Raw genomic sequence first — 72,089 nt, forward strand, 5'->3', positions numbered from 1 at the left:
CGTTCAGTGAGGGGAGTCACGCTGAGCAGCAGCAATTAGGTAAAGTCAGTGCAAAGGTAGAAAGTGAGATGGATGTGAGTCTAATGGGTGAGAGATAGGCAAATCGACATTCAGGGCCAGCACTGTCACCACCAGCCACGCCGAGCATTCAGCTGCCTAGGGCTGCAAAATGTTTTGTAACACTTGCCTGTGCTTGTGACGGTGCCTTGTGAGGGGCCTACATTTAATGTTTTGCCTGGAGCAACAAAATCCTGTGACTGGTGCTGGTTGCCATATTCTGGGAAGCCTGCAGGAATTTGTTTGCTGGTACTCACGTGACTGGGAAAGAACTTACCGCTACTCTAAGCAAAACAAGTCTGATGTTTTAGAACACTGCCTTAAACCACCTGTTTAAATGCATAATTCACAGGTAATCTTGACTCTTCACCCAGATTACTCAAAGGCAACAGAAATACTAAATAACCAAAGACAAAAACTATTACTGTTATTTTGCATCCATCTTCTGGGATGGCACACAATTATTTTTACAATAATTGTAACCAGTAACATACCACAGAAAGTTCTCTTTGGACTGACTCTCCTTTCAGGAGTAAACTGTAGAATTTGTTTTGCATTTCTTATTATTCTGCTTCCTTATTGCCATTCTCATAAAATCAGTCAAAGTGATAACTGGGATGTTTAGAAACAGCCAGAATTTAATCTGGAAGAATTATACACAAGTATATCAGTACTGGAAGTGTATCTGCTTAAAGGAGCTATGCATCACCACAGAGAATGCAATGTCCTGTGCTTGAAGCATTGGCACACATCGCCAAGATAATACTAATTTCAGTGACAGCATTATGGGATACTGCTTGGAAAAGTGTGCTGTAAGATAAAAAATAAATATATGCTACAAAATTTAGAATTAATCACAATACTTGTTGTTTGCTTTGTATTCAGTAAATACTAGTCATAAGCTCTCATCTAACCCTTGATTTTGGTAGGCCTCAGCCTGAGAGAAAATCCAGGTGTAGGCCCATACACTGTAGCTCGGGCACATGACCAAATTGATTGGGCTATTGGCAGCACAGACCTGTCAAGTGTTTTAAAATACAATCACGTGTATGTCACTTTCTGACTGGTGTATGAAGAACCCCTTTTACGCAGGACTTGCACTTTTTTCTACGGTGGAAGAGAGATCGGTTCCCTTCCTTAAAGGATTCCTTATTCTGAACTGCAGCAAATGTACCAGAGGAGTCGTTTACCACACAGGAAAGGCCAGAGGTGAGCTACTGATGTCTGAAGCCCCCCTGGGGCTCTTACTATGTTGAAGACACCCCTCTGGCTGCCATCCCAGATCCCACAAAGGGCCTTGGGCAGTGTGGAACCATGGAGCCAGGGCCAAGGCCAAGGCTGCCTGGCAGGAGCTCAGCGCTCCAGAGGCGCTGCGTGTGGGTGGATCCCATCGCTTCAGGGCATCTGGGAGGGGTCTGTGTAAAAACCATCATCTGAAAAGAATACAAGGGAAATTTGGTGAAGTTTCCCTCAAAGCATTTTTATTTTGTTTTTCAAACCACGTGGATGTTACTGGGCAGGGAGTTGGTCTGGCCCAATAAAAACAGCTGCACTTTTCAATACATAGCATGCACAGTTATTGGATGTCTCAGCTGCAATATACATGTATTCCTAGGTTCCTTGAAAACAACAGGGCAATGCACTTCTCTGTTGGATTGTATTATTTGTATACTTACTGATTTATTATACCTTTCCAAATCAACATAATTTGGACTTTGTGGAAAGAATGATGGTGTTTGACTGATACATGATGGTGAACTAACTACGTTAGGACTCCCGGTTCTTTTATTTTTCTTTTACTAAGAAAAAGGCAAAAATCTTAGATTTTTTCTGTTCAAAATTGCAGTACTGCAGGCTAAACTTTCCCTCTCAATCTAAAAACTTTTCTTCTCAATCTAAATTCATTTTAAATTGTTATGCTTTACAAACTTCCAAATGGGATTCTAATTGTTGACAGACATTTTACATTACATGTGTCTATCACTTTGATTTAATATGCATTTTCAATGAAATTTAAAAAAGGCCTCTAAGGTGGCAATTTAACAGCAAGACATGCTGTGAATTTTAGATATAAAAAATATCTCATTTGCAAGGTTTTTTTTTGTACATGTGAAAATGGCCCTCAAGGAAAAAAAATGAAGTAAAAAAGTTTTTTTTTTTTATTAAAGAAAAAGAAAAAAACAGAATGTCTGTATGGCTGAATTATCAGAAGCTAAATATCTCCAAGAATATTACCTACTGTTTTAGTCAATCACAGCCATCAGAGGCAAACCAGGTTTTACATTTATGCAGCATTTCAGTAGCACACTTCAAAAAGTATTAACCATGAAAGAAATAAAATGTATCTGGAAATCCTACGTCTGGTTTATTACATCTCATGACCTGATTTAATTTTCTTCTACAGAAAACGTGCATTGAAATGTCTCTAAGTAATAGGTACTTCTTGTCAAGTTTGATAAGAGACATTTGAAAGGAATTCCAAATGTATTCTGAAAGATAAGAGCAAAGCTAGCTTTCCTGTGTCCCTAAAAGAGTGGAAACCAGACCTAGGAGAGCATACAAGCTACAGAGGAGACCTGTTCTATATCAAGTTTACTTTTGAAATCATCAGAATTGTAGTTAGCATATAGGCTATGTAGTTAGCATATAGGCTACAGACACTAACAGCACAGAGGGAACAGCTTTGCAACTTTTACTTAAAATTTGTTAAACAAAATATTAGCTACTTTTAAATAGTTGCATTTTCTTCATAACTTTAATACAAACATCTTGGCTTTGGCTTGTTTTATATAAATAGCTTTAGATCATCTTGTTTTAGTGGTCCTGCAGGGTGTCCCAAAACCTACACTTGATGGCAAGAATAAACATTCATTAAACTTCAAAGGCTGCCAAAAACTCTAGTTATTTTGATTTAGGGGAATCATTTAAATTAATCCCCATGTTTGTGTAGAAAATATGTAATGTAATCCATTTCTCTGTTTCCAGCTTCAAGTCACTTACTATTGGGAAAAAAAGTGCTTTACTAATGTTTCCTGTCTTGAAAAACCGAGGGGAAAAAACAAAAATAAAAATTAAAAAAAAGAAAAAAAGAGAGAGAAGTCTTCATATCCTTTTAAAGAATTCTGGCATAGTGACATTGAGAAATAAATATTATAATACACAACTGTATGCTTATATCTGCATAACTGCTATTAAAACTAACACACACAGCAGAGTTCTCCGGTGGGAGCAGTATTTTTTTTAATATATATACACACACACACACACACACACACACAGATACACATGTGTATCTACAGAAAACTCACGCTCAGTCTTCTAATGCATTTTCCTTTATGCTGAACCCCTCTCAAAACTGGGCAGAAATTTTGCCCTGTAGAATGGATGTAGGATGGATGAAGAGCTCTTTTTTTTTTTTTTTTTTCTTCTTTAATTTTTACTTTAAAATTAATCTGCTCCTCATCTGAAAGAATTATGCAGAGCATACTCTGACAGAGACACTGAGTTAAAAATAAAAGGAGTGAGAGCTCCTTTTACTCAGCTATTGTAAATCACTCTAATGCCACTGAAGCCAATAGGACTACGTCAATTTAGACTAGCTGAGGTTGTGGCCTAATATTTGTGCTGAAATGTTGAGGCTATAGCAATATCCCTGAGCTCTATAAATATTTGTTGAAAGCTGCCTGTTGGGGTGCAGGGCATGGATTGCTCATCAGCAAACAGTTTGGACCCTTGTCTTTTCACCTTTCTTAAGGAAACTCTTCCAGTTTTGGAGGGTGGGAATTTTGCCTGAGTAAAGAGTACAGATACGATCCTTCTTACTTTGTACAGTGATTATACTGTGTACAGTAAAACAGTAATTTTCATCTGGACTTTTGAACTTGTACCAATCTGACTGTCCTACACTGATTCATGCAACGCACTGTACATGAATGACCAATAATGTTTACAAAATGAATTAGTTTGACTCCAACTCTCTAGCCAGAAAGTAATCAAAGTGAAGAGCCAAGCTATTTCTGAAATTCCAGCTTCCCTCGCTAGAAACTGCACGCTCTGTCTCACTAATCAGCGTATTAGCATAAAATGTACGTGTTCTATACTGGAGGACAATTAATAACAGCAGTGACTCTGAGCAGTGTACACATATTAACTATTCCACCCCCATACTGCTCGCGTGTGGTGGGCAAGTCCAACTGCAGCATACAGTGCAGAGACAAATAAAAGTGAAAATGTCTATCAGTAAGTGATTAATACACAAATTGTGCTTCCCCCCCTATATAATGTTCCCAGTAACATTTAGTTTCACTTCTTTCAAAGCCAATATACGTATTCATAGACATATATTCAGGAATCTTCTTATGCAAATATTTTTAGTAGGGTTATTCATGACTGGTGTCCTTTCCCATAAAATCTTGGAAGCCCTGGTTTATTTTCTCATCAACTATCTTAATTTAAGAATTCAGCAACATCAGAACTATCTTCAGAATAATCTCATCCTATAAAACCCATCAGCCTTTGTTAGATTTAACATAAAAATTATTATGAAAGAAAGAAACGTTATTTAATCATTTTCTTTGGGATAGTCTGAAACTCAAAAGGGTTCACTGAACTTTCCCTTAGAAAACCAGCCTCCTAATCTGAAAAGCACCACTTCATATAAAGTTGGAGATGTCTCAGAGCCAAATTGTTTGCTCCTGTAAATGGTTAGAGCTCCACAGAGGGAGGATATGAAATAAGGCTCTGTTGATTTTCCAGCAGAGCATCTGAACCACTTCCCCCACCCCAGTCAGTTAAAGCAAAATTAAAAGAAAAATAAACCTGGATTAGTATGTGAGCTCTTCGTTTGATGTAAATTAGCACAACTGTACTGGATATCTGACTTAAGCAGAGTTATAATGGACTTACCACCAAGAAGAGCTGGGCCGGGGTATTTTAATGGCCATTTCATGTGGGTGGGTCAGAACCTGATTTTTCATCCTTATTCAGGCTGAAAACAAGGAATGCACTACAGAGCTATAGATTAGTTGAGAAATTGATTTTTTTTTTTTTAATTTTCCAGGGAGGGAGGCTAAAGAGACTCAGTTCTTCCAAAATTAGCAACCACTGGTGCGGTGCATAGCTCAGGTCAAATGACAAGTGACCACAGTGCTGCCCAGCACCTCCCCATCTATATCATAGCTGCACCCAGCCCCGTTGGCTTTTATTTCTAGACTAAACTTGCAAATCCAGTGGAGTGGTAAAAATGAATAACTTCTGAACAAAATAGCTTGGCAGGATATTTTTAACACTATCTAAAATTGGATGCTAATAAACAGTTAAATTCATCTTTAGCTTCTCTTAAGTAGTTTAAACATAAGTCACTATTTTTGTCTTTTGTTGTCTCAGGCTTTCTACGGGAGCACAGAGAATTTCGTCAACGATCTTTCTACACTCTATAGCATTAAGCCTTTGCACTATTATCCATCTGTATGCCTATCTGCTGTGTATCTATCAGCTGTATGAAAATAACTATTAGTCACTTCACCCCAGAGCAAGTATCAATAGGGAGAATGACAGTGGCTAGTTTGCACACTTGAAATGGTTTATTTGTTGCAATCCTGCACACAAGATGTTTATCAGTAAGCACCAGACAGCCATGCAGAAGAAGGAGCCTTAATTCTGTCTGAGACAGCCTCTTATTGCTATTGATAGTTAGCATCAGTGTCCAGTCTGAGAAATGGAAGTGCTGCAGGCAACTTCAGTCAAGACACCCTATTGATCTACTGCTTCCTTTGCCTCCCTGAAGCTAGAGAAGAAAAATAAAAAGGGGAGGAAAAGCTTGTTGTATAAGGGGTAATGCAGCAGTCTATGACTTACCATCATTCAAAAGGGGTGTGTATGTGCATGGATATTCCTGATATTCAGTACCTCAGACAACTGTAAATCACACACACAGCCATGATAAATATAAATGTCAATGTGTTGGAAATGTCCTTTATATAAGAGGTGTCACTAGAACTACATTTTTAGCATGAAACATTTTTGCTGCTTTTTATTTTTCATTGACTTATTGTGCTTCTGTTATATCCTGTCTAACACAATCAATCTAAAGCATAATATCTGAGAGACCTATTCATAAATAATACATATTTGGGTCATTTTCATTTGTATTCTACAATGAAGATTTACAAGCCAGAAACAAAACAAGAAACAATGTGTGTAATGCTCTTACTCAGTGGATAAGAATATATTACTGTGATCAATTAATCTGCTTTTCTCTGCATTAGGTGGACATCTTTATGGTACATCCATAAGGGTTTATAACTTAGGAGAGACAGAACCAGCTCTAAGGCTCTAACATAAAATGTCTGTACTCAGAAAAGAGAAAGTTTTCCAAAGTTTTTTTTTCCAATGGGAAATGTGTTAATTTTGGCAAACTCAAACACAGCAATACACCATCTATCTGTGCTGCTTTGCCCTATATACTTCTTGTGCTAAATGACACGAAAATTTGGCTACATTATACCATAAGTAACTGTCAAAATAATAATTCTGGGGATTTATCTAGTGCTATTCAACCAAAGATATTCACATTCTACTACAAACCATGTAATTCATTCTACAGTAGGGCAAACTGACACACAGAAGGGTCCCAGAGTAAAAAAAAAAAAAAAAAAAAAAAAAAAAGGGAATAAATAAATAAATAAATATATCTGTTTGAATATAAATCACAACAGCAAATCATAATAAGAAAGGTGAAAGAATGACTCAAATAAATATTATGGTATACCAATATTTCATATAAGAAACTACAGTCGCTTGTATAGTCACTGGTACAGCTGGTATTCTGATGATGGGCCACATAAGAGCCACAGTAATGGACCAAATATTTGTAAATTACCCCTGAAAAGAAAGAAAAAAAGTTAGCACTTGGTGAATAATAATATAATTAAAAAAAAATCCCTCATCAGTCAACAACATTATTTTAGGAAGGAAAGACAGGATATGCAACAACGTTGTGGGTAACATAAAGTGGTAAGGAAAAGTCTGGGTGAATGGTGGGAGTGAGGACAAGGCAGGCTACTGGGGCAGTTCTCCTCTGCCCCAAGCCTTGAGAAACGCAGACTGTGCTGTGCTCAGTGCTTTGGACCATGGTCCTTACTCAAAGTGGGTTATTGTATTCGTTTTTCAACTCTGGAAATTTGCTACAAGCACATCTCAGATAAAAAGGTGAAATGAGTTTTGCAACTATGGCAAGAAAGCAATTTTACATTTCATAGGCCTTTTAAAACTCCTTTCAATAGAAAATAAAAATAACAGTAAGGCGAAAAAAAAAGGCTACAATTCAATTCCCCTTTTTATAGTTTGACATTGCAGATGTTTCCGGGTCAGAGGTGAACATGTCTTCAGGTGTAAAAAGATGCAATAACCCAAGTCAAAAATGGCCCAATCCCCAGAACTGTAACTGTGTGCCAGAATCTCCCCACCTTAGAAGCTTGCTGGCAGCAATGTACTCCAGGTGTCTTACACTGTACAGACCTGGTAGTCATTTTAATATTTTCCATGCTCATGTAAATAGACTTGATGCGTGTGTTCATCAAATGTGGGAAAATCCCGCAGAATTTTGTACCATCTGTTTATAGGTAAAAGGCCTGCTTTGCTGACAATTTAGTGCAAACTCAGAAAATAGAATGAAAGCAAGCAAACAGTGTTTTTTTTGTCCTGTTTTGTTTTCATAAATCTGAGGCTTAAGGTGTTCTGTTTTGTTTTTATAAATCTGAGGCTTAAGGTCATACCAAAAACCTATTGAAGTTCAAAGGTTCATTCTGTTTGGACAGCATTGTCCTTTTCAGAGATATGAATATTATCTGAGCACCATGGAGCTCTTTAAATCTGCACCACATGGATATAGTGCAGCCTTTTGAAACCCTGAGCATACAAGATTCAGTAACTTCAGCAGGAGATGGGGAGGGTGCAAGGACCACATCTTGGGCAGCTGGATGTGTGCATTGGTTCCCTGGACCAGAAGCTTCTGTGAAACCCTAGCTGACCGCATTTCAACACTTCTGGTTGGCCTCAAGCGAGAAACTCAGTCTGAAGCAAAACCTGAAATGCTCATTGAGAAAAAGCATGATCTTATTTTATTTAATACCCAACATTGATTTTTTTTTTGTTAGAATTATAGCAGTTTAATTCATTTAATATGGTAGATGCCAATCAAAGCATCCATCTTAATTGTTTTTGTCTGGTTTAAATAAGATTGTTATACAAAAGGCAGTTATGTCTGACATCCTGGAAGCAGCTATGATATTAAAAGGAAGGCTGCGGTCGCAATGATTTTCAGCATCAGTTGATAGACATCAACCAGTCATTAGAAGGGGAATTTGAGACCTTTCTTGTCCTTAAATTCTATGTGGAACATGTGCGTACACTTTTCTACAGAGAACTGATAACCAAATCCCAGAAATTTATATCTGAATATGAATTGAACATCATCAGAAAATGATGTCAAAGACTATTTCAAAAACGTATTTTCATTATATTACATTAGAGTGTGAGATCTTGTCTTGGGTGAGGGAAGAGTTAACACAGCTGGCAGAGGAGAAAAACATCAGAAGAAAACAAACTGACAAAGCTAATCAAATCCAGACATATGTAATCTAAAATCTCAAAGGGGATTCAAGGTAAGCTAAAAGGACACTATAGGATCAAATGCTGTTAAAGCATCCAATACAACCTGAGGAGAAGAGAGAACAAAATCTCTGTAGAAACATGCACCAGATGCTCAGCAGGATAGGTCAGTGTATCTCCATTGAGAAAGACTCTACTGCTTTACACTGGCTTAACCCTGCCCCTAATGGCCTAAAAAGATGTTTTAACCTTGCCACCAGCATTGTACTGGGTTATAAAAGTTGAGAAAAAGAGTTTGAGAGCGCCTATGGTCAGTTAATTGGGAAAACAACCAGTTCCCCACAGTATAATCTACCCCATTTGCCAAAAGAGACAAGTTTTATATGTTTCAGTCAGAAAAGTGCAACTCCTCCAGTGGTGTGGAGAGACATTTACTTTGAAAACGAGGAATCTTATTTCCAAGGTCAATCTGAGGTTTGCTGGGTTCAAACTAAAATATTTTGTGGGGCCAAAGAAATATTTACTGGGTTCTAGGGAGCAGGGAGTGGATGTGTAGTTTGAACATATTTCAAGTCAGCCTGGGAGGTCATTTTGTTTTTATATATTTGTGTCTCCTCAAACAACCTTTTCTTTTCCTGAGAAATTGGAAGTGAAGACAATGATGGCATTTTTTTGCCTGCATATTTCAGGCCATTTCCTGCACTGAATCAGGGAACCTTCATTATTGGCACCTTTTCCAGAATGTATTTCTTTCCAGTGCATCATATGAAACGACAGTCAAATTTTGCCCAAGGGCTGACATTCTTTCTGTGCTAAACTAGAAGGAGTTTCTGTATTAAGCAGTGGTTTGCTTTATATGACCTTTGATAGTGGAAGTGTTGAAAGAATGACATTATATGTTGTAGGACAGTCCTAGGTGGAGCTTGGTAGGCAGTTGTAATTTAAATGGCAACATATTACAAATGAGCTCCATAATGAGTAGGCGATTGGAAGACGTGGTACTGCATGCTGGAGATTAACATCCGAATAGAGAAACTATCACCTAGCCCAGCAAATGCAGTAAAAGGTTAAAAGAAATATTCAATATTATCAATCATATTAAAAAAAGGAGAGAACTTCTTACAGCTGCCAAAGAAGGTTGGGGGAATTAATGTGTTTGTGTCAAAAAGACTGAGAACAAGTGAAATAGGACTACAGTGATTGCCAGAATCTTACTTGCCTGGAGAGATAACACTGGACATCCAGTTTAACTAGGCAGGTGCCAAGAATCCTCTTGCGCATGCTATGGAGCTGTTTTCAAATACAAGAATGTACAACAACCCCCATTCTCCAGTCCTCTCTGCAGTTTCTGAGATGCTCATTAAAGCAGGGAAACCTCCAGTGAGGTGTGATGACCTGAAAACAGAGAGGAGCTAAAGAATCAATGTTTTAAGTAAAACAGCAATTATAAAAGATCTACAGCTCCTTCCATGTAATCAGGTAAATTACCAGGAGCTGCATAAAGCACCTAAATTAGAGAAAGAGTGGAGAAAGAGAGTGAAGGGAAAAGAAGGTCCCTTGGGTGATATCCGATAGGATGCTTAGTCTGTGCAGAGGGCAAAAGGTTAAGTGAAAATGAGATGAAGGAATGATCAGATATAGTGAGATCAGAGACAGTTAAATAAAGGAACGTGCTAACCTAAGATAAATGTGAAGAAGTGTGTCTGTGCCCAGGGTGTTGGGGTAGCCTTCTTCAGCAGTTCAGAAGCCAGACAGGGGTATTCTCTGTTCCCAATTCACATCAGTCCCAGCTGAATCCATTCCCAGCAAAGAAACAGAAGGGATAAGGACGCAGCTTTAAGACTCTCTCTGCTGCTCCACTAGTATAAAAGGATATTAATATGCTTCTAATCACATCTACACATTTTGCAGGTCTTTTTCTACTGCTGGTAGTATGTAAATCATCCTTAGAGAACAGAAAGAAAACCAGACCTTTGCCATATGTGGGTTGGACAATGCAAGAGATGCTGTTTAAAGAATATGAAAATAGAAACATTGAAAAGTACTTGAAAACTGCAAACTTTGTTGGCTGGCTAAGGTTTTCATGGGTCACATGGCTCTCATTACAATGGGTTTCCATAACAACAAACAGCATTTGGTTAAAAGAGGTGCATAATGTAGCAAATAAATGACACAGTTTGTATAAAACTTCATCAAAAATTTTCGTAAATCTTCACTCTCAGCCTACTCAACAGAAATAGTCTGTGATGACAGACAGCAGCAGAAAGCTCAAGGAATATCTGTACTGACCGAGTCTGTAAACAGCCACAAGAATTCTGTTCAGAAATCTTTGGTAGCTTACAGCCTTTAAATGCTTCTCGAACAGCCTTAAATGTGCAAACCACAAGATGAAAGTTCAAATGTTTAGATGTGTAATTCCATGGTCAGTACTTTCATGCTTCCTCAGATGCCTGATTAATATATACAATCAGACCTGGTAATTAGGAATTTGGAGCTTAAACTCGTCTAGTACCTGGGGAATGCCCAAACTTGTTTTCTGAAAACAAATTTTGGTGCTCTCAACAATTATGGTGTTACAACAGTTTGAGAGGAGAAATTGTGTGTTTTTCTCAAAGAGTTTGATTAGTCACAGAATTCACTAAATCTAGCAGAGCCTCTTATCTTTAAGACTAACACACATCCCACATATATTTATGTCAACTCTAAAGCTACAATGAAAGAAGTGTGAGTCTATAAATGAGGAGTTTCAAATGAAAGAGGTGGTTGAAGCATTTTGACCCTATTCAATCAAGGTCAGTTTTCCTCTGAATTATACCTGTTTCCTTGTCTAGCATTTTAGATACCTTCCAAGAGTCTAGTGACAGAGTTTATAAGTGGCATTCAACAATAAAGAAGAAAGAAAGCTGCTCACAAAACTCCTCCTTTCCCCATGTGATAAAAAGCAGCGTTCCAGAGGAAGAGACAAAAGAGTGTGTGGGTCCCAGTCATATGTGCCTATGGGAAAGGAGTGATGAAAAGAGGCCAGCAGCTCAGGGAAACAGGGACAGGCGGAAAGAACACAAATCAGCTTTATGAGCCAGCAAATGATGGATGGCTAAATGCCAATTGAGAGCAATACATACAATTGAGTTTACATTGTTGCGTTTATTAAAGGTTATTTTACTCTTAATTTTTTGTGGTAGGTGTTCTTACTCCTTCCTTACAGAAACCCTTGATTTTCACTTGCTAGATACTTAGATGCACTTGTCATACCCAAAAGGTGATTTCAGCTCTTGGTTGCCAGAAACCTTTCCACTGATCAAAACACAGCTGCATGGGCTTGCTTGATCTATTAATGGCTGCCACAACTCTGGGCTATGTCTGTCCATACCTGTGAAAATAGATATAATTAATATAACAGATATCATATGTATATGCAAATGCCGATGGTAAAATGACTTATAGCAAGACAGGGTTTTCATTTGCCAAAGCAAATCAAGATATCTGAATCACTTAAACATATGCAATCTGCACTTGGAATACTGCTGCTGCGGTGACATCAGCATACTCTTGATGTATTTTATTTTACATTAAGCTTGTTTTTTTTAATGAAAGGTCTTAAAACACAATTTTTAAAACATACTTTAATTAGCTTTTTCCATGCTGTCACCCCTCCGTAGCCTTTAAAAAGCTCTTTCCATTATTTCTCACAAGTTGCTTGGACATATGATGTTAGACCATAAGACCACATGAATTGCCATTCAGTGGACACGGATCCAAGGTTTTAAAACAACGAACGAGCAAATTTGTATCCATTTTACATAAAACACTTTCTGTGTAAGAGAAGAAACAGAATATTTTCTTATAGATAACCTTTTTATTCATTATAGAAATGCACACCATCAGATATTACTAAACAAATAACAGAGAGAGGCAATATCTTCAGTATGCTTAGTTATATTAATACATTTTGTATTACAATTTTATCTTCTTCACTTTGACATTTATTTCCCCTTTAACGAGCCCAAATGCCTAGCCAAGAGCTCTTGACTTTAAGCGCATGCTTAACATCAGCATACTGACGGTCACATTCAGACTAATAGGCTTAACTTAGATATTTAAAGTTAAATATCTGTTTGAGATCTTTGTCAAATGAGACCCAAACCCCCCAATTTTAAAAAATTGACATAAATGGAATCTTTACTTTAGTGACACTCAAAATAATGCTGCTTCGTCATCATCATCGTGATAATACAAACATTCTATATTACGTTTTTGCTTCCAAAATCTTTATCTGTGATAAGTGCCTTTTCTTGTAATAAAAGATCCTGAACAAAAAGTAGTTTAAAAGAGATTTTGAAGTTTTGATTTGCAATACTAAGTCCATTTTGAACCCTTTATTTTATTTCCTTTTGTATTGTGAGGGCAAACAATTGTTGTAGCTTTCATCATGAGCTCAAGCAGAACATTTCAGCAGACCGAGCTTAAGTGTATGCAGATGGGTGCAACATTAATTTTTCTTTAGGATATTACAAAACCAACTGTAAGCAAATTAACACAAAAAGGAGGATGCTTTTTTTCATAACCTTGGGTAGTTCTGAGTACACTTTCAAAGGATCTCAGGTTCCTCTCATGAATCTAGTTGAAACAATTGTCAGTTTTTAATGTTTTTGACTTCTGAAACTTACATCACATTAGCATGAATCTCGTTACCAATGCAAGGGAAATCATAAACAAAAAACATACAGCTGATATAATTTATTTTTAAGAACAATTTTAGAATCACATTCCTCATTAATTATGTCTATTTTAATGGAAGGAGATAAAACAATCCTGTCTCTTAATACAAAGCAACTGAACAGGATTTGGAGTTTCTGAAAAAACAAAGGTGATAGATTTTCTATGTATAACTTTATTTTTTCTACTGGAAGAGTGGCACATGCAGTGGCCAAAACTCACTCAGATTGTACTAATGCAGCAATTAAATTCTCTGGATATGAACTTTGGTCAGAGATGGCAGAGGAGCCATTCCTACCTTTCTGAGTGACACTGGATCAGAACTCAGGAGTCTGTCTCGGTACGTCAGAAGAACCTCTTGACCTTAGAGAAGCTGAACACATTCTTGAAGAATGGGTCCACCAAACTTTCTATATTTGAATTGTCTTTCAGTGGTTATGGTATTTTTGACTTCTTACTCTTTTCTTGTGAAACTTGGAGAGTGTTTGCTTCCTTGTTTGCATGTATGAGGAAGTGAGAGGAAAATTTTTTTATTTTTTATTTTTAAGGAGTGAATGCCACAGGAGATAATTCCATCTGCCTGCCTAATTTGGCATTTTCAACTCAATTTCTCAGTTTCTCCTGATGAATAATCCAGCTCTTCCTAGTAGTATACACAGTTTAAGTGCCGAACACATGCTACAAAAATAATGATTACAAATGATTACTGTGATGGGGCGAACAAATAACATCAGTTAGTTGGTGTGCAGAAGTTTCCATGACAATAATGTTCAGCTTTATGGAGTTGTTCATTTTTCAGCCTAAAAAGCTTTCTGATATACTTTGTCAGGCAACAACATGACTTGACCATCTCAAAAAATATCTCGACAGATACAAGTAGTCATGGACTGTGCTCCTACTTCCTTCGAAAGTTAAATCAATACCCTGTGCAGAACTAAGTTAAAGTTTAAAATAAACACTTAGTTGTAATAAAGTAGATTTCTTGATAAATATTTTTGTAATATTTACATTGCTCATTTACTGAGGAAACTTTAAAAGAATTGTTAGCTAAATTTTTAAACTACACTCTAAAACTACATGGTTTTAAAACCACAGTTTAAAACTACACTTTAAAAGTCTAGTGATAGTACAAGAGGTAATGGTTTAAAATTATAAGAAGGTAGGTAGGTATAGATTAGATATAAGGAAGAAATACCTTGCTGTGAGGGTGGTGAGGTCCTGGCCTAGGCTGCCCAGAGAAGCTGTGGATGCTACAACTCTGAAGTGCCCAAGGCCAGGCCGGATGGAGATGTGGGAAGCCTGGGCTAGTGAGAGGTGGCAGGGGGTTTCAATTAGTTGGTTTTAAGGTCCCTTCCAACCCAAATCTTCTGTGATTCTATGAATAGAAACGTTGGTGTGCACATGTACTTTGTTACATACTGTCCAGTCAAGCTCTGGTTCAGAACAACACTTAAGCCAGTTGTTAATTCCAGATTCAGTAACCTCTGTCTTATCAAACGACATGTCTAGATAAAATTTAAGTAACATTCAGAATAGAAATGCTTTACTGAACTGAGAGTTAAACTAAGACATGCTCTTGGTCAACTGCAGATGACAGCGCTCTTGTTGAAGTAATATGTAGGCGAAAATAAGTCTCTGCACGAAACTAAAATATTTATTTTTAGAATAGCACTTCTGAATTTGAATACCTATAAACCGAATTCTTAACGCTTTCACATTAAACTGTTCCTCCCAGCACTATAATGGATATTATTGTAATATTCAATGGTATAAATTAATTATTTTGATTTGAAAAAACTTGACATGTCTTTAAAATACAAACCATAACACAACAGTGATGCAGGCAATTTTTAAGGACCTTTGTGTTTCTCATCCTATCCATATTAAGACCAACAGTCCAATCAACCAACTAACCATAGTTTCTGCATTTTGTCTGTGATTTTGTCCCTTTCTACACTGTATATTGATTGCAGAGAAAAATAAATTCATGAATCCAAGGAAATAAACAACAGATACCAATGAGCTTATGACAATACACATCTCTTTGCAGCACAGTCTGTCAAAATGCTCTTCATCTACTCTAGTATACAATCAGCCACATCAATATAAATTCTTGTCTTACCCCACTGCTTACTGCTGCACTTACCTCTCTGCAAGCTGACCTGTGGTAATCCCTTGCATGCAGGCAGGGAGAGGAAGCTGGAGGCAGGAATGATCCAAAAGTCTTCTTCCAGACATCATGAGCAGTGCTTCCACAGTCAAAGACTTTCAGTGAGAGATATGAGTGCTTTGTTAAATTAGGGAGTTAAACAGGAAAATGACTTGAGAAGTAACAAGACAAAAAGATGGTGACTGTTTTTGTAAAATCCTTAACTGGGTCACCAAACACAACTGCCAAGTGACCAGAGTTCTTCATTGGATATTAGCTGACTTAGATATTTCTGCATATACATTTGCCTCCTGTAACCCAAGAATTCTTTTCTCAAAGCACACACTTACTAAATATTCATACTTTTGTCAGAGTTGGAGGCCTGGCTGTAAAAAAGCGCTTTCACAATGTTGGATGGTTGTTCCTCCTGCCTGATGTCTGTAACGGGCACTCTAGTGGAGCTGCTAAAGCTTACAACTTTCTCATTGTCTTGGACAGATTCTTCACTGATGTTAAAGCAATAATTATACCACTGCTAGAGCATGTCAGTCAGTATCACCTTGAAAATAGAGGAGGAGTGGAGACAGACTTAAAATGCCCAGGTGAAATAACAATGCAAACATTCTTATTGCTCTTCAGTAAAAGCCTATAGCTGTACAGAAATGAAGAGTCTTACAGCTCCTTTGTAATTTGGTAGCTCAGTGGAGTTACACAAGTATATATGTTACCTTGGAGTATTAAAAAGTGAATCATCAGAGTGGTAATTTCTGGTTAAGAAGTGACAGGTCAGAGAATAGAATCCTCTGTGCTCTTCAGCAAGCTAATTTTTTTCTCAATTGATACACACTGTATAAAATACTGTTTTTTTTTTTTATTTTTTTTGTTTTTTTTTTTTTTTTTTTTTTCCCTAAAGATTTTTGCTTTTCTGTTTTCAGACTCAAATTACAAAATGTTTGACAAGTTCCAAAGTTTGCTTGTAAAAATCCCCAAGTCACGAGCCAGGCGGATAAAAATCTGTTCATTGAAAAAAAGGAAGGGGGCAGGGTGGGGAAGGAAAGGTTTGATGATAAGTTTGCTACACATTTAACCACAGCCTGCAGCTCAAATCTGCATTTATTGTAAGTTCCTATTTACTAGAATATATAAAAAGTATTCAGTAAAACTACATCCTGTTTTTGAAGGCGTACACCCCAGTAACTAAGGTGTAAGACTAGACCAAGTTCTAGGAATCCAGAAATATAAGCAGATTGGGAAGATGAGTATTGGGATAGAGAGAAAATAAAGGAAGTTTGAAACTATGCTTTGTCCCATTTAAAGTTTCTTGAGGAAACAGTCATATTCTAAATGAGCAAATAACAGAAGAAAGTGGACTAGGGAGAAATCACAAAGACAATTAGCAAGATCAATCTAGGACAGCTTTTGTCTTGTCTAAATCTATATAAGGAAAATGGCCTGCAACTCACTCTGAAACTGATGGGAACCCATGCTTCAAACACATGTCTTGAAAGAATGTCAGAAACCTTGTTCCTCTTTTGGCTGCGGTTACAGATGCTTTCTCCAGACAGCGGGCTCACTAGTTTCAATTGTCTGGAGTACTCAAAAATACATTCTCCCCTGGAAGATAGTCTGCATATACTTACAATAAACATTAACTAAATCAAATTACTTTCACTTCAGGATAAATACTTTCAAGAAGTCAGTTAGAGACACTTATAGTAAATTGCTATTAATTGGTTTTTCCAATCTACTTAGGTTGTACTAATGAACACAATCACTTCTAACATATTTATATGCAGGATAAATCCTTCCTCTATCCGTATGCCTGCAAAGGGCCCAAGACACAATGGAGATACTCTGCAGCAAGAACACGAGGGAGCCACTTTGGGACAGGCGAATGATCCTGATGCTTTTCTGTGTCCCTGAACTCATCAGAAGAAGCTGTCTGTGCTCACTGTGGGATAGCCACCCCAGTGCCTGGACCTGTGCAGGGCACATTCTGTAGCTTTTTGGCTAGAGAATATGTAAGTTACATAACATGGAAACTCTCAGCTCTGCAAAGCCAATGAAACCGCATTTTCCTATAACTGCTACTTCCCCCTTTTGCACGTTACCCACTTGTAATGGCTTATTGTAAATTGTATGATAGTATCTCTAAAGATGGGAACTTTTTTCTTTTGCATGTGAACATTACCCAACACTGAGAGGTTCCCAGCCCTGATGGGACATTTTAGGGCATTATTGGAAGGAGAGCAGTCATATTATACTGCTCAGCTCCCTTCTGCTAAGACCAGATATGGAACAGAAGTAAGAATTTGAATTATGTCTGTACCACAGCTTAAAAACAATCACGTTAACTTCAGCAATTTGAAGTTGGTTACTGGAAAAACCCTAGGTTCAGTACAGTCAGGCTGCTGATAGAGTAATTTGCTTCACCAAGTCCTAAATAATACCAAAATGTAATCCAATTATTTTTAGAAATTATCTGCTCTATTCTTGTGTAATTTTTCTTAACAGCTCTGAATACCGAAGGAAGCACTGCAGCAGACCATAGGGCCAAGATCTATCTGAGAAACCTGCATGCATCATATGCTTTGTATGATTCTACAACTCATTAAGTCTAATTTATGGCATATGTAATTAGGCACCTTTGAATCGAACCCAGGTCTCTAGAGATAATAACACTTAGAACTTATATAGGGCTTTTCATCTTCAAAGTGCTTTACAAACATTAACTAATTAACAACATAATAAGACATGAAAGGCCAATGTACTTACCCATAGTGCTGGATAGCCTCTGTATAATTCACATTTTGATGTTTTTAAATTGAAGATCCAATCTGGGTGCACATAGAGGACTTACTTGTGGTCCCTTTCACAACCAGAAAGCATGACTTTCATATCATATATCTGAATTCCCAGGATATTTCTCTATTTACATGTATTTCTGAGTCAGAAGAAATAGCTCCTAATATTAAAGGAAGATATGGAAATGAGCAACTCAAAGAAGTCTGTGAGGGTGTTTGAGCTTCCTGGGATTTGAGCCACAGTACTGGGGCCTTATGCAGGAGGGGATTCCCTGAGCATACACTGCACAAGATTTCTGGTACCACCAAACTCCATATCCTTCCCAAGGTAAACCTAGTAATAATTACACACAGACTCTAGGACTGGCTATCTAGGGGCTGACTGTCAGGGACAAAACCTAATTTCAGCCCCGAAATACATTTTTATGGTAAAAGCTACAATGTTTACCCAGTTCCCTCTGCTCCTCTGAAAAGTGTAAAATATATATATATTTTTAATAACATAGTCCAGTTTACAGACAGGCCTCTTGAGACAGTGTACATTTGCTTTTTTTTTTTTTTTTTTTTTAATCTCCGTGAATGTTTTCTTGGTGGTAGCAATGTTGCAGGTGTTGTAACAGGTTCCCCTGCTGAACATTACTAATACAGAAAGATGGAAGATAAAATAAAAGGGGAACAAGTGATATGGGCAGTTTTAGCAGTCAGTCCTTCAGACATCAGCCTGTGTCAGTGATCATTTTCATAAACTCGGGATATTGACCACTGTCTGTGTATGTGCTTTGTTTAAACATCACCTGTCCAAGAGCTAAAAAGATAACACATGTCATGGCAGCATCTCCTGCCTGTCTCCTGTCAATGGCTGCCTCTGTCCCCCTGGGGATTCTACTGGGACCAAAAATCAAGAATTTGGAGACCAGTGCAAAAATATACCAAGCACGTGAGAAATATATATATATATATATATATATATATATATATACACACACACACCTCCCTAACCCTGTACACTAAAATTCTCAGAAACAAATCCAAGTGACTCTGCAGTAATGCCACAGGTGGAGCAGTAAGAGAAATTTAAGAAAATGAAATGTAACATGGTTCAGAAAACAATGTGTATGTGGAAGCAGCAGGCTTTTGCACTTCCCCACAGGCAAACAGTCCAGAACAAATCCTGAAAGGTAACAATCTCACAGTAGTAATGCCTACAAGAGATCCTACCATAAACATAGGGTCTAATTAAAAGCGTTACAATTTTTAAATGCAAATGTAGAATAGAACTGTCAAAATGTTTTATCCCTGAAGTGTGAATGCTAACCTTCCCATACTTATTATATAGCAGTACATTTTAATTTGCCTGGAGCAGAGTTGAATAAAGCAAGCATCACAAACACAATCAAATGGATATTTGAAAGTACTGCTCTTCACAATAGCTGTGCGTCTGAGCAGGGCTTCAAATGTTGATCAATTGATTACCAAAATCAAAGAATACATTTCCCAAATGAGCTTCTGCAAAAGCACTCAATACCACCAGAGAAAAGAACATAAAGCTGCACAGAACAGCAGTGTTCTTTAAAATATTTACAAATGAGACTTTTTACTGCTTTCCTGTTCATAGCTTAGATCTGCACAGATCTGGAGTAAAGAATAAAGCACTTCTGATAAATTAATGGTTTGATTCAGTTTAAGTGTGGCAAATTCAGTTAAACAAAGACAAAAAACAGTTTAAAATGATCCAAAAGTACACTTTAAATCTTATGGCAAATCAGTCTCTCTGCTCAAATTACTTCTGAGCCTTTTAGAAAACTATAGCAAAATATATAGAACATTCAAACTGTGTGAATGTTCTTACTTCATGAAACACACTTCTTGATTTTTCTTTCCGTATATCTAAGACAGATCTATTCATGCTTATCTGTACCTTACAAAATTTTTCTCCTCCCACCATCGCTAGTAAGAGGGACACTAGATGGTCCTTATATGGGTGAATAAAGGTGAGATATTTGGCCTGTTTCTGACCTTGTCTCAGATACTATTTGCTCAGCAGAGGCCTCTGTTGAGCTAACTACAGTTCACGAGAGCACTCATGGGTATTCTCCAGCTCCTCCCTTCACTGGGACAGCTGTTTTCTGGACTGACTAATTATTAGCTGTAACTATCAGTGTCTAGTCCATCTGCCATCTCCAGTGAGCTGGTTTCTTCTGCTGTCCTGATGATGTACTTCTATTGTTTTCTTTGTCATAAATGTCGATGAACTCCTGAGAATAACTACCCACCAATACACCTGGTTTTCATTCAGTGACTTTAACCTGAAAAAAAAAAAGGACTGAAAAAGGAAAACTAATTTCCAAGCTGACACAAACCTATTACTTACATGAGCTTCCATACATTTTAACCTTTCTTCTAAATGCAGGTTGCTGTCTTGCACCATCTCTTGCAGTAACCTTGTCTGTTGTGCTGTGCCATCCTCACCATGAAAAAAAGCCAAGCTGAGGTGCAGATTTGGCAATATGTATAGAGCAAAATTCAGAGCTGTTCACAAATAAGTAAGCTCTCAGCACCCTTGCCTTTCATCACCCATCTCAATAGGAGGCATTTGTCCTCAAGAACACGGTGGGATTTTGACTCCACTGTGCAACTGCTGTCCTAGTCTGGAAATTGTGAGGGAGTGCTGGGAGGATCAAACCTATTTTGTTGATTGAAATGAACAATTCACTTAGAAACAACTTAAAATACAAATTAAAAAGCCTCTACCTTCAGAGCTTCTGACAGTTGATGCTGTGGTTCTGCCTCTGTTTGGATGCAGAATTTATAGCCCTTAATCTTTCCTATTGCCGACAGTTTCATTAAAGGAAAAACAAAACAAAACAAACCACACTTGTAGTAACTCTTAGAGGACCAGAGAATACACTGCCCACAGAATTTTTCTCTTTTCTACACAAATACCTTTCTGGAACATTATTCTGTGTTGAAATCCTCTTGTGTAAGCAGCAAGTACTCCAGGATTTATCGCATCATAAGTAAGTTAAGAAGTATTTAGCCTGGTGACAATTAGGCAGTTGACTCTCTACCTGTACCTTTCATCTCTAGTTTGGAAAAGCAGAATTGTTGGAGGAGCCTGACATGAAAAAAAAATAAAAATAAAAATAAAAATAAAAAATAAAAAAATAAAAAAAAAAGAGAGAAAAAGAGAAAAAGACAGAAATGGTTACTAGAGAGAGTTGATAGAGGAGCCAGAAACACAGGAGACCAACCATTATAGGGCAGGAATCTTTTTGTTCTGTTTTTGCAGATAATTTCAGCTGAGCTGTGTGCCACTTCAATAGAACAAGATTTATCCCCTGTTGCATTATGGCAAGGAGAGCATGCTGCGATCACACAGATAACACAGGAAACTTCCCACCATTTTGTATTTCCATTTGTGTGCCAGGGGAGATGTCACAATTCCTGTCCCTCACTGGTATTTGCTGTCTTTTCCCAGATGCACACCGGGAACACCCACTCTTTCAGCAGCCCCTGGGTCAGATAAGGAACTTTTTATTCTATGCTGTCTTCCATTCAGCAGTTAATGAGAGAATTTGGGTGGTAGGGCCAGAGACATTTTTCTTCCAGTGCTGTCATTCCCAAACTGCACACAGACCTGTCTTCCCTTCCGTTTGGTCACACACTACTGTGTCTTATCATCCTTCAGTATCTCAGGCATACTAGGAGACTCATTGTTCACTTACTCTTTGGAGGAACCAGGAACAATTCTGCCTCTGGATCATATTTTTATTTAGGTGTGATAATTACATGAGTATCCTTAGTCTCACTATGGGTAATAAATGATATTGTTAATTCCATTTTACAAATGGAGAACTGAGGCACAGAGGCTTGGACAGGAGACTGAACACCTATCTCAGTTTTCCTGTTAAACTCTTCAATGTTCTTTCATTTGTACATTTCTGCTTTTTGCTATAAAATATTTGTATAACAGGAAAAACAAAAGCATCAGAGACAAAACCAAGTCACCGAAAACAATTAAACAAAAGTATTTGAATGGATAATGACATTTCTTCTTCAATATGATTGTCTTTCAGTACAATGAGGCAAGATGAGGTTCTTCCTGTGCTAGCAGACAGCTGTAACTCTGCAAGGTTAGTGAAGTGCTAATATTGATCACACAAGATGGAACAGGCTACATAGGCAATTGGTCAGGCAAAGCAGTGATGGCAACACATGGGGTATTATGGATGGTTGAAGTAGCAAAGGATATCTATCTTTCTGTCTATCTACCTATTTTCTAGGATGTCTATCATCATCGAACTTAGCTATCAAGGTACAATGGTAGCACTTAATCATCGATAGATAAATACTGCATATGCCATTAATTGAGGATTGTGTCAGATTTTCCTTGTTTGTACCTTTGCTGCTCTTTTTTTTTTTTTTTTTTTTTTTCTCCACAGTTGTGAGACAGTAGCATTTTCTCACAGCCTGTATGTGTTCATTTGGGACTTGTGTCAGTGGCAACAGCATAGCTCTGTGTGTCTGCCAGAGCTTGTTCAACTGAACTCCTTTCCAGGAAAATAAAATAGCCAACTGACGAGACTTCTTATAAAATTTTAAACCCAGCGTCTTGTCATAATATCTGGAATATCATTTGAAAGCAGCAGCGTGACCAGCCTGTGCACCTGCCCCTTCATTTGCAGTCAGAAGTAGCTGAAGAGTATGGAGGGGTTTTCCCAAGCAATACCTGATGGAAAACCACAACCCCTGTTGCTGTATTTTCTCTATATTTAGTATGCAGCAAGAGCCTGCAACAGTGTAGAGCTGTGTGTTTGCTGGTATTTTTCTTGTTCAAAGCTTTTGAGAACCCTTCACTGAAGCATATAATGCTGCCTTGAAATTGGCCTCTAAACCACATTTTGAGAAGAAGGAACACAGGCACTTGGCTGTGTGTTTCTGCGCTGTGCCATGGCTCGCTGGAATCAGAAGTGCACCCCGTTGCCCCCCTCCTCACCTCGCAGCTCTACTCTCATCAGTCTGTCTCTGATCACTGGATTCCTCTCTGATGCAACAGCTTCCCTCTCCTTTTATTCTTATTTTTTACATTACTAGTTATGAACTCTGGTATATAGAATTCCGCCTTTCACTTCTGCAATTTAGTCTCTTCTATGGTTTTAAACTCTTAGGATAATTCATTTATGGTTACTGAGTTTTACTTTAAAACCAGTCTTCCGGGGGCAGTATTGGGAGTGATCACTGTGCCTCTTGTTTTTATCTGAAGTATTGCAAAAAGAGAGCCAGATAGTCTAAATTAGGTGATGGAGTTTTTGCCTTGACATTTGGGAGGTTAAATTTTGCCTGTGACTGTCAACCTCTGAGAAGAGGAGATGGCATTTGGAGTAATCCAAAACTCCTGCAGAGTTACATTACTGTGGCAGCCAGACCAGAGTAAATCTAGTCTGAAGATCTATTGGTTCAATTACCGCTTGGGGTCAGGACATGCCATAAATTATTAGATATGCAAATGGAAAACTCTGACTGTTGATGAAAGGAAGATGGATGGATTTCTTAAATACTCATAATCACTGCAAAGACTGACAATAGATTGATGTATAGTCATTTCCCTGTAACAGATTTCTATTTCATTCGTAGGTTTTACCTGTGTGCAGGTAAAATATCTTTTTATTTTACTTGTGTGTGATATTTTAAAAATAAGCTTAGGAAGTCATTTGGAGGTCTGTTTCAAACTGCTTCTGCAACACCCCATAATTTTTACAACTAGATTGAGAGAAGTTTGGAAAATGCTAATTCTCATTCTGTCTTCACTTACCAAAGTGTAAATCTGAAACGCTGCACCATGTTCAGTGGGGACACACTGATAATGTTTCAGGGATAAGAATCAAATCCTTTGCTCTTTGGAGGTAAAGTGGACAAAGAACGGCACAGAGCAAACTCAGGTTTGTGAATTTGCTGCATAGTGAAGGACTACTGGTACGTTATACACATCACCTTATCACATCAACAACTCTGTGGTGCTTCAAGAGCAAACCAAGAAATTTTTGTGGGTAGAAAAATGAAAATATAATATAACAATAATGTATTACACCTGTTTTTGGTGTCACTTGAACACATTATTTATGGTCTTATTTCCCAGTGTGATTAAAGTTGGAAGAATTTGACCCCTACCTCTGTCGTGTAGAAAGTCTGCTACATCTATAAAAACTTGTTGAATTTCTCTTGTGGATTACCTCTTTTGGGAGAGGAGGTTTTACTACATGTAAGACAAAATGATTATGAGTGTGAGAATAACATGTGCTATTCAACGCCACCTGCTGCTGCAAGGGAAAATATATTCCCAGATGCACCTTGACTGAGCAGAAACAGATGCAGAACCATAGAAAAACTTGTTCTAGTTGATAGAAAGCTTGCTTTGCTGAAATATATCACAGTGCATGAGGGAATACACTTTCCCAAGACTGAAGCTAACTTTTTCCAAGCAGTCTGTGAAAGCCAACAATGTTTCTAAGGGCTACAAAACATTCCTCCATTGGATGGTAGTTTCTAAACAGTTTTCGCTTTTGTCACTCTAGATAAAACATACTACAGACTTTCTCAAGGTTCCCATTCACTTCCTAAATCCATTGCCTATTGCTGTTTCTATCATTATTATTATTATTATTGGAGAAAAAAAAAATCTTACATGGTTGGGGATGACATCTAAACTGTAAATTGCGAGTTGCTAAGGAATTCTCAACGAAGAGTTCATATATTGCAGTTTCCAGAAGAGAAAAAAAATGTTAGGCAATACATTAATTTGCCCAAGATGAGGTTATACAAAAGTAAAGTTGTGAAGGAAACAAGACTAGGATTAAGGCCTGATTACTGAGCTATCTGCAGTTAGAGACATGCGTTTTTATAAGAGACATGCACTTTTATGAAACAATAGATTGAAAGTCTCAGGAGTGGTATACTTTTATGTACTAGAAAAATCAAAAACCAAAATCAAACGGAAGCATGAAGAATCTACAATGCCTGAAGGAGGTCTAGCCTGTGCTCTTAGGAGAGATTTCCAATCACATCTCCAAAATAATGTCCTTACCTTTGAATGAGTGCATCTGCAAATCCTTGCTGAATGCCATCCTTAGGTTATTATACTTGAGACTTTTCTATGGAAAAATAACACATTTATGAAGTTTAGAAGCTTATTCTGAACACTTAGAAGTGTTCAGAAAGGACATAGAGTCCTTTTATTATCTAAGATTCATCACTGGCTATCTTCATTTTAGATTACAGAGAACAGAATATTTAATTAAGTACAAATGTACCTGCTCTGGTTTCCTTTCTTTTGTAGTAGCAAGCAGGATTCTTAGTTAGTATTAATCAGTTCAGTTCCTCTGATCTGCAACTGAGAAAATGGCTTTATGTTTAAATTGGGTAAGAAGTTTTGCACTGTTAAAAAGAAAAAAGAAAAAAAAAAAGTAAGTTTGCTAAAAAAAAGTATGTTTGTTATTCACTGCAGGTGAATAACATAACCAGGCTGAAAAGGAACATGATCGAGGCAGAATTTCTGTACTGTCACATAAACAGAAAATGTTTTATGCACAAGTAAAAGTGCTGGTATGATTGATTTTCTTGTGATGTACTTTAATATTAAACATTTATACAGATTCTCTGTTGTATTATAGCAATGGACCTTTTAAAAGAGCTGTGAAATAGACCAAGTACCTTCAGTGAACATACCGGAACCACTATTTGCCCCTTTACCCTTCTTTTCCTCCCTCCTTCCCCACTTCCAACTACACTCCATTTCAGAATCACAAAAAACTCTTTCCTGGCCAAGTATTTGGAGTCTGGATCAAGTATGCATGTTCAAGTCAAAAATTATTGTAGCTAACTTATTAGAGGAAAAAAAAACAGTTTGTATGAATGAGTACAGCAGCCACCAGAGGCAATCGAATAAAAGCTATTTCCTTGAACCTGCTGCTAAGACATTGCAGCTCACCACTTGTACCTTTCAAGTTCGAGAAAGCCAACAACATTGTGTGGGTGAGTGGTGTGTGTGATGTTTGAACTGTGATCATTTGATTCTAGCTTGACACCGATCTAACCTGAAAACAACTCCTCAAAGCCAACAGAACTGCATACGCAGAGAATGAGATAAATGAGATTGAAAACTCAGACTTTACATTCTTCCCTATACAATTCTGGCAGTCATCTAAGGTTTGTGGGGAGGCAACAAGAAAACAAGAAATAACCTAATATTCATAATTCCTGTGTGAAAACACTAGTAATAGTGAAAAGGGGTATCGTTTTTCAAGCTTTTTAAAGATGCTTCACTTCAAATTTAATGTTATGACTTTTTTTTTTCTTTTTTTATATTCACCATGATCTTATGCTTCTCTGAACCAATCACGAAATGATCAAACTTCAACTAACTCTCCCCTGACCAGATTTCTGCAATGTATTCTGAAGTGGAAGAAATTTGAGACAAACATCTGAAACACAGCAGAAAACTAAGCAAACTACAAATGCTAACAACTACTGTCTCTTAGTTTACGTTGTAAAAAAAAATCATGTATGTGCATATGCTTGATGTAATTTGTAAAAGAGCAACCGAGCAAATATCCACCTTGGGAAAGTGAATAACTGAATGAACTGTATTTCTGCTCAACTTCAAAAAAAAAAAAAACAAAAAACACAAGCATGAATACTCCTTAATGTTGTTCAAATCCTTAGCAAATTAATAAGCACAGTCACTTGGTATCATCTTTGTGTCTGTTTCTGTAGGTTGGCAGGTTTTAGGGAAGAATAATGACAACTTCACAGAAATGTTGCTTTAAATTTTTTAAAGAAAGATACCATAGGAGCTCCACAGCATATTGGTATATTTAATATTCTTTATTTCTATAACCGCCAGCTCCCTCTTGTGCCACTTGTTTAATAGATATGAATTAGATTTACTATATATGTAAATGTTTAACTGATATTTTGCAACATCATACAGCTTATGGATCAGCTGGTAAATATTTGTAAGTTATGTAATCATGAATGTTTCTTGCTTATTTTCATGCAATAGCACGATGAGGTCATTCTCTCATTCTCTTTTGTCTCTTTCTAGCACAGAGTTTTTTAGATTGTGTTCAGAAATGGGCATTTTTTACAGCTCATTCAAAGTACATTTTATCATCTGGCCCCCTCCACTCAGTTTGCTTATAGCCAATGACAAAATAATTGTAATATATTGAATGCACTACTACTTATTTTATTGCTTGTTCTTTTATTGCCTTCCTACAAAGTCTGTAGTTAAAACAATTTTTACAGCTTTAAAGAACTGAAATGGATTAATATTTTGAGAACTTAAGCCAGAAGTAACTATATTTTCAGCAGCTGAATTTTCATTAAAATTTACAAAAGACCTCTGCCTTCACTGATTTATTATTGCACTAGGTAAAACTACACACAGTGTATAAAATACTGTGTTACTCCACTTGTAGTTTGATCAAACATGTTATCAGTGATTGCAAGTACATTTTATAACCCTAGCTGCTGAATCGAAAAAAAGGTGATACAAGCATCAATCTCCAGGATAAAATCAGAGCACTTTCTACCACAGTTTGACCTTAGTGATGCCTTTGGATAGTCTTACTTGTCTAAGTCCTTGCAACAATTACCAAGGGACGGTTACAAAATGCAGCTTTAATGGTGCGGGCTGGAATTACTAGCAGCATCAAAGACTTAAACACTAACCCCAGAGATTTCCAAGCAGAGAAAGAATTTGAGCAAACTCTGATGCCACTGTAGGAATGAAATGGAAGAGGGCTGCAGGCACCAGCCACGGACTTTATGTGTGTTCTTTATTGTCTGCATCCCTGAACTGTGCAGTGTCATTAGCAAATACAAAATGCTATAAATAAAAAAAACAGCTTCAGATAACTAGACCTCAAGATACAGTCGACTCCAGCTATAGCTGCCAAATCTTATTTATAGCATATAGCACAGTTAATTACAGGTCACAAAAATGTTAATTTCTGTCATAACACAAGCTACAGTCTAAGAATGAAAAAGCTTATTTTTGGACTGAAATTGTTTCTCCTAATAGAACCTCCGTTAACTTAAAATCCTCTCTCATTCCAGTAGGCTACAGGATAGGCAAAGAAAGGACAGATAATTATGACTTACCGATCTATTTAGTAGTTCTAAATACAATAATCTTCAAACTCAAATAATAATAATAATAAATAAATTAGAACATTTTTTGGCAAGGCAAAGTTTTTAAGGTAATAAAGAGTCAGAGGCAAAGATCATAGAAGACTATTTGAGCAATGGCAGTTGTATGTGCTTATGATTAACGTTATAATAATAATTTTCCAATTAGTATAACATTTAGAAAACATTCAGTCCTAGTGAACCAGAGAGTAAATATAAAATGCATCTTACGAACAAACCTAATCCCTCTCCACTGAGAAACAATCACTAATCATTAAAACTGTTCTGAAGTACATTGGATAATTAATAAGATAAATATTATGCACAGGATGAAGTTGATTATATTATATATAATCAGACACTGGTCACTCCACAAATTGTAATTTATTTTCCCTTAATTTGCATTTATTATCTAAGGTATTTCAGGGACTGTAAAATAACATGAAGTGAGCAGTTACAAATATGACACATTTAACTTCAAAACTATGCTTCAAGCTTTCAAAAATAAATTACATACAATTTCAGGAAATAACACACCATTCCCATGCAACCTGTAATTGTTGCTGCAAAAATGGTAAACTCATTTTTGGAAGGTAAATACCACAGTTTAGGGCAACAGCATTCATTTAGCGGGTCTTACAGTGATATGTGAAATAGTAAGGTAATTTGCATGGATATTGCAATCTAAGTTTATATATAGAGTCTACTTGGTTAAAAAGGTCATACAACTGTAACTTTATAGGAACAAACTGGCAGAGTGGTTGTAGTTAATATCCACCTCCTACTGCAGATCAGAAAATCTCTTCAGTGAGATGGGAAGAGCTGTGGTCTTCCATTCATCATCACAACTACTACTTGTATTTTTTATTTTTTGGCTGGGGGGTAGAGGGGGAACTACTTGTGAATCTGAGACTCCTTAGTTTACAACCCCTATGTATATGAACATTGCTAAAATTTCAGCTTCTAGGTCTGAGTGTAGAAAGCTCAGTACTGAGCTTTCTAAGTCCTTAACAAACATCTTTTTGTATCCCTTCATGTCAGATTTAATTGTACATGGTGAAAGGAAACCCTAATCAGGATTCAAGAGAAGTACTCTAAGACACGGATCTTTCCAACCTGAACTATCCTGGGATCCTGTGAAAGCTTATGAGGAAAAAAGTAAATTTTCACCACATTTAAAATCCCCCTCCCCCCCAAATTACATAATTTAAAATTATTGTTCTTGACTATTGTGTGGCATTTACACAACAGTCGTACAACAGTGAGGTGCAATGAAGGAAGTGGTCACTTCACAAAGATCTCATTCCTTTCAGAATCTGTCCCTGGAGGACAATATTTGAAATGTGGTATTATAACATATACGGCTTTTACAAAATCATTTTACAGCCTATCGGAAAGATCTGTTTTCTGTTCTGTGATTTTCCCACACATTCCCAGTGTCTTTCACTCCACTTGCCCACCTCCATATCTTGCCCACCACCACCAGTTCCATCAGAAATATTTGTGGGGGTTCAGAGAAAAATAAATAAAGCATACTGAGCTGCTGTACAATGACTTACACCTCTTCTTTTAAGTAGAAACCCAACTAATGTAACTCCAGTTTTACCAGTCCGCTGCACTAATACCAAGTAGGGACCTTACTGAAAAAAAGCCTGCAGCAAAGATCAAGACGAGCAGCTGAAAAGCTACCTGGAGTTACCAAGCCCTTCTGGTGTACTGACATCAGGACAAACCACAATAGAGTCACAGCCCTTACTTCTTTGAAAGATGATGTCTGCCTCAGGACTGCTTCCATCTGGAAACTGTTTGGGGTTCTACAGTAAGTTACCATTAGGTCCAAGCTGTGTGTAAGCATCTCTGTACATCTTCAACTGGACACTAAAAGGAAACTCTATGCCCATTAAAGTCAATAGAACTTCCCCCCCCCCCCCCCCCCCAAGATGCTTTAATGCCACCCAGAGGGACAAGTTCTGTACATGCATCTCAGGTCCACGTTTGACCTGCAGAACACAGACTCTTTGCAACTGCGATCACTTTTAATTTGTTCTTGTGTGGTCCTATCTAAACAACATAACACAATTCAGACTGAACCATTTGTTAGAAAGTCTTTATCTGTCACATGAAAAGTGTTAAAAGAAACTATTTTCATAGATGAAATACATTTTCATCTCTAACTACAGATATTTAAGAACATTTCCCCACAAAATGGATTAGAATCTTTGAATGAAAGGCTTTATAAAAATGTAAATGCACTCTACAATAATTACAGTGACAATAGATCTTGTTTTCAGCAGTCTTATGAGCACGTAGGCTTTCAGCACTGCATTTGTAGCAGTGGTGGTTATACAGCCACACTGGTTTTCACAGCAGTTTAAAGACAAACGGGAAAGCAAGGTCTTTGACTGGAGAAGCTGACAATTTAAATAAGGCTGACAATTTACGGAAAATTGACAACAGTGTTGTTCAGTGGGTAGGAAGGGCAACAGCAAACAAGCAGCAAGGGAAAGTGATCTTGTGAGAGCATTATTTTGAAGGAATCCAGATGAGCACACTGTTGCAATACTTTGGGGTTGGTTTATTTGCTTTTTAATTTGAGGAGTGCCAAATTTGGGCGTAACTCCCCAGAAATCAGCAACTTGATGCAAAACTTTTGGCTTGGAGCAGAAGACAGAACAGACGGAGGGCAGGAAGAGCTCCTGGTAGGAAATGTATGGTGGGGAAGGACCTGGAATAGCAGCATTTTCACCCAGGTTTGGGTGCATCTGTAAAACATCAAAACATCCTAAATAAAGTGCTGTTGGTGTGTTTGGGCAGATGTCAGCGATGGTCAGGAATTGGAGCAGTACAACTGAACACCTATCTAAATGAAATCTCATACAATGTTTGTGACAGCCTTTTAGAGAAATCATCATTCATATTTCTTAGGGAGCCAGTTTGGGGTGGCTGCTGCTTACGTAGGGAGCCGTTCCTACAATTTTCTGCAGGTCCAGGATTGAAATGATCTGCTGCAGTGAATTCACAAGCTTAGTATTTGTTGCTCCTGTGACTTAAGGTTAAAGTTTCATGACTGAATCAAGATCATCAGTTGCCCATTACATATTTTTGTGGTCTTACTCATGTTTGATTTCAGCAGATTTTGACTAATCTCAGTCTCTGAATGTTAAACTAATGCCACATATGCAAAAGATTAAGTTTTGTTACTGCAAAACAAAGCAATTTCATGAACAATTTTCTTCTGTGGGTGACTGGGTCAGTGAGAGCTCTTTCAGCCAGCACAGGCAGTGTCTGGCTGTAAACAAACTGGATGGCCATCCTGTATGTGTGAGCACAGAAGAGGAAGGAATATAGCCCCTGGTGGTGTTGAACAAACCTATGTCATAGGGGCTATGGCTCCTTTTGGCATGGACGGCTGCATGCAGCAGCTCTGACCATGTGTGGTGCTGGGCAAGGGCTGTTCCTGATGGAGATGAATGCAGAGGAAGAACATTAAGGCTTTTAGGGAGAAGAGGGAAAGGCTGTTTGGATGACTGGCCTGTTTGAACCCACAGCCAAAAGACAGAGTCTTTCAGTACAATTTCTTTAAAAGATTTTCTAACCCAGGTGCTCAATAACACACCACAGAGCTTTGCTTTCCATTTCCAAGATTTGAATGAAGGTGTCTTTTATGTATTTGCCCAAAAGCAAGAGTAAAAACCTGCAGTTCTTTAAATTGATATGCTATTGTGTGGCTGTGCTCCTACCCAGAACAACTAATTGCATAATTTAGCCATAAAACCAACCTGAACAATGTTGTTCTGTTGAAAGTTCACCTTCCTGTCAAGTTGGCAGTGAGTTAACCCTAATAATTTGAACCTGTGTTTGCAAAGCTGTGCCTGAGCCCTGGCACGCAGCGAAGCTGTGTGGGACGCAGGGTGAAAGCATTAACCAGGGATGTTCCATCTGAGAGCACAGGGCTGCCACTTCCCTGCTGAGCTCTAAACTTACTATGCAAATGCCAAACTGAGATGAACTAAACTTTTCTCCTGAAAATACCATGAGGCCACACCAGTTCCAAGCAGGCAAAGACCGAGAGTCACTGAGGATGAGGAGGTGCAGCGCAGGAGCCAGGAAGTAAGCCTGAGAGGCAGAGGGAGCAGGCGATTTCTCTTTGTTATCAAGTGAAATGACTCCACAAATATGACAATAAATCACTGCAGGAATCAATCTGAGTGGAGGCAACTGCTCCATGCTGATAATGCATCAATCAATATTTAATGTTTACACTTTAATTAATCTGCACGTAGGAAGCATTCTTTCAGTGACAAAAAAGTGATGAGAAATAAAACACCTTTTATATCAAACAGCGGCGAACGGCTGCCTATCTGTTAGGCTTTGATTGGGCCCTCAATTGATCATTGCAGCCTTTTTCGATTGCTCTGGTGTAACAATGTCACATTTGGGTATAAAACAAACACTGGGGCCGTTGAAGGAGGGAGGGCAAGCTTCTGAATCTGCTTTTGAATGATTACAACTTAATCAGAACAAAGAAAGACTGATAGCAAAGTATGAATTCTTTGGAAACACTGGGCGGAAGGCAAATAAAGTCTTTTTCAACATCTGCATCGATGACACCTATCTGAACAGATTTCTACCATGTCTTACAATTATTAATACCTACTAAGGCTTTGTACAGAAAAACAATTCAGATGTTGACTGGCAAAACTGCCTTTCCTTATCGGAGCTACCAGCGGAGCTCCACAATCAGCTTGTTTTGCTGATACTCTGCCTGGCAGCAGAGCACTAGGTGCAGTAGGGACACAGGGGAAGGCACCAATCCTGCCACAGAGTTTTTTTCCTCAGTGCTCTGTTTAACCCTTGTAAACTCGAGTTTCTTCTTCTTTTTTAAAGGGCCTGATTCATTGTTCATTGATGTCAGCTGAATGACTTCTATTGACTTCAGTGGGCATTGCATTAGTCCATAGATGAATGGTATTGAAAGCACAGTGATGAAAGACAAATGAAAAGACAGTGATGCTAGACCAGTAACGTTCAAATATCTCTTAAAAAAATGAACCTACAACAATATATTCTCCATATATAACTAAAAGCCTCCTATGCTTATTTTAAAAATAATTGCTTGAAATGTAAATACTTTTTGCATAATAAATACAGTATTCTTTATCTCAAGGATACACAGAACTTAGCTTTTTAGAGCTTAGCTCAATTTAAATAAGAGATCTGAATTTGGTTACAAAACTGCCATAAATTTAAGCAGGATAGAACCCCAGGAAATTTTACTGTATTTTGTATGTTATTTTAAAGTTATTTTACATGCCCAGTCATAAAGATAGGTTCATGTAAAGGACATATTCAAAGGTTAACTGTTTTACGATTTTAAGCAAAAATAATTGCAATGTGGGTTCTTTTCACCGAAGAACTTTTGCTGTTTTGCCAATCAACTAACAGGAGGATTCTACCTAAGATCTAGAGACAACAAATTACTGAAATGCCTGCCCTGATTTGCAGCTTCCTAGCTTGGGGTGTTGCGATTGCTGGTTCAGGCAATACTTGAGCAAAAATGGAAGTAATATTAAGGTATAAAATCATATACTAGAAAAATATGAAAACACTAATTCTCAAATCCTACATAAAAATGAAATAAAATCACTGAGATAGATGGTGTTTTTCTATGATTCAGAAAGGTTTTCAGGCTATTCCAAAAGCCTAAGGCACTCAGAAACACAGTCCTAGGACTAGTGGCAGTTTGACTACCAAGACTCTGAACTAGCAAAGTATTTAAAACATGAGTGACATCAGAAGACTTCCATTTTCTGGTCAAAAAGCTTTGAAATACAGTAACATATGAAAATTGGGGGAAGTGTTCATAGAGGAAATGAAAGAAGATGAATATGACATTTAAAATTCCATGATAGAATAATTCCCCAAAACTAAAACAAGCTTCTTAACTTCTAATGCTTACTTATAATTCCCACATACATTTTTTTTCATGGAACTTTGTATTTAAATAAAGAAGAACTAAGATTTCATTAGCTCCATAAAAATGCAGCCAATGCATTTTCCCTAAAATCCATAAATAGCTTTTCAGCAGATTTTATTAACATGCATACACATCCACACAAAGAGTTGAGTCTGCAGTTTATCTTTTCCATAAACCCTTCTTCCCCCTTCTGTGCAAATCAGATGAACAAGCTAAAAAAAAGGGCAAAGTCAAAGGACAGGAACGCCCTATTGTAATGCATGATCAACTACAAATATTTATAGAAAAGATGAAAACACTACTATGTGCACATCAAGATCACCGTAGGACAGCTTTAACATGCAGAGTTAATGTTTATGGAACAAAACTGACTTACTGAATGGGAAATCTTGATTTCCCTCATATGCACCCAAAGTAAATTCACCAGTAAAAAAATTACATGATCAAATCCTAAGGGGACAATGCAAAGCACTTAATGCTGTCACTGGCAGGCAGAAAAATAATCACAGTTGTATTTTCTGATGATTTTATTCTCTAGTGGTATAGAGCTTCTTACCGCACCCAAGTGGAATAGCAGTCCAACCTGGAAGACCAAATCCTGGCCCCTGTGGGCCTCAGCTGCTTTGGAGCTCCAGTGAACAGTGTGGTTTGGTCTCCAGCAGCAATCCTGACACACAGGGTCCCTTACTGCAGCTTTAAAGCCCCTTTAGCTGACCTTCTGAGAGCACGTCTCCATAAGGGGCTGTGCTATGCACTCAAATTGTTTCAGCTGGCAGAGACCATGTTGCCCAGCATTGGACGCAGCCAGCAGGGCTGCAGTGAGCACCCATCTTTAGTCAAAGTCCTGAGCTGCAAAGCCCAACCACTAGGGCACTGTCCCAGCATCCGTCCGGCTGCAGTTCATGCCATTAGCCTAAAACTTCCACTTTGCTTGCACAAGAAGCACCCAGTGGGGTCTAAGAGTACCAGTCCCTATTTGGCACCAGGGCTCAGGCTACCTTTCCACTTCAGCCTTGTCACAGCTGTCTGCTGAATTTAATTAAAAAAAAAAAAAAAAAGAGAGAGAGAGAGAGAGACAGAAAAGAGACTGAAGTGTACTAAAAAAACCTGGAAGACTAATAATTCATTAACCTGACAAATGAAATGTAAGTCCTATCGATCAAGAGTAAAACTTCTTGGTTATAAAGGAAGCATGTATTATTCTGACAGTATTTTCACAAGATAAACTGAAGTTACAAAGAAGGGAACCAATTTGATTCAAATAACTGTCTCTCCTCAGAAACATTCCTGATTACAGTCATCAGACACAGGTTGGTGGGGTAGCATTACTACCCCTGTCTGTACAGACTTGGAGAACTGCAGAGTACCAAGGAGAGGGGCTGAGAACACTCACTCGCATTTTCTGACAGCTGCTCCTATGGAAAATGCCAAGCAAGAACCCGACTCTTGCACCACTGAATCACAACATGCTAGATGCCAACATGGAGAGATGTGCATCAACACACACAAGATAATCTCTTCTCCTCTTCCATCACTAACTCTGAGAAGCCAAGGGCTTATTGTACTAATTGTATTAATGAGAATGAATACACTTGCAGCTGGCCTTCCACCGCCTGTGGAAGGCAGAAGTTGGCCAAAAACCTGTGAGACTCTCCAGTTGTGTTGAATGGATGGAAACCAAGAGTGTGGCTCAGTTTCAGGTCCCAGCCTAACAGCCTTATAACACCAGTGCCAAGAGACCCATGTAAAAGCAGAGGGTTCAGAGGGAGAGGCAGTGTCTGGCACACTGTGATGGTAAAGTATACTAGGGCAGGCATCAATTTACCTTGGTTAGTTATGTTCTTAGTTATGTTGGATTTTGGTGCCCAAAGGCCTAATTTATAACTCCTATAATAAAACTTATTATAAAGTATAAGCCAAGCACATGCAGGTTCTAATTCTATTTCCTCTCAGAGGAAAGAGCCAAGCTGTTTAGCTTCGGGTTCTTTCAACATTTCCTATTTGTGACAAACACAAAAATCTGAAATCACTGAGGTACCAGTGCAAGACATTTACATAGATCACTGAGAACTAATTAAATGCCTTGCTACACCCTCCTCTATTGCCCCTCACCCTTTTTTTTTTTTTTTTTTTTTTTTAAATCCCCAAAAGATGTTTCTGCTACCTTAACATCATAGCTGTCACAATGTGGGGCATAAAGGTGAGCTGAAATTACAGAGAAGCAAACCAATCCAGTTCGGACATCCTCCCTACCTCACAAAAATTACCAAGCCTGAGCCTGTAGGGCAGGACTCCCACCTGTCCTCACACAGAGTGTGTATAGGCCAGCTGAGGGACATGCCCAGTCCCAAGGGATGGAGAAAATACTGCTCTGCTTGGGGGACACACAGCAGCGTGAGAAGCACAGCTATTCGTTTTGTTTCCCAGACATCTTTTGTTTTCTGGACCTCACATTCTTTATTAATTTTAAATGGATAAATGCTGAGCCTTCTCAAAGGCATTGGAAACTGGGTGCGGTCTGTGCCTTGCCAACTTGCCCATCTGCTTTTCAGAAGGTCCTGCAGGCTGGTGACATGAGTAATAACGCCTGTAACGTGGGAAGGTCTGGGAGGTGGGGAAGGATGCTAAACAGAGCTGCAGGAAGTCAGATGGAAAGAATAAAACCAGGTAAGACCTGGTGTGGATGCTCTCAGTACCTTTTCAGTCTGCTTGGTTTTGCTATGAGCTGTGTCCCACATCTCCTGTAACATGGGATGCTTGCAATAACAGTGGGAGCTAGCTTATGGGGACTGATGTAGGAAATGGATTTTAAGGATGAAAAGAAAGTTAAAGGAGCAGTTTTGCCAGAATAGTGAGACACCCAGTGTAGCACTGAATTAGTCAAAGCAGCACAACTCATGAATCTGACCTAGCATTATTGTGCAAGTCAGATTTAAGTCCCCATATATGAAGTCAGATAAGCTAAATTAATGTAACCCAAAGTACAACTAAATCCTTGTTTTATTCTGCAACTTTTAAGTGTCAGATTAACATTCTAAAGCCAGTGCCATTACATTTTATATTTATAAGTAAGAATTCTACCAGTCATTGAAAATTTTTCTTTGACCTGTTTAAGAAACTCAAATAGTAAGGTTTAGATCCACACCTAGTTTGAGAATAAGAAAAAAAAAATTAATGTATAAAGCTGGAGCCTTTGAGAGGCTCCTACTCTGCTGTGGTCACAAAAGCTCACTGCACAGCCCTGCCTGTCATGTTATACCACGTCTACCCTTGTTTGCAAACAAGAACTGGGGCTGTGTTGCTTCCTGCCCTTGCCATCGGATAACACAGCACCCTGTGCCACCCCACAATTGCACGTCTGAGCTCTCCGGCTCCCTTGCTGAATGCACTCACTTGGACACACTGAGGACAACAGAAAACAATTTGTAGGGGAAGGAAGGGACAAAGTTCATGTTAACAGAAAATTATGTTTAATCATTCAGACTGTCAGTAACTTATTTCAGAAATACAGCATCTAAGGGCAAGGCTAGCAACTGTATTGTTAATAGGTTTTACAATACGTGGTGTTTACACTCCCAACACAAGTTTCCATACAAAAATCACTAAAGTCATTTTCACTCTAGATTCCATTGATTAACTGATATTGACAACAAGGTAATAGTGTTCATCTGATTTGAACTGATCAGAAAATGAAGATGAGCTAGTAAAAATGCAGCTACCAAAGGTACTAATGGTTCCTAATCTTATGAAATTGTTCTTTACTCACACGAACAGCCAGTCTCAAACTGCACTGGTTAATCACATGCCGTTACCTCCAGTAGGAGTTGTTCTCAATTTAGGATCAAAGCCCATAGTTCGCTGGGGCCACCCTTTCAAGGGAGGATTGGGCCCAGACTTCTAATAAGGGGTTTGGTGGCTTACAAAGAGGTGATTAAGATCTTCCTTTGAAAAAACACAAAATGTAGAGTTCTTCCTTTGGATTATAACAGCACAGATAGTCATAGCTGGTGGATTTCAGAGCATTAACTGCTAATCCATGAGCGAACTGAAAGGTTTTTGTTTGTTTGTTTTGCTATTACAGTATTTAGTTAAACTTGTCAACCTTCAGCTCTCAGTCAGTCATATTTACGTTTCTTAGCAAAATGTCCTATTTAAGGAACTCAAAGTTTCTGCAAGTTCTTGTTCTTTTTCATACATTCCTCCTCATCAGTCTGAACATCTCTGTGAATATGCCAAAGAGGCTGAGAGATGCCCAGGCTATATGCAAGACCTTGGGTGGTTTTTGTTTGTTTGTTTTTGGGGAGGGATGGGAAGTGTTTGTTTTCATTTTATTTAAGAAAAAGCTTGAACTTTTTCCTGAGAAGTAAAACAATAAAATTTTGAAAACTAAGGCACAATATAAATATTTCTAGTTTCCTTAAGTGACATTCAAGGATTTCTGTTTGTCACCGACAAACAGAAAGCACTTAGTATAATTATTATAGCACCTCAGTAAAAATCAGATTCTAGCCGTAGGTGATTGCAGCTATAAAGTTTCCAGAATAGGAACAATGAGCCCTATGAAACTAATGAAAAAAATCGCCAACTTCCTCACTCCAAAGTCTGATTTTTACAAGGACTCCATTTCTTCCTAGTTGCCAGAAATGAACGGTTTATTTGAATCTAGCTAAGGTCTCCAGGAAAACAATTTTAATGTAACATAATGTTGCACCAATGACAGGACAATTAAGTGGTCTCAAGATCCAGCAATATTTAGGTACATTTACTGTAGCATGCCCCAATAATGAAAATAAAGAATCATACTGTAATGATATCATAGCTAAAGATAATAAATATCCAGACATACCCTATGCTGTATCACTGTACTGTAATCAAATGAATTAGAAATATAATGACTACTTTGACACAAACAGGTATTTAATATGCTGAAAATGTACCAGATTTTCTCCCTCAAGCATTAGTAAAATCCCCTAGAAAATTAAAATCCAGGTCATAGCTAAATTCCTTTGAAACTGGGATTTAAATAAAAAATAGTTTAGTCACTGTAAGAATTCTTTGTGCTGCTACATTTTTATAAGGTTAAAGCTAAAAATAAGATCAAAATCTTGTTGGACGTTGCATTAAAAAAATGTACCAGGTGTGTTCAGAAACCCATCACACACATATGCGTGTTAAACAGATGCTGACCAATAAATTAATTTAAGCTACTCTCCTTTCCAACCAGAGGAGAGCAAAGAGCTGTTAGGGACATTTATGGGGTGACGTTCTCTTGACTGACAAATTTTTCATGTTTGGTCTTTATTGTACAAGTCACTGATACTACTCAAACATTTTCTGAGGGGAAAATGAAATCACTGACTGCCAGGAAAGCAGAGAATTTAGTAACCTCTTTCTAGGTAGTTGGATAGATACGGAGAAGGATGGAAAGACTATTAGTTATGAAAAGTGAATAAGGAAACAAGGTTTGAACACTGACCTGATGAAAATAACTTCCAGTAATTCCTTCCATAACAACTCAGGAAATCAAAGTTTACATGTCAAATATCTCAGTCTCCTTAGCACGTTATTCTGCATTGTGACAATTAGCATTTGAGCTGATCAAATGAAAAAGTATCTTGTACTGACCCTAAATCCTACTATGCTTATAGGACTTTAGAAAATAAATAGATGAGGAATCTGAGGAACAGTCCTGAAAGGGCTACGTGACTCCTTGAAACATAAGCTTCTCTAGCACTTTAAGGACAAACAACATTCATTTCTACATTTATTCCAATTATACAAATTTAATTTGCCCGGATTTTCTTTTGTTTTTTGAAAACACACAATTGCTGGAAAAAGGAATTAGTAGATGTACAGGGTTATTAAACATGGCATTCATCCATTGGTCCTACACAGAAAATGCAGCACTGAAAAAAACAAAGCTGATTAATATGAAAGGCAGCTAACCTAAAAACTAAAACTTGAACTGAACGGTGTGTGCTAATCTTTCTCAAATACACTTATGAAAGCTAAATTTGCTGGTATTTGTCATTGCCATGTGGGTGAGTGTTCATGTGAACGATAGCTCCTCTATTTTGAGCAGACCAGTACGGAAAAAGAAAAAAAAAAAAAAGAATTCTGTCCCCACTGTTAATTTTCAGATTCTCCTGTCCATCTACGGCTGCTTGAATAGCAAACACTTTACAACCTGGGGTCATTTGTGATAAACTTTGTTAAAAAGCCGCCATTCATTACCAGTGATTTCTTTAATCCTCAAGTTGCTTGTAAGGAAAAGATTGAAATTGCGTGTTATTTATTTTTTGGGTCTACAATCAAAATAACTCAACACATTAGCCACATTAATAAAATACTTGCCAGATTGAAATCTTAAGAGCCAGTCTTAGTCTTGCCATTGTTTACTGAATGTGTGTTTGCCAGCCTATCTGGAGACATAAGGAAAATCTTAATGGCTGTGGCCACTCATTAGCAAAGTACCATGGAGTCCTAATCCCATAAAGATATTAAACTATTTTTCCTTACAACAGTAACAAATGAAGGGAATTCTCATTACTTATTAAGATGTGGTACATTCTTTGCATATTGAGTTTCTTCTTATACTTTGAACTCTTATCCCTCATCATTCTATTTCTGAGGCTAAGATCAAAGTAGATCGGCCTTACAGAGCTACAGATGAGTGGCCGCCTTTCAGAGAATATTAATGCCCTCTTGAAGAGCAAAGCTGGGAAGGAGGTGTAATCCCCTAAAGAGTGAGCTCTGGGAGCCTGGTAATACTGAACAACTGTAGCGTGCTCGATGGATCAGCTGTTAAAGAGCACAGCCTTGCTGAGGTGGAGCAGCTTCTCCCAGTTTAACAATGTGGCCCAAATCTCAAAGCAATAGTGAGACTAAGGCTTTTTTGGAACTAGAGAATCGTGTAAATGTGGATTCTGGCAGACTGGCACAGCAATGTGTTTTATAGCAGGAAAATGTGTGACCAATTTTGTATTTTGTGTTGCAAAATTTTCTGGCTTCTCTGCTTCAGACTTGTGACTTCGCCAGTTTTAGTGTCTGTGTCTCGCTCCCTCACCTACTCAGGGCTGGCATTATTGATAAGCTTGTTGGCACAGGGCAAGACAGTGTCCCCCTTTGACCTCCCACCTCCAGCAGTGATTGCAGGGTTTCTTTTTTTTTTTTTTTTTTTTGCCTTAGACTGCTTGCAAGCCTTTTAAAGAGGAATTACTTTAGACCCTTGTTAAAGCTAAGGGTAAACATGCTAAGTACTAAGACATTCAGTGGGTATCGTTATATGAAAAGAAGAAATGTTATATTCATTACAGAGGAAAATCTAGTAATAAAAAGTATTACCTGCATTTATAGCCCTTGTAACCTAATTTTTGTGACAAAGCAAAGAAGTAAAAACATTTCTTTCTGCCTTTCAGTGACCCCTATAAGAAACCCCCCACGGAGTCATTTAGGATAGTAATTTCACTGAAAATATATGTAGCTTTACTTTGCTTGCTCTTTTTAAATTAATAATCCTTACCAATGATAAATTTGAAAGTTTTTAAAGACATTTGCAAAAGCACCTTCAAATTAGTAAGCAATTAAAAGAAATAACAACTTAAAAGACATTTTCCACAACATAAAAATGTGACAGAACATGGAGCTGTGTTGTTCAAATGTTAAAACTGTACATAAAATACCCCTTCAATATATGCTGCCAGTAAAAACCAAGGCAAAGCAGGTCATTAAAGTGTCAGACTTGGGGCAGAGTGGAAAAAATGCTGCGTTTAAAAGTAAACATGTAGACCTTCTATAATTATTTCCCCTTAAAGTTAACTGTTCAAAAAAAAAAAAAAAAAAAAAAAAAAGGCACACTTTCTCTCAAACAAACAGCTCTGCATCATTGGGATGAAGAGTCAAACTCTAGTCCTAACCATGTTCCAAAGGGAAACTAGGGAGTTTTCTGGGCTCTTCATACAGTCTGTGAATGTCAACTTCAGGTATGAAATGTCATTCTCATTTATCCAGTTTTTCTAAGGCAGAAACAGAGTGGTGTGTTCAAGCTATTAATTTCTGCATCATTCATGCTAAGGCTGACTATGAATAATGGGAGCATTAAAAAACTTGAGAACCCCATGCTCAACAGGGGTAGCCTTGGGAAGATACCCAAGGGCTTCCACTGACCAGCAAAAAGACTTCCACATTACAGTTGTGATGATGTTAGTATCCAAATGCAGGGTTTTAGCACTGCTGTAAAGAGCTCAGGCTAGAAAACTGTGCCCAATCCCTTCTTCTCACATGAACTAAAACTGCCCTTGAAACTTGTAGATTATTTGGTTAGCGTAAGAGAGACCCCTACACTAGTTATGGGACGCTGGAAGCCATACTAATGCTGCTTAGCTGAATTAATTTATTTTGCAGTCCAGAGCAGATAAATTGAGATAGTAAAAATAAAACCAGTGAGATACAATGTTTCTGTACTGAAAATAGAAAGGTTGTATTCTGCTGTCACTTTTCCTATTCTCAGAACTTTTTGAGGCAGTAACAAAGACTGACGAGCCAGAAGGATATCAATCACATTCCAGTTTTGTTTCCCTCTGACTGGAAAAAAGTGCATCATGGCCCTGAAGAAAAAATGTCATTAATTTTGTGTATTTCAAGCAAAGTGTTTGCATATGAAGTCAGTACAATATCTGCACTGTATCTTTTACGGAGCTGAATTCCTAAACTAGGTCTAAAAGGTGGCAATGCTCTAGTAACAATCGTGTCCAGCAGGCACAATTCCAGATTAATTGGACAAGTGTATGATTGAACAACACCGCTGATGTACACAAAGTTATTCCAGATAAGCTGGTTTCACCAAAAAAATAGAGGGTTCATAAAACTAAGATAAATTTAATGATTAGAAAATAAAAAGGTTGTTGCTTACAACTTGAATTTCTATGCTAAAATCAACCCCCAGGCAGTTTCTAAGACTCCCACTGAAGTCCATGCAGACATACAGGTATCTGCTTTTGTCTTCTAACATCTCCATATCTCCCTTCCCTAAAACTAACAAATACCACCACTGAAAGTACAGGCTGTCAGGTTTACAATCAGTGATTAAAACCAACATTCCTCTGTTTTCCATCTGATAAGAGCAGAGCTTAAAGTGGAGAGACAATGGGGAAACACAAAGGAGCACTGAGAACGTTTATTTAACTATTCATTTTTGTTTAAACTAGTTTCTGCAATGCAAATGTTTCTAAGATAGAAAGCAAGCCTGTAATCATGGTTTAAGACATGTTATACTCAAAATACACAGACTATGGAAGAATATTCATCTTCATAATTATGCTTTCTTTTTCTAATTTCCAGTATTTTACATAGGATAACCAAAAATGTCAGAAGGTAGAGCACTTGACTAAGTTTTAGTCTCATATAATTTCCTCAGCAGAAAAGCAAAGACTTGCAACTTTTGGACAGCTGTGGTTTGACAACTATTAATATCAGATCTATTATGATCAATAGTTTGTCAGTATGTATGGTCAATATTTCTTAGTCATCAGATTACAATTGTAACTGTACTAAAACAGGTAGAGCATACAGCGTGTATATATATATTATTTGCCAGCTCTATGATTTTAATGATAAAAAAATAATACTTAAACAGTAATTACATTAGATGTTGTAAAGATGATACCTGGTTAGGTAAAGTCTTCAAGTAAAAATTGACAAATTTCTTTGAACAAATTTTAAACCAACTTGGTGGCTTTAGTCCATTCCAATATCTTGCATCATTTCATTGAGCCATTTTGATGCAGTAATAGGAGCCGAAATCCAGGTTTAATGCATCATGGAATCGTGGCTTGTGACCCTTGGCCTTAATGAAGTCAGCACACCATGAACCTGAAGAACTGGTACTTAATTTAAATGGTAGGTTTCTTTTCCTGCTATCAACAAATATCCAGGATGATGGTCCTGGTTCAGTAAGATTTACTAGTCTTATGACACATCTGAAGGTTTTTTTTTTTCCCCCCTTAAAAGTAAGCAAAAATGTTATTTTTACCTGTGTTCTTTATGCACAATTGTCTTCAATCAGTAGTGAGGATTCCAGAGCTGGTTTTCAGGTTTCATTGTGGGTTCTTGAACCTAGATAAAAAGAATAGAATAGCTTTCTCAGGAAGTGCTAGCTTACTTGCGGTTCACTGTGAAAATGCTAAAAGCTGGTTCTTCGCTGATTTATTATCTAACTTCTGTTACGCTCCTCCTGGCTACAGGCTATAACCAACAGCCAATTCTCCATTATCAAGCTAAGAATAATAGGTGCAGCTTGAAAGTACACTCATTCAATATTTCATAGATTTTAAGATCTTCAAAAACTTATTTTAGATAGTCTGAATTTCTGTGCCATAATCCAAGAAAATATCTTAGAAAGATGCTATTCATAACTATTTGGCTTTGATTGCTAACGAATCTAAGGATATAAAAGTATGTTCAGACCTGAAATAATCTGCAGCAACTTGACATAAGATTTTTTTTTTTTAATTTTCTTCTCTGTTCTATTTGTCCTCTGTTCTCTCTTACCAGTACATGAACATACTGGCACTCACACCAACTTTCCCATTCCCTGACTCCACATTCCCCATTCTCAGTCTTGTCTTCTGGACTGCTGCTGCCACTCAAGGCTCCAGAATGCCCTGGACTGAATTGTTCTCACAGATTTATTTGCCTTTAGCTGTTAGATCCCATCCTGACCTACCCCAGAATAGCTGTTCCACATTCTCTTTAAGAAATTTCATCTCTTTTTCAATACCACCTAGTGTTTCTAGCAAGGATGACCATGAACTTCTCAAATAATAGTAGAAACCACCTAACTCCCAGAGGACATGCTTCCCTTGAAGTGCTAGAGCAGTATTATGGGAGAGAGGAAAAGAGCTTGGGGAGAAGATGTCTGCAGGAGACTTGTATGGACACTTGTGGATATTAGGAAAAAGGCAAATAATGCCATTTTCCTCATGTTACTTTCTTTTACTGTTTTCAGTTCTAAGTGATCCCACTCTTTCCTTCTGTCCCTAGTTTTAATTATTAGCATCAGCTCATAGTTCTTATCCCTTTGGCCTCTTCCTATTACCTTTAGTTTCTTTGTATTTTCTTCTAATTTGCAATTTCAGTGGTGACTGTAAAACAGGTGGTCAATCTTTACATTATACAGAAATTTGGATATTAGATCCAAACACTGTGCAAATGGACCTACTGCAGAGCCAAAGCAGGGCACAGACAAGGACTTTCTGTGGCTTCCTGCTATTATTTCCATAGCACAGACTCAATTGACACAAGAATGGAGGCAGCCCCCTGAGAGTCCTCAGGCCTGTACATACATAATTTCTAGACACCCAGCAGCAAAACTATACCTCCTTAAAAGCCATCTACATACATATTTTGAGATCTAAGAGGAATCTTAAAAGCATGCAACAAACATAGCTCAAAACTCTCCCTGTGCCCAACAACCACCACATGCACTATTGTCTTTCTACAGGGCACCTGTAACTTTGTGATGTAACCAGCACATAACCTAGGCATGAACTATAATAAATCATGGACATCAAGCTACCTTGTTGTTGTAACCAATTCAGAGATGGTTGTGTTTTGTTTGTTTGTTTGAAAGACTGCTAATCACAAGGTGCCTAGGGCTCTCTCCCTGTAACTCACATTTCTTAGAATTTCCTTTTCACTTTCTCAATTCTTGTTAACTGTGAAGATTGTGGGACTATTTGTTTAATTGACATGTACTCAAACTGGCATTGCCACCGGAGCAAGAAATCCCACCTATCTTGCCAGCAGGTATTTATTTCCTCAGTGTTACCCCCATACTGTAGAAGGGCAGGCATTCCCATAGCAATGTAGTGAATTCATACAGCAAGTTAATATTAAAAAAAAAGAAAAAAAAAAAAAAGTCAAAATAGCAACAAGTTGACCAGTGAATGGACAGGGAAAGTTAGAGCATGTGCAGGCAGCACAGGACACCTGTGCTCACTAGCCTTTTAACCCAGCACAGGAACTGCAGAGCAGTTTGTCTGCCCACAGCCGCAAGTAATCTGGCTGATTTTCACCAATTACAGAAAGGGAGAGATTAGGGATAAAATCTGTGGTCAGCCAGCAGAACAGGGGAGTTGAGAGCTTCTACCAAGGGATGGTGATAAAACATTTCCAGTCAAAACAGCTGCTTATAGATGTAACATTTGGCATTAACAAAACAAGGCTTGAAAAAAAACAGATTGCCTGAAATATTTTCAAAAATGTGCACATGATCAGTTTTGCCAGAGGACACATGGTGTTGTATCTCTACAATCAGTGGTATGAACTGTTCATGCAGACATCTTTAACTGGCACAGTTATAGCTGGAAAAGTGGCTACCCGTGCTTTCCCTTCCCCTTTGGTGTTAACTCAGTCATTCTGCCTGTCTCTGCTGAAATCAATAAGTGATGCCACACAGCCCTGTGCCCTGTAAACTGCTCAGCAGCTTTAAATGCTGTGCTGGGGTTTAGATCTACAGATGACCTCCTCTTGTTTCTTGCTCTCATATTGGGAGAGCACCTCATAAGAAATAGAATGATCTGATTTGCCTTCATTTATGCTGTTGTTACATTACTGAAGTTCAAAATCAGTATTTTGAAGCAATAGTTAGAAATCTAGCGGAGTTCCTGCGTGAGCTGTCATCACCATCTGCACTGCCATTGACTTTTCCTATGTGATCCAGCTGAAAAATAACCCAGCAAAAAATAAAAAAATATTTTTTTTGTTAGACTAGTTTGAGTCCAGTTCTCTGTGTCTGTGCAAACACTTCTGTTGGAACAAGGCAAGAGAAGCAGCAGGGGCCGGAGCTGCTGCAGAAATGCAAGAGTAGCCACATTCCTTGATATTTGAGTAGACGGCCAGCCTGACAAAGTAAAATATTTTTAGGTGGATTCAAACTTTTTTTATCATTCTTTTTTTCACATTCATAATAGAACTGACCCACAAAAAATGGTGTTTTTCCGGTGGATCTGTTCACACAATACTTTATGTTGGCAGTTCATTTCTCTCTTAGTCATGTTTTCGGTTTTTCTTTAGCAGATGTTTACAATTACTCCTTAAAATGTTTCCATTTTCTGTGATCATTGAATGTGAATGAGGTGACATTTTTAAAAATAATTGTAGCTTTTTTTTCTGGCCAGAAACCATGTTGTTAGATTCAAATAGTCTTTGTCTTTTCAACTGTGGTAAAAGTCTTATATCTTTGTAACAGCAGTATCTGCACCAGTCTGCCTACTTTCTCTCTCTTTTTTTTTTTTTTTTTTTTTGGCCAAAATCAAAGTGTTATTTGTCATTATCTGAATATATCTTGTATCTGGGAATCAGATGTGTATATGACTTTTCATTTAACCTTAAATACATCAGGCCTAATGTCCTGATTTTGTACTTGAGAATTGGAGGACTGCAGAACAAATGGTATTACAGGAGCCCAAGTTTTGGAAACGTGAAGGAAAGTTTCTTTGCTTTTCTTTCAGTCAGTTTTTTCATTTGTTTTTATTGACCTCAATTTAAATCAAAGTTCTCACAAATAATTGCCATGTTGCCAACACCTGCAATTACGTTGCAATGTTTGTAATGCTCCAAACTTGCTTCAAACCCAGCTCTGGGGAGTTGTGCAAATTATTTAAAAGATCATCTTTTTCTTCTTTTTTCTACTTCTGTTCCAATAAATATATTTTCCAGTTGCAGATGAAAATACTAGAATGTCATACATTTAACACGAAGGCTCCAAAAAGTGCCACATCTATATTTTAAAAGATATATTTTTTTAATAAAGTCTCGTGACTTTTGGAGTGCTGACTCATGATTTCTGCATGCTTGACATCAGCAATACCACAACTGAGAGAAAATCTTTGTGAAAGATTCCTTTCTAGTCCTCTTGAGACAAAGGGATCCTCCAGGAAAAAAAAAAAAAAAAAAAAAAACAACCAACAAAAAACAGAGAAACAACTGTTTCTTATTCATGATAGTTCTCAGTTAAAAACAAGCAGAAAAAACAACCTTTAAAGTGAACAATCTAAAATATCTGCCAAACCATTCATGCTTGCTTTCTGCACCATAAAGGCTGAATAAAGGTACAAATACTTCTTTTCTTTGTTAGGATGCTATTAAATTATATACTGTATGAAAAATAAACCTCTAGTATAATTTAATATTTTTCAACAAACAGCTTCTTTTAATATGGCAGATTCTTCCCTCTTTCTTGTCAAGCGAGAAGCCTGGCATTAGGAACAGAAAATGACTTTTTCATTAATGATCATACGTTATTTTTAATTATACTGTGATTTTTTTTGTTTTGTTTGTTTTCATTGAAGAAATGTAGCAATTCTATGATTGTGTTCCTTCTCCTTAATTAAAAGATGTTTTCCTTTACTAGGAATAAAAAAAAGTCAGAGAGAAAGGAAAATTCACTGACAAAAAAGAGCCTTTTTGCTATTAAACAAGAACTTTGGCCTATAAATTAATGCACTTCTGTTAAAGCACACTAGTTAATCCCGTAACTCAAGCTTCTGCTTGCTGAAAACAATTAGAAATATTCCTCATTCCTGATATTACAGAAGATAATCAATAGCTATCATTAACATTGCTGTTAGCAGTAATAGAGGGAATATAATAATGTATCATACTAAAAGTAAAAATTTGATCCTGGAACTGGCTGGTTTAGTGATCAAAACTAGGATCCTTTATCAGGCAAAACTTCCAATTAATTCCAAATAGTTTTACTACATTAAGACTCCAGGATAAATTGCTTGTGGGTGGGATAAAAATGGTTGGTATGTGCCTGTATTAGAATTAACATTTTTGGCAGGGTCTTTCAGAGGCAAATCAGGTCAAAGGATGATTTACAAAACTGTCATTGTCATATGGCATTAATTTGATAGCTCATTTCAATTGACATCTGTGAGAAACAGTTGGACATGCTGCTTCTCTTGCATTAGCCAGACTTTCTAATTAATTATGCAAAGATGAAAACAAACACACAAAATTAGACTGAAAAGTAAAACTATACTCAAGTGAAGGCACACCTTACCCCAAAAAATCACATTAGAACTGTCTAAATCTGTATTTTGCTATGACTCACCTTTGAATAGCTGGTTTTTGTTAATATGGGAGGAATCATGCAAAAACATCAGAATCATCATTCATTGAGTATTGCTCAGCACATAATGCGAAGCCTTCCCCAGCACCACAGATGACTCCTTTTTTCTCCATCCATCTATTTTACATACAAACATGAATAAAAACACTATTACTATTTCTAAATACTCCTAATATTTTTAATACCATTACTACCACAAAAGTCTTATTACTTCCTCACCATTAGTCTTTTGGAAAAGGTATTGAAATTAGAGAAAATTTAAATTTTTCACCAAGTTGTATCTCTTTAATAGTGGACTACAAAGTAAGTTATTTGACATTTGCTTAATCAGTCCTTTAGCTTATCACGAACTCTTTCTGGGTCTCTAAAAATCAGTAAGCATAAAACCAGTTTAAGAATCCCAGAGCATCACTTTGTAACTGTTCCTTAATAATACTATCTCATGTTTGTAGCAATATTTATAACCCCTTATTCACCCAGAAGCTATCTTTTTTTTTTTTTTTAATTTGATATCGTATTTTCATGTTATTTCATAGAAATATATATATATAGAAAACATTCCCAATTTTTTAATTCCCAATTTTTTTAATTGGCAAGGTGGCATTAGGATAAAACAAACAAACTTCATATATAGTAATACTAACTAAAGTTTTTTTTTTTTTTTGAGATATACATAAATAAGATGGAGAAAAAAAATCCTTATGATATAATTTATAGAGCGTTTCAACAGTCTTAACAATACTTGAGCTATGAGGTATATGAGATCTTTTCTTTGGGGGCTATTTTGCCCCAGAACCAAAATTGTAATACAAGATCTCAAGCCACCAGCCTTTCCCCCTTTTCCAATACAAAAAAAAAAAAAAAAAAAAAAAAAGTCTTTAAAGTCTTCAGCTCAGCTTGTGCTTCCATTATACAGCACATCAGTCAATTCATGTACAGAATCTCAGGGAGGAGAGCAATTATTTCTGAACATATATCACTTTGCAAAAAAAAAAAAAAAAAAAAAAAAAAAAAGAAAAGATTACTTACATGTTTAGTATGCTTTCTGGAAATGACTCTATGCCTGAAATCAGGGTTATCCTGGAATTAATAAATAAATAAAAAAAATGTAATATTAGTTCTTGGCTATATAGATTGTTGATGTAGATATGGGGTGGTGTAGACTGAAAGGACTGTTTGTTGACTGTTTCTTTCTGACATAGTATATGAAATGCATTCTGAGGTGGTCTGCTGGTTGCCTGCAGTGCAAGAGAAGAAACCGTTTCTCTTTTGATGTATAATTTGGCTTCTGGTTTTTGTTTTGCTTTCCTTAGAGCACTGAAGGCTGACCATGACTGGAACTGGTAGAGGATGTCAGACTGAAATGTAATTGCTCTCACTCTACCAGAGTGTCTAGCTGGGGTGTCTTCCTCGCATTAAATCAACCTTCAGATGTGAGGTCAATGAAGCATTTCCCCAGGTCAGATCAGTATGAACTATTAGATTTGTTGTTGTTGTTGATTTTGCTTAGCGCAGGAGGTTTGAATTAGCTAAAATAATTTGAGAATTTTGCCCCCCAAAATGTAAGTGAATGGGTCCAAAAGCAAAATAGTTAGGAAATGAGCCTGTTTACAAAGATGAAGTAAAAAAGTTCTCTTTCTGTCCTCATAAGTACCACATGCAGAGCTATTTATGTTGTTATGCTTTCAAACAAAATATGTGCCAAGTTCCAAAGACTGTATCATAGTCGTTTGTTGCATTATGTTATCAGAGCTGCCAAACTATTGAAATAATTTTCCAAAACTCGTGTATTTATAATACTAAGATTCTGATCAAGTATCCCCTGAATAAAGGTCTCTGTAACAGTGCATATGCATCCAATTGTAATGACTTATCAGAGGAGTGACTCCATCACTCCGTGACTGAAAATACCATATCTCAATTAATTTTTCACAGCCAAGCCCATTTGTCCAGCACCCAACACAAAGTATAAAGACGATGTCTGTTGTCTTGTGCATCAGAAACAGCTTCTAGGAATGCAGAGGGAGGAGGCATTGTGGTAAGCAGTTAAACTAGCCTATTCCTGGCTGTCACATGTCAGGGCAAGGAGTTTCTGTATTGCCCAATGGTTAACAAAGTGGCCAGTAAGCATGATGACTTCTACAGTTACTACATTAGAATCTGAAGAACAGAAATGTATGTGGTTGTGTTTGGACACACTTTGCATTTGGTTCTTTCCTGCTATGAACGGACTGGTGGCATTGCATGATTTCCCCCTTGGACAGATATCCCAGCGTTCCAGCTTGTGGACTCAAATCTGCTTCCTTCATTCACAACACATATCACCTTTAGCCATGAAGAATCCTGTTTAAATTAAGTAACTCACTGGATTAGATTATGAACTTCCACGACTTACTGGCTATCAATTATTTGCATGAATAATTGCAACTATGATATTGCAATTACTTAGGGTGAATAAAGACTCCCCAGTCTTGCCAAAAGATGTCTAACCTTGGACTATCTTTTACCGAAGAAGCTATGTTAAATTGACTGACACTGAAATAACTGTTTTGACAAGTCAAGGCAGTACTAGAAAATACAATGGACTTGAACATGTTTTCCATAGGAACATACCATCCATTCATATCAACAACCTAAAGAGCAATACAAAGATGAGGTACTCAGTATGAAGACGAGGTACTCTTGCACGGTCTATCTTTTCATTGTTGACAATATATCTTGAAATACAGCCCCTCAGAATAAGAATGGAAATATTTCAAATGTGTACAGGTATTTGTGCTAGCAGCAGAAAATATAAATGTACAGTATTTCCTTGGTATATTTTGTAGCACACTGCAATAGCTTAATATTGTTAGCTGGCAATCAACGTAAGTACGTGAATCCTCTAATTATCATATAACTTACAGTACCAGTTAGTCTGGCAAACATATGTAAGCATGTACTTATCCTATAGCACAGTGTTTTGTCTTCTGTAATACAATAAACAACCATTTACAGATAAAGATAATAAACCGTGTTGAACCTCTAGCTTTGATTCTATCAGTGTCATATATCAGTGAAATTACCGGGACTCAGCATAAGATTAAATTGACAAATCCTGGCCCATCTACTTTATTAGCATTCTTTTACCAGGGATTTAGTAACCAAACACTACCTACAGACCCTTGCAATGAATTCAGCTACAAAGCACTTCTGTCTCGTGGTATAAACAAACAGCTTGCCAACAAACTGGCATTTCACAGATGATTCTCTCATGTTCTCAAGAAACGGGTAAAACAGTTGTGATGAAATGTCAACAGAAATATTGGCAGATCAGAGCTGAGCAAGTGAATCAGCAAGACATTGTAAGCATCTTAGCCTGCACTAACGCTTCGAAAATCCGGATATTTCTTTCACCTACCTTTGGGAGAACTAAAGGCAAGATTTTATTAATTAATAAAATGTTATTTGAGAGGTTAATTAAGAAATTATTTTAATATATCTAAAAAATAAATACTGGTTGAAAAGTTTGGACAGAAGCATCTACACAGGAATGATGCAAAGTAGTCTCCACTTTCTTCACAGTTTTTTACTTATATTTGCTAGATTAAAAAAAAAAAAAAAGTCAGGTCAGGATAAGCAGTATGTGCACTTAAAATCTGAGACATTCTAAAAACTTATCTTTTGAAAACTGATGGCAATCTCATGCACTACCTAATTCAGGTTTCCTGTTTTGCTCAACTGTTAATATATACATAGAAATTAGAATTACAGGGTTCATAGGAGGCTCTGTGCCCCAACTCTTAATCACTGCTAAATGTTCCCCAAAGCTGGAATCACTATCAGCTTTCTATGTAGGGAGAGGAGAAAACTCATCATGAAGTCTTCTCCCCACAGAAAATTACATGGGAAGGCTGGATCCTACCCAACACACACTATATTTTATACTCATCTCTCTTTTTATATTCCAGGTCATGAACAAAAAATGTTGGAACTAGAAAGAGTTGAACACATCCATGTGACTTTGGCTTGTTTTTCTTTATTGTCTTAGCACCAAACATTATTATTAATCAGCTCATCCATGTACCCACCCTGATGAGACCCTACAATCAGGATACTTCTTTGGCAACTATTTTGACTGGATGTTTTAAAAAAACTACGTTAAAATCCTCTTAAAACTGCTTAAGATTTTTATCTGAGAGGACTTGATTTGGTCATGGACTTCTGCTTTCCCTCATAAAGCCATCATACATGTATATTAATTATATAAAATCAACTAAATATGTAGGTGCTTTTTCTGTTTAGTTAAGGTGGCAAACAGCTGTATGAAGAAGTGTCTGCAAGGCTCTGGCAGACACTACTTCATGCAACTTTCATGACTGCATTTACTTCTAATTGATCCTGCAGTACTGTGCCCCTTATGGAGTGTTTTAAATCAATGTCAGCCATAAAGTAGTACTAAACTGTATAAGATCCTTTTTTTGGTTGCAGTTAAAGATAACTTATTTATGAGGACATGAGTAAAACTAAGTATATGAATGTAAACATGGCTTAAACTTTCAGAATGCTTCCTTTATTTCACAGGTTGAAGAATATCAGGCATCAAAGCATGGATCTTTTCCATTTTCCATCATGAAAGACTCCACAGGGCCCCATGAATGCTTCCCCTTTCCTTATTTCTCCTTCCCCCCCATCCCTTTATTAGCTGGATACTAAACTGATTTTCTCATTACCTAATACAGCTTCCAAGTAGAGTGGAAGGGAGGCTCTTCCAAAACATGCAGTGTTCTGGCATTCACCCAGCATTTCTGTATTACCATACACGCACTCTGTTAGTGAAGACATGCATGATCCTCACCAGAACAAGTAGGACTTCTCAGCCCACAAATCCCAGCATGCACATTACTAATAGCTCCTGAATACAATTGCTTCAGTGGAGTTATTCCTCATTAATTTCATTTATGAATATTTTTAATCCAGTCTCTGTGCAGTATGAATGATGACTCAGGGAGTGGTTGTGGATCACTCCATCAGCCAGATTGCTTTATTCTGGGGTAGCTTCATATGTACTTCACAGCCTGAAGTACCTCCAAAGCATTGTTGTAAACACAAGGCTTGTTCTTATTGGAGAGCTGAATAGTCCCAAATCCTAACCGAGTCTGCAATGACCACTGTATTTGGGTTAGTTATACAAAGTTAATTATTCAAAAACAGAATTATATTTTATCAGTAATAACAACATCAAGGAAAGGAATGCATGGTGGAATTAGTGAAATCATGCTATGATCATGGTAGTCTGATAACTCAAGAAACCCCAGTATTGCTGACGTAGAATTGATAAGTGAAAAATAATGAATAAGAATGCTATTCATCCTTTATAAACTACATTTTTCCTTTCAGATCCTCATAGAAATTAGGATGGAGGGTAAATCAGTATGATAGACATCTGAAATCTCATCAAGATCAATATGAAGAAAATAAAGATTGTGATTTAACTATAGGCTATTAGTGCTCATGAGTTCTAAACAACAGTAAAAGACTACACTGAAACAGAAATTAAATGATTATACAAAGAGAACTCATTAATTTACTTGATTTTCCCTTTTATGGATTAAATTTCACGCTTTTGGAAGTTTCTCCCTTCTCCCCAGTCAGAAACTAAATTTTACAATTCACCTAAACAGAGAATTTTTCTTTAGAAATTTCAGAGCTCCATACATTAAGTACCTGACACATGATTCCACTGGCGCAGTGCAGTTTGCCTCTGAGAATGAAGCCTATGATCAGGAGCTCAGCACTAATATATTCCTCTAACCTGAGTTTAATGTGAATTTCACGGACAATGTTGCATTCACCTGAATTCAATGTCATTTGTAATGTCTTTAAAATCTCCATCCTGTATTTGACAGCATAGCTCAAAGTGCTTGGAACTTTTACCACAACTCTTCTTTGAACGGCAAATTCCACTTATCAGGCAACCTGCGAAGGAAAGTTAATACAAGCCCAGCATTTGTTTGGCCTCGCAAGGGATGATGTGCAGGGGGCCTGCTGTGCATACAGCAGTAACAGAGCCAAAAATTCCTACTGTGTTTAAATAACTATCTAATTTTTGAGCCAGAGATTGTTCTTTTATATCTTGACTTAAAATACAACATATCTTTATAGCATTTTTTTAAATATTAAAAGTTTTTGTAAACTACTCAAAAGAATGATACCAGGTTTGGCCCCAACCCAGCAAAGCACATGTTTAACCTTCTGCATGTCACTAGTTTCTGAAATCAATGGGACTGCTGAGAGTAAATCATGTGCTTCAGTGCCTTCCCACAATAGGACCTTTACAATTGTTTTCTTCTGTACAGATAATTCTAGGAACCTTCACTGAACCTCAATGGCTTTCACATATGATGAAGAATCTCTGGTATAGGTAGGAGGAAACCTTGCTAAACACCTCTTTTTACAGCTTTATAGCCTTGTGTCCTATTTCTTTGTCAACTTGATACCAGAATACAAACCTTGTTGGATGCCTACATTAATTATAAGCAGAGGGAATTAAATGCATGTACAAAAGCAGAGCCTTTCCTGGCGAGGAGGATAGACATATAATAAAACAGTTGCAGATACATAAATTATATGTGCAACAAATAAAGTGTCTGACTTGCTCTAACGCTGAAGAAAACAAAACAGCAACAAACCACTATTTCTGTTTCCAAGGAGTGAAATACTTGTATGTTTGCAAGACTGCCTCTGAAGAGATTGGGCTACAGAATTCCATTCATGATAACTCCGTTAAATGGGCTTTCTGCTCTTCAAACCATAACCATACAATGGCACAGAGATCTGGTACTGCTAACAGCTCCACGTGAGGTGTGGCCTGACTGTGTGAGGGTTGGTTGGTAGCATTTTGACTTGGAACACTGCAAGTGCCCCTGAATTACTGCAGACACCCTTAGAATACCAGGAGCTGCTACCACAGTTGATAATTTTACAAAATAAATATGCGTAATCTCTCTGTGAGAACAAGATTATTGAAATTCAGATAGACTCAATCTAAAAAGCACAGTCTTGCAAGAAACTTTGAACAAGCAAAAATAAATGGGTGATTTTTTCCTAAGTATTGTTGTGACTTGCACAGGTACCATCTAAATAAATGGCATCACTTATGTAAGAAAAATTAACCTTAAGTCTTTTGAATGCCAATCCATCTGTTTTTCTGCAGCAAAAGAAAAAGATTTGCCTCACCTACCTCTTGCTGGCTGAAGAGCCCTCTCCTACAAACAACCACAGTTTCTGATGAAATCCATTACAAGCATTTAAGGTGAGAAAGTACTGCCTTCACCTTGGAGGAAAACCACTCTCACCTTTACCTCAGGCTGCTAAGCTGGCTTATGAAATAACATCGTGTTCTCATCCTGAAAACTATAACAACAACAACCCACCCTTACACAACTAGCAAATTTGATAGAGCTCTTCAGTAAGGAAATTTAAGCAGATTTCTGAGCAGCACTGGCTGAATTTATACCTATGGTCTCATTTTTTTTCAGTCGCACCTGTACCCACACATTAGTGCCTACACTGCTCCATCAAGCTGTGCTTGATCCTTGCCCCAGGTGGAAGCCCTGAGTCCTCATTACTTACACTATAATTGCACAAGTGGCAAAATGGCAAATCCTTCACATCTTCATTAATTTACCTGAGTCAGGGTACAGGGCTGCTGCTACTTTAGCATGGCATAAATACCCATGTACACTTACATCTGTAGCTGGGAAACATGCTGTTCTGCTGCCAGGCTGAGGAATTATTTGTGAACAGGATATTGCCTGAGTATGCTGATGAAAATGAAACCAGTGCTCTTTTGCGTGGCCAGGGTTTGATTCGTCAGCTTCATCCTGCATCCTTTCTCAGGCAACAGCATTGGAGGTTTGCAGTCACTAACTTCTCCATCCACGTAGCTTTTTGAAAACAGAGGAATGCTTTGAATTCACTGCAACAAGTAAAAACTAATTCCTAGCACCCAAATCCACCTCTGAGTTCAGTGATGTATTTCAGCCCCGCATGTCTGACATGCAGTAAAATATCAGCATCTTACAGTACCAGATACTAATTAGAAAAAGAAATGTGTTAGATGTCAGGCCTCAAGAAAGCAAACTTAACATTCTGACAGCAGCTGGAGAGTGATAGCCATAATCAAGCATTGTCCCTGCTTATATCTGTGCCAAACAACCTCACTTACTTCCAGCTAATTCTCCATCAGAGCCGATCTTTCTTTACGATTCCAAAGAAACATGTTGTCAGTTCCCACCTGCTGGCATTGCTAGAAATAAAACCACAGTTGATCGGATGCAATAGGTCAGCAGAATAGTGCATTGAACTGTTTGTGCTTCCAAGCTGCGTTACAGGGGATTCACTAACATTTATTAACCCTTTCTCAAATCATGGGCTTTGTTATGCTTTCATAAAGCGGCAAGATTTCGAGGATGAAAACACATCCTTTCAGGAATTTCAAAGGAAGCAAAATTTGGGCTTGCTGCCAGGCTAAAAGTTCGATATCATTTGAAAAACAAAATATATTAGAGAAGAAAGAAAATGCAGATGTCAGCCTAGTGACACAGAGTAATCTATTTGCTCAGTGCTTGTATTTTCCTACCAATTTTGTATTTTTCAAAAAGGACAATAAAAGAATTGTGCTCACTGCTAATTAATGACAAGCTGGTAAAAGCATCTATCCATTGTTCCATTTATTTCTTCATTTCCAGCAGTTAACAGCCCTGTTCTGAAATGAATCAATGTCGTTTACACAATGCTGTCACCCCTATTGTTTCTTTATCATCCTTGCATTTTCATAAATCGGAGGTGTTAATCCCTTAATGGCTTCTCTTAGAGCTCTAAAATGTATGCAAAATGGTAATCCATCCCCTAAACAATTCACATTTACACAGGCACACTCTTAAATATGTTTACTATCAAAATGAATCCTTTGTTTGGATCTAACCCTATCTGTTTGTTTTCTAAACACTGAAGCATAGCAGGTATGCAGCATCAAATTTTAATTAGTGACTATCAAGTAACCATGTCCTTTTAGAGATGTGGTTATCTTCAGAGGTGAGAGACTTTTCTTTCTTCCTTTCTTCCTTTCTTAGTTTCTTTCTTTTCTTTCTTTCTTCCTTCCTTTCTTTCAACAGTCATGTATGTACATATGAATTTGAGTACATGCCTGTCAGGTGTTGAAGGAAAATCAAGGGCTCTATCCAAGGATTGCTAATGGAAGGGAAAACTATATACTGACTGCCCTTAGCGGTCTTGGGTTTTTCCTAAGCTAGAAGCATTATATCCTCTCTTGCAGAGACTGGAAAAGAAAACTGTGAAGTTGATCCACAATATTTTCAAAGCAGCAGACCAGGCTTGCTGATAAACTGAATACTTTGGTATTCAGAAGCACAGTTAAGTCTGTGATCAAATCTTTTGCAAGACTGAGACAACAAACTTGCTGCGACAGACCGCACCTTACTGTTAATGCAGCTGACAAGGAATCTGACTTGGAGGCCGGACCACTGATCTGTTTGGAAACTTCTGTAGTCAGTACCAACAGAACGTTCTTGTTCCCCAGCACATTTTATAAGTTTTGAAAGTAAACTTTAGACAGCTTCATGTCTTCATCCCTCTTAAATAGCACCTTTTTTTTCTTTTTTTTTCCCCATTAGGGTTTAGAAATGTCTCCATCATGCCAGTGCTTCACATTCACTTCCCTAAGTCTGATTCAAAGTCATTTAAATCAATGAATTTCACTTCGTTGATATTGTATGGCTTTGGGCCAGCACCAGAATGAATTTCATTGGAACAACTTTCTAAGAATTATATGCAAAGAAGTATAGGATAATTTTGCTTTTCCAGAATCAAAGTGAAAATCTTCTCAAGTAAGATTTCAAACATATTCTATTCTATTCTAAAGAAAGTGCAGCCTGATGAGATATTATGCTGGCACTACAATCAAGATAAAAATGGAAAAACAAAAACAAAACAAAACAAAACAAAACCAAAAAAAAAAAAAAAAAACCATGAAACTGAAATGTCTGACAAACAGGCAGACAGGCATTTCAGTAACTTAGAAAAAAAGAGCATCAGTGGTAATAAAAGCAGCAGTATGAATAATAAAAAACAAAACAACAACAAAAAAAATACTTAAACATCACTTGTGTAGTTCTGTTTAATTCACTTTTGTTTCAAGTTGCAGACTATGTATTGCTTAGAAGTGACACTGAAGTTCTCCAACAATGTATAATTGTGTGATCCGTGCTGCTTAGAGCATGGATCCTTGGAGTACTGACACAGAGAGAGAGAAGATCAAGGCTTGGCCGTGACCGTAACATGCTGCTACACAGCAGGCAAACGGTGCAGTTGAGCAGCTGCACCAAGGCGGGCTGTGCTGCCTTTTCCCTTTATGCTCGTGTTTTGACTTGTGTTAATCACCCATTGTTCTAGGTGGGAGAGCCAAATTAAAGGACAGGGTGATCGAATAGAGCTCCCATTCATCTACAGGAAGCAGGTCAGTTCAAATTCCAGTGCACTAGGAGGTGATAAACAGGATTAGAAGTATACCTGGAGAAGTGTATCATTTAGATTAGGCAATTTAGATTAGGCAAAATTAGATTAGCTAAATTTAACTAAGCCTAAATAAAAATACTTTAAAGTCTTCCCAAAAGTTCAGCATCTGCCAGCATTAAACACCAAAGAAGGCTGGAATTCTCTCGGTGCAATGAATTTACAGCACCAGTTTTCAGGGGTAGAAGTACAGTGCAATGGGAGGATGAAAAGAGATGAATGGGAACAAAACAAAACAAAAAAATCTCCTTGAACATTTTTCTGTGTGTTGTTCTGGGATAATCTTTAGCATGTTCATGATCTACAAACTGTCAAATTAGATGGTCATTTCCTAAATGCTTATAAGCATGGAGAGAAGTTTGACTCTACAAAATCTTCAGCCCATCATGTATGCTGGGATCTTTCCCAATGAGGGAATTCTTCCGCTTGGTTGTATTCAGGTATACTGCCTCTCAAATCAAAGCTAGTAAGCTTTGCAAATTTTATGAGAATTCTCAGAAGATTTCAAGCCAAATTACCTTCAGCATTGAGGTTTTGGATAAACTTGTAATGTCAAACAAAAAAGCATCATATACCATGATCCACAGAGCTTAAAGGTTTGCAAGGCATTACTTATTGTTCATGAACTCTGTGAGATCTAGGGACAGAAGCACATGCGTGTCTCCCAGGCAGGCAGTGGAGGTGGGATGATACGCTTTGGCCCATGAATGAGTTTAAATTAGCCTTTCATGGAAGCTTATGGACCACTGAGCTGCACTAATACACCTTGGTGTAGTATTCTGATGACTTTCCTTAGGCTTCTGATTAGACATTTTTGAGGCTTTCAGGCTCCTATACCGATGTATCATCTTTTTGTCTTTTTTCCCACGCTGTCCTGGGATGGACATAGCTATGTTTTGTGGTGTGTGTGAGGACTGAACATATTTGATCAAGTCAAGGTCACGACAAATTGTAAGCAAATTAATAAAAAAGGAGAAAAAGCAAGAGATCTGAATATGGTTTCAATCTACTGATGCAATTAAAATATTTTCAGGTTACAGAAAAGGATAATATGGCGCTGTGTTCCTTTTTTATTCCACTGTGCATAGCTATCAAACATGACCTAAAATACAGCATTTCCTGTGACCTGACTTTTAAGTATTCTTTGTACAACAAAGCAAACAGCAGCATTTTTGTGGCTATTGCAACTGTTCTAAGTCACGGAAAGGAGGCAGAATAATTGAACATACATCATCATTTGCCAGAAGAGTCCCCAACTATCCCACAATATATATTTTTCAAAGGTAGCCCCTTAAAATTTCATCTCTGAATAAGCTTAAGCTGTGAGGCCTGGCAAAGTATTCCAAGTCTAGATTTTTAAAATCTAATTCTGTTGCAAACGCAACCACTCTGATTGTTTTGATTTAATCAAAACTGACTGTTAAATCTCTAATTCTAATGTCTTTTCAATCTTTGCTCAAAGTGACACATATGTACTCTGTGACTGTGCATTATGAAGTTAACAACTTGTTATTTGGTCTATCAGTTGTTGAATATTCAGCCCCTTGTTGGAATTGTTCAAAATGTAAAACTAGTTCTGCCTTTATCATTCCTGTCTCTCAATTCATTCTTAGGGATCACAGTTTTTCCAGAAATCAATTAAGAAAAAAACAGAGATGTTGTATTTTTAACTTCTGAAGGTTTCCAGACTCTTTTTGTAGTTGAAGGAGGAAAAGAATTAGGAAAGAGAATAAATACATACTTTCATCTTCCGGTGATAACCCAATACAGAAATATACCTAGTTTTAAAGACTTTGTCAACAACAGAATTAAAGGATGCATAAATTATTTTAAGATAACCACAGGAGCTACCCGTCCACTTATTTATTTGTTTGTTTATTTATTTATTTTTATGATTACTTGCTTTTCTTTGAAAACTGGAAGACTGATTGAGTTCCACAGATATTAGTTCACGTATATATATATTAATAACTGTGGAAGTTCATGGTATCTTTAGGCCTCAGTTTAATCAGACAAAATAATTTTAATTGGTGGACACTGTTCAACCCATTGAGAAAAAAAATGTTTACACAACAAGCCAATTACAGCTTATATTTAAAAGAACCTTCAAGAAATGAACATAAACATTTCATAATAAACATGAAGATTTTCATGTAAGGCTATCAAATGTGAAATCAAACCATTGTAATTAAGGCCATCCTAATAGTTTCGCAGAAATAAAAATCAAACCTCACAAATGTCACATACAGCTATCCATGTGCATACTTAGCGGTCAGCCTGAATTGGGACTTTGTCAGCTGATTATTTCTGTAATCAAACGCCTCTTTGATTAAACGAAGCATCGCTTGAATATCATTGAATGGAATTAAAGAGAGACTATTTATTAAATTGTTCCTAGCTACCACCACTGTTGGAAACATTTTAAATCACTCTTGTTCATATTTGTATTTCTTTTTGTTTATCATTGAGAGCAGCTGTTACACATGGAGAAAGTCAGCATTTCTGTATCATCTGTGTAATGACAAATACTTGTGTCCTTTGTTTATCAAATCCTTAACCTCTCATGGATGAATTATCTACAGAATTTAGCTAGTTTGTTCATGATAGGTTTTATATTCTATCAAGCAAAATGGAAAAAATATTCCTAGCCACATAATGCAGGATTTTATAAGCCTGGCCTAAATCTTACTGAAATCAGTAGAGCCTCCTATAGACTTGAACAGGCTTTGGATTAAGCTCTAGATGTACTTTAGTGACTCATGATTTTGATGTTATTTTTGTGTTCCCATATCAACTACCCAATAGGCTTGTTTGCTCCATCAATGCTAGCAATTTCTGGCCTCGGCTGGCCTATGTCTTCAATGAAAGGATCATGTCTACTCTTATTTAGCTTTGATTAACATCATTAACCTATCATACACTGAAGCGACTCACAGAGCAAATTGGTAAGCCAATTTCAGCAAGCAACATAAAGCAAAGAACAGCTTGGATTGTCAGATAAACATACCCAGAGGTGCAGTTAGGATGCTGAAATTATTAGGTGAATGATAGGAAGCCAAAAAATCAGTGAGCCACTTGAGCAGAGAGTATAAACATAAATATCCAAAAGCATGCCACAGTGTATGCGTATTTTATGTTGATGTGCTAATACATTATCTGCTAAGGGTTTATTTAAACCATTTTTGTATTCCCTGCAATTCATTTATCTGCATAAAGGAAAGCCACTAACAGGACAGTTCCTTATGAACAAGCAACCCTGTATGTTTTCCACTGCTGTTTATAATTCTTCATGCTCATATCTATAATTCATGAGCAAACTGGTTCGTGAATGTTTCCATAAAGGTTGAACAAAGTATGGTGCTGTTAACACTCGCACTGTCATGCACAGAATCGAAATGTGCCCACTCTCATTCTATTCATCACAGCTCAAAGACATTTTGGCAATGATATTATCCAAATATTATTAAAACTTTGAACCCTGTCCCCATAAATTATAGCAAAATGGCTTCAGAGCCATTAGGCAAGGAGGATGTATGGGCTCCAGTTGCTTTGGAGTAATTATGTGCTTAAAAGGAAGCGTGGCTAAGCATTCTACCAGTAAAAAGAGAAAAGCTATGATCATTTGTTACTGCTTCAGTGCTGTACACAGTATTGCTCACACAGGTCAAGCCAACCTTACAGCAGGACAATTATCTGCCTAGAGAGACCAAACATCTGTTATTAAGTACGCAGAGGCACCACTGCAACATGCTAGAAATCTTGTCCACTTCATTGGTTTGGCTTACGGTAATGTACTTCAAACACTTGGCTAACTCTGCACAACATCCCCCCTTTCTTATTGTTACTGCAACAGTTCAGCTTTGAAATATGCAGTACCTTCACTCCCCCATTACTTCCTTTAATATGCGCACAGCTGTTAAAGATGCTGGTGTAACTTTAGATGAGTCGCTCTTTCTCTCCTCTTTTTTCTCTCACCCCACCCCGCTCTCTTTTCTCTTCAAAATGTGTTTCGAGATGCTCTCGTACATTTATAAGTTACCAACTGAGAGTCACTGTGCTGATAAGGAGGGGTGCACAGGGACACACAATTTTTGTATTACAAAACAAAGGCTGCATGATTTCAAACATTCCCTGTGCTGCCCAAAGAGGGGAGGAAGACGACCTTTTCACTCTATAGTTATGAAATATGTGCTTAAAATGAACAGCAGCAACAGAACAGATACCATTCTTCCTTTCCTTTCTTCTTTAAAATTAACTTTACAGTAGAAAGTTGATGAAAGAAAAAGAACCAGGAAAGGAGAGATGACTTGATTAGTGCCTAAGGAGATGGCTAAGTGGATATGTGACTGTAACTGAGACACCACGAACAGATGCAGCCAAAATCTATTCCAAGTGGATATTGTAAATCCATTCTGGGGTTTATTGATCCAAGGCTGATTGTTTTTCTGTGGTGAAAAATGTTACTTAACAAAGCTGGCACTCACTGAAAAACAGGTAGACCGATCCTCTCCTGTCAGATGGATTATTCACCTGATTCTGAGCTGTACACAATCTGCTCCGCTTTTTAATAGCTCTGATGTTAATAGACAACGGTTTTTCCCCCCTCTGATAGAAATTGCAGATGTAACTGACACATTTGCTTTCACAGGGCATAGCAAGAACTCTAAAGAAGAGTAATGAAGGGGTGGCAGAGATGTCAGGGTTAGAAATTAGATCTATCTTATCTGTCTTGGGTTTTTCTAAGGCGTCTATCACAGTGCAGTAATCAACCCTCTGGAGGAGATGCTAGGTGGGAGAGCTACAGACATTAAAGATCCTAAAAATATTTTTTCTACAAGCTTTGATGAAAAATCTACAACTTCTGTATTTGCTTTATACACACTGTCTGTGCTATTGTAAGAGGAGCTCATACAACTGGCAGATTTACACCATCCAAAGATTCTATCAGTATAAACTTCTCTTTAAAGAAATCCAGATTTCCGTATCTAAAAAGCAAATGAGAATAACACCGCACAGAAAAATGCAGGTCCACCATGCTTCATGCATAGGCAGAAAGATAAAATATTAATATTAATACTGTTATTAATATTATTAATAATAATAAAGATGAACTAGCTCTCAGCAGAGAAAAAAAAAAGAAATTGTATGTGAATGATGACGTTATTGTGTAATCACCAGATTATTTTGCCCCTTAGCAGAAAAAAGCTTCAGAGGAAAAGGTGCACCTCATTGCTGTGATGTGTAGCTCACTTCAGCCATCCCTGTCTACATCATGCTCTCTTTTCAATATATGTGCTTGCGAACAGAAGAGTGTTCTGTCTGAACTTTATATTCACTCATTCACAGCCTCAAAGGAATTACAGAATCAGTTGAAAACATACCCACAAAGGAAGGATTTTAGTAACTTTTCTCAATTTCAAATTTGTTCATTCTAAAGTCAAGCTCATAAACTTAGATATATTCTTCCTCTCATGGTTACAGCAGATGCTGTATCTATAAGAGATATAATTGTCAACTGATAGGCAAAGCATTTAACACCTAATTCAAGAGGAGGTATTTGGGGCAAGTCTGAAATTGCATGCACTGGCTAAGAGATTTTTTTTTTACCATTCTAAGATGACACTTGTGGAAAGAATTGCAATTAAATGTGTATGTTCCTTTGAATTGCTGTTGATTCTTACCAGTGATAAGCCTTGTAACATGTTCTGTACACTCACAGCAATGGTCTGAACAGAAGAAAGGAAACTGATCTTTTTGAATAAGCCCTTCAAGAGGGTATATTTCAAAAAGTTCATATTATCTTCTCTAGAATTCATTGGGTAAAGACATACACTGCACAATGTATCCAGAATTTAAGCAATATGCACTTGATTTAATTGGGACATACTTCACAAGTATCTGGGAATCATGAAAATTATCAACTCAAAAGAAACCTGTAATATTCAAGGATACTCTGCTACAGTAAAAATAACTGTAATCATGCAAAGAGAAAAGCGAAACTTGCCTGCCACTCTTCAAAGAAAGTAGTATCTCTGCTGTGAAGACTGTTGCCACCACAGAGAAACAGTAATACTGTGCAGCCTTCAACCCTCCTGACAATGGCAGCTGTAACACCTTACAAGCCAAAGACCAACATTTTGGATGAGAGACAGAGATATCAGGGCATCACAGTCAAAATGATTTCAGAAACAACGCAGAAGTTGCATTGGATTGATTGTATATAGTTAAAAAGCAAATTCAAGAGTACATCACAAGTGAAACAAAATAGCACTTCTATAGATTGTAGAGAGAGATGTACATTGAAGAGAGAAAATACAGTAAATGGAATGAGATTCCTTCAGATGGAAACACGATACTAATCATACTCAGAACTGATCCAGCTGGTCATATCAAAACCTGTTAATAGCAAGATATTAGCAGCATTTTCCTGCCTGATGTACTTATAATCAGATAATTATTAAAGATGCAATTTTTTAAAATGCAGGTAATATCAAATATTGTTACTTAGCTAGCAATAGGCACTTTCAAAATACACACATAAATTCATACTATAGAAACCTGTAATAAGATTACAATTTTATATTATATTTGGTATTTTGAAAGACAAATTGATAAAGTAATTTTAAAAAGGAATTCTTTGAAGTTTAGAAGCATTTTCTAAGGAATATTTATCTGATTTTACTTTGAATCCCTTGGTTTCATCCTTGTGAGTTCCTAACGACAATAAACAACCACAATATGATATTAAATGACATTTTAAAATGTCCACAGAAACTCCATGGAAATCAACATGAGTTTTGTTTAAAAACTACACCAGCCTCTGGTTACAATATAAACAGTTTTCTGTCTCAAGTAACTACAGTTTTTAAGAAGTACTCATGATGAACCAGGTGTTTATTTTCAATATGAGGCCATGACTTTACTGATAAGACTTTTCCAAAAGAACACATGTATACATATACCATATATATTTACCTTTCTGCAGAAATGGACATTTACATAGAGCAGATGCATAAATTAAAGCTGCACCTTATGGAATATATGTTATGGAATATATAACACAAGTTGTACCCAGTTATGGCTGAGAAAAACAGCGTTTTCTAATTCATTTAAATACCATTATTAACATAGCAGGACAATTATATCTATATGTTTGTCAATACATTTACAACAAGTAGGGGAGCATCATCTTCTGGATCAGCATAAGGGAAGAGGTAATGGATGAACTAGAGCTTGAGGCTGGGACAAGACAATGACATGGGAGAAGAGAAACCAGTGTTCTCCAAACTTCAACACTTCTTGGAAGACAACCCCTTTGATGAACACATCAACCAATTGTCTGGAGCTTCAGTTTCTTTATCACTGAAAGCAGACTGATTACACTTGCATTACAGGTTGTTTTGAATGTAATCCTATGGGCTGACCAGTGGGCATCAATATTCACACCCAGCAGTGCCTCACTTACTAACTGGCAGATGTACCATTTATAAGTTAAGAAACTACTTGCATGAGTTAAGGCATGAAAATAATTTTATTGAGATCACTGGATAAAAGAAAACCTGTAAATGGAAAGGTAGATTAAAATAATAATAATAAAAAAAAAATCAAGAAAGACAATTTCACAAACAGAGATTCACCCCTGACTGACGGCTGTTGCACACAGTACATGTTAATTAGCATAGTTGTGCAGTCCTTGTATTTGGTTATCGTCAGTTATTAGAACAAATTATATGGTAGACAGCATGTCTGCCACTTGTACAGCTTTTTATATAGGCTAATGTATGTGCACTATTGGTGTACATACACTTATCTGAACAAAGAAATATTTGTAAAAATACATGATGATAATATCCAATGGTTATTTAAGTTGGGTATTTATGCAGTGATAAAAAAAAAAAAAAGGAATCTTTTAAAACACTTCCAAATATTGTCCAAACTCAGATTATAGAAGAATAGTTCATCAGAAGGAAAGAACAGATTCTCTGATAAGCGAGACTTTGAAGACCTTGAATGGAAGTGGTGTGGCAATGAGTGAACTTAAGAGAGGCAAACATTCCCCATTGAGGAAAGTCATTAGCACATTTGTTATGCACATCACATTTGAATTGTAACAAACTAATATTTCTTCTGTAAGTGTAAAGAGGAAAATCATATAAGTGTGCATATGTGAAAGAAGAGACTGAACATAGAGATGTGATGTATACATGATGTCTTGGATGCCCCCTCTTATGCTCCATAGTACTCTGCTCCATGATAAGTCTGGGATCCAGTCAATATTATCTGCAGAGGAGCATAAATTGCATGACAGAAAGTTAGCAGGAAAAGAAAAGCAAGTTAGTGTAGCAATCCTCCAACCCTTAGAGTTTAAATTATATTATTTTACTTTGGTATGCATTTTTGTTATTTAAACTTCGTTTTCCTAAATTTGTGTCTCTGGGTTAATAGAGGGACTTGATGTCTCCTCTTCCCTTCTGAAGTAAGTCTTGGCATGGATAGTACTCTTAGGATAAATAGGCCTTAATAAGCACAATTGAATTCAGTATCTAATTTGCTACTAGCTTCATTGTGAACTATTAAATAGTCTACTTTCATTCTCACTACCTTCTTACATGTCATCACAGGGGTTTTCCAAAGAGCAACACAGGTATGACATTATTCCAGGACTCAGTTCATAAGCATGTTCAATTACTGGTTCATTACTGGGGTAATGAATACATATGCTAGAACAGAGAACATTTTCACAGCATAACTGGTTTATGCTGATAAGACATGAGGTAGATTATTACTTGTTAAGGGAAAAATTCTTGCTCTAGACATAACAACATAGCATTTGGGTCTATACACACAGATAATGAAATCCTGCTTAACAGAGAAAGCCTCTCCATCCAAATTTGATGCTCAATTATATTATTTTTTCTTATTCAGTGTGAGAGAAAAAAATACAGCACATCCAGTCACATTACATTTTTTTTTATAGTGACCAAAGTTCTTTCCCACAAATATCACATTCTTTGTAATGTAAGAATGGAGCATGAGAGAAATCACTGATACCATTACAGAATGCACCTCAGAGTTTATACAGAAATAGTTCATCCCGGAACCTCCTCATCATGAGTGCTTCATCCAAAGTTAATGTCAACACTACTTCCCTGCTCGCAAACTTATTTTACAGCCTACTGGAACTTGTCTTATCCCATCCCTTGATATTTTTTAATTTCATTTCCATATTTCATTTAAATATTGATTTTGCCCAAAAGGTATATAGCTACTGAAATAGATTTCAAGCACAGCTTCCTTTATCTGAAAAAGCCTCCAGGAAAACAGAAGAAACCCAATAAAAAAAGCAGGTTAAAAAGGAGAAGCGTGGGAATGAGCTTGTCACAGAGGGTTTTTGATCTGTCTCACAAAATATTTGACTATGCAAGGAGACAAGTACAGGTAGATGAGATTTTTCTGTATAAGAAAACTCCTCCACAGTCTAGTTTCAAAACAAAGAAGTACACATTAATGTCAACCATTCTGTGCCATCTGATTAATTTTTGTAATCTTGTTTTAGGTTTCCTCTTCAATTGTCAGTTGTAGCTCCTTAAGAATCTGCATGCGGCTGCATTTTTAAACATTCTCTCTACCCAAATGAGCTAGTCTCTTACACTGTATTTTTCAAAAAAGCCCTTTCAATATTCTATTCCCCAGGAATACATAAACTATGTTAAAGCACATTTTGTCAAGAGCTCCTCTTATTGAGAGGGCATCTGTGACACTGTAGGCGTAATTTTGGACTATCTTTTGCCTATTGATAACAGTCTAGCCTGTGTTTCTAATACATTTCTTTACACTGCTGGACTTTAAAACCATCCTTCAATCTGAAGAAAACATCTACTTCCTGCAGGTATGACAACATTTATAAACAGGTGAGAACAGCCATTTTTGCAAGCTTATTTGGAAGCTTTCTTATGTTGATATTATAAAATTACTGCTCCCTGAGAGTGGATGCCCTGTTCTGCTTACAATGTACATTCAGTTCTAGACCCCAAGGTATAAAAAGAGTTCCTCCAAATGAGTATAAAAAATAAAAATAAAAATAAAAATAAAAAAATCAGACCAAACCAAAACCAACCAACCAAAAACCACAACCTCTTGGTATCAAATAAACATCAAAGATTCCATGAAAAATTTGCATATTCTTTTTTCACAGTAGCTACTTTCTCTCAATACTTGATTGTGGAGGAGTTGGAAAATAACCTAACCAGTTAACATGCAATGAAAATTCAGTAGCCTATAGGGAAAAATGTTTCAGTCCATTTTCGAGAAGACAAACATCCAACCAAAACATTAACAGCTTCAGACAGCAATAATCACCCTGGTTAGCAATCTAAGCAGGGATTGTATACACATGGTGGCTAAGATAAAATTTGAATATTAGTATGCTCTTTCTAAGTTTAGTTGGTAGATTGAAGAAGGAAAAGTGCCCTGTCTAGACATTCTTAGCTTTGTAAATACGGGAAAGACCCCATTCCCTGTTTATCCACTCTTTTCATGTGTTCACGTGAAAACTCATACATACACACACACATATTCATGTTCACTCCAAGGTTTAAAGAAAGCAGAAAATTCCTTTTAGGAAATATATTGGTCATTGGGATTCAAAATTCTAGGCAGCTTTTGTTAGGCCTTTCAGTAGTTCTCGTAGTGTTTATATGAGGGTGATTCTGCCACTAAATTATTTGCAAATAATTCCTCTTCTGGGGGGATTTGGAGCCAAATTATAATAAGCAAGAGCAGATTGACCCAGATTAAAAGATACAATTAATCTGTCTGATTAGTAAACCTAAAAAGTACTACTTACACCAAGTTATTGTTTTTATGACAAAAGAAGACATCCTAGCAGAACAATAAAGTCAGTGCCATGGATAAAAACCTTGCAATTTACTCCAAACAGTATGCAAAATTCAGTTTAGAGATACAAGAACTTGAAGCCAGTAGAACTGAAATATTAGTACACTCAAAGTAACTCTGACCATAAAAACACCCACATATATAACTGTATGTGACTGAATCTGCCTCCTATCAAAGCCATTTTACATTATGGCAAGGGTGAGATTTTAATCCTATTAAAATCATGAGCAAAATCCCATTGAATTGCAGTAAGCCTAGGCTCTCAAACAAAATGGGTCTTTTCCAGTAAGCATTCAGGCCCAAACTAACTTCACTTTACAGCTCCAGTGGGACCTATCTTAGTATAAATTAAAATGAAAATTAGGTCTCCATGTGTATAAATACATACACATCTATATTTTTATTTGGACACATATTGAATTACAAACTGCTTCCTTCAGGGGCCACACCTTAAAGTATTTTTTAGTCAGTAAATATAGTATTCATGACAGACAATGCATCAGTCACTACTTGCTGGAGAAGGGGGAGGACAGAACTGAAATAATTTGCGTTCATACAAACAACTGATCTCGATAAACAAATAATACTGTAAGGTATTTTCACAGTTACTTTTCAAATCCAAGATTTCTTTATTTTTAAAAGAGTACTATACTCTGAAAAAGATTTTGTTGCGATCTATACCACTTTCATTCATCGAATGTATCTCAAAGCTGGTCGCATGCTTCCATCGCTCTTATCTCTCCTTAAAGCCTGAAAAGTCTTGTGATTTTGTGTATACCTGCTATATTGCTCAGGTGTGGTTGGACACAGCACTGCTAGTAAAGTGAATCATGGTCATGAAAGTATGGGTATCTGTGATGGGCAAGCAAAGGACCTTCAACATGAATTCTTTACTACCTGGAAAAGTGTGTGGTTACTGTGATTTGAAGAGATGCTACCCTAATGGATATCATTTCATCAACCAATTAAAGTTGGCAGTTC

The 72,089-nt window shown here is 37.1% G+C and overlaps 1 long non-coding RNA gene across 1 annotated transcript; it reads right to left on the bottom strand.

Moving 5' to 3' along the window:
* Positions 1 to 15,557: 15,557 nt before the first annotated feature.
* On the bottom strand, positions 15,558 to 50,721 carry LOC309882688. The gene is made up of 7 exons (XR_014318341.1): positions 50,667 to 50,721; positions 49,620 to 49,754; positions 44,532 to 44,614; positions 25,644 to 25,723; positions 25,418 to 25,484; positions 18,308 to 18,497; positions 15,558 to 15,648 (listed from the first exon to the last, which is right to left on the bottom strand). It is a non-coding gene; the product is annotated as an uncharacterized lncRNA (long non-coding RNA).
* Positions 50,722 to 72,089: the final 21,368 nt, after the last annotated feature.

This window comes from Aythya marila, assembly GCF_965140915.1.
Source record: "Aythya marila genome assembly, chromosome: 12".
Taxonomy (NCBI): domain Eukaryota; kingdom Metazoa; phylum Chordata; class Aves; order Anseriformes; family Anatidae; genus Aythya; species Aythya marila.